The 71,478-nt window shown below is 42.8% G+C and overlaps 5 protein-coding genes across 5 annotated transcripts; 1 reads left to right on the forward strand and 4 right to left on the reverse strand.

Annotated features, from left to right (window-relative positions):
- Positions 1-26,786: 26,786 nt before the first annotated feature.
- LOC123420678 lies at positions 26,787-28,129 on the reverse strand. Its single transcript, XM_045107412.1, has one exon. It carries the CDS (start codon positions 27,938-27,940, stop codon positions 27,041-27,043), a length of 900 nt encoding a protein of 299 aa, XP_044963347.1. The 5' UTR covers positions 27,941-28,129; the 3' UTR covers positions 26,787-27,040.
- A 7,898-nt stretch (positions 28,130-36,027) lies between these two features.
- On the reverse strand, positions 36,028-38,339 carry LOC123420694 (probable LRR receptor-like serine/threonine-protein kinase At1g56140). The gene is made up of 6 exons (XM_045107413.1): positions 37,231-38,339; positions 37,037-37,108; positions 36,878-36,943; positions 36,727-36,786; positions 36,306-36,356; positions 36,028-36,206 (listed from the first exon to the last, which is right to left on the reverse strand). Exons 1-6 carry the CDS (start codon positions 37,356-37,358, stop codon positions 36,095-36,097), a joined length of 489 nt encoding a protein of 162 aa, XP_044963348.1. The 5' UTR covers positions 37,359-38,339; the 3' UTR covers positions 36,028-36,094.
- A 12-nt stretch (positions 38,340-38,351) lies between these two features.
- On the reverse strand, positions 38,352-39,416 carry LOC123420711 (phosphatidylinositol/phosphatidylcholine transfer protein SFH6-like). Its single transcript, XM_045107414.1, has 3 exons — positions 39,097-39,416; positions 38,880-38,979; positions 38,352-38,764 (listed from the first exon to the last, which is right to left on the reverse strand). The coding sequence occupies exons 1-3, from the start codon at positions 39,105-39,107 to the stop codon at positions 38,495-38,497; spliced, it is 381 nt and encodes a 126-aa protein (XP_044963349.1). The 5' UTR covers positions 39,108-39,416; the 3' UTR covers positions 38,352-38,494.
- Positions 39,417-41,331: 1,915 nt separating this feature from the next.
- On the reverse strand, positions 41,332-47,471 carry LOC123451924 (protein REDUCED WALL ACETYLATION 3-like). Its single transcript, XM_045128486.1, has 16 exons — positions 47,042-47,471; positions 45,997-46,088; positions 45,687-45,815; positions 45,533-45,589; positions 45,368-45,440; positions 44,749-44,907; positions 43,942-44,091; positions 43,577-43,832; positions 43,370-43,491; positions 43,075-43,161; positions 42,877-42,965; positions 42,726-42,788; positions 42,566-42,622; positions 41,858-41,954; positions 41,623-41,781; positions 41,332-41,523 (listed from the first exon to the last, which is right to left on the reverse strand). The coding sequence occupies exons 1-15, from the start codon at positions 47,072-47,074 to the stop codon at positions 41,623-41,625; spliced, it is 1,623 nt and encodes a 540-aa protein (XP_044984421.1). The 5' UTR covers positions 47,075-47,471; the 3' UTR covers positions 41,332-41,523.
- A 19,859-nt stretch (positions 47,472-67,330) lies between these two features.
- LOC123451941 (solanesyl-diphosphate synthase 2, chloroplastic) lies at positions 67,331-70,792 on the forward strand. The gene is made up of 6 exons (XM_045128509.1): positions 67,331-67,904; positions 68,040-68,161; positions 69,259-69,386; positions 69,479-69,582; positions 69,697-69,824; positions 69,897-70,792. Exons 1-6 carry the CDS (start codon positions 67,751-67,753, stop codon positions 70,443-70,445), a joined length of 1,185 nt encoding a protein of 394 aa, XP_044984444.1. The 5' UTR covers positions 67,331-67,750; the 3' UTR covers positions 70,446-70,792.
- The last annotated feature ends 686 nt before the right edge of the window (positions 70,793-71,478 follow it).

Raw genomic sequence — 71,478 nt, forward strand, 5'->3', positions numbered from 1 at the left:
TGGCCGCGATCCTTTTTACAGGGGCGGCCATGGTGGGGAGCCGGCGCTGCCCACAGGCGCGTCCACAAATAGGCGGGAAGCCGGCGCTGCCCATGGGTGCGGCGACAGCAATCGACCGCGTCAGGCCATGGCGGGGAGCCGGCGCTGCCCACGGATGCGGCGACAGCAATCGACCGCGCCAATTCATCACAGCATCAGAAATAGCAGACCATCCGAGGAGGGGGGGGGGGAAGCAGAGGATGAGTAGTCAAATCGCGTCACCTCGCGCTTGTTGTGTTTCGTCGACGGAGAAGCGGGCGAGGCTGTTGGCCGCACCGGGGTTGGGTGAGGTTTGGGTTCTCCACTGGGGAAGGGAGAAGGGAGAAGGAACAAAAGTAAACAACGCAAGGGACGTGTGGATGCTATGCGCGGGATCCAGGATGGACGGTGATAGCGCGTTGCCTAGGATGTAAGGGATGAAGGAACTAAAATCGCTTTTGCTGGTAGGCCGAGTGGCTCGGGCTATTTTTTATTTACTTTATCATCATTGTCTACCCATGATGCTTTTCTAACTCTTCAACTTTTACACCATCTATCCATGTAAATGGAGTTATCCATAATGCAGGTATTGCATTCAAACAATGACATAAGAAAACAACATAATAGGCATGATGATAATACTTATCTTTCTTTTTTTCGTTACAACGTACGGGCAATTTTTCTAGTAAATTATTTAACTGTTTGAATCTTCTATTTATGCTTCTATTTATTATAAATAGAAGCTTAAAATAAACACGTCAGACTATACCCATGGTCCTCGCCCTGTTTGCCTCCGGCTATGGACCATGGTTGTTTGTCTGCTTACTCGAAACTCGGGACGCCCCGAACCACCAGTTCTCGTGGCGCAGCGATGAAGCGCCCCCACGGCAGTCGGTCAGTCAGTCACGGTGGGTGGTTTGCGGGAGATTCCATGTCGCTCGACTTGAACACGGCCGGCCATCTAGCTCGGGAGTAGGACACCGCGAACACCGTTTCTTCTCACCATGCAGCTGCCGGACCCTCGTCCATCTAATTCTAACACATAAAATATAACCAGGTCGTGTGAGGAGTACTGTATCACTGGATCAGCGACAGAGAGCCGATCGATCGACGACGATGGATGATCATGAAAGCGAGCGATGGACGGGTTACCGGCTCGGCGGGCCATCGTGTTTGTTTGGTCGCAGATTACTGGCCACTCCAAAGACTCGATGGTATCCCTCGAAGCAGTATAGACCACCACATTCTTCGAATCAACGACCACAAGCGTTTCCCTCTATTATTAGTGGCATGTAAATTGGCGTGGAGAGCGACCGCTTGCTCGCCTCACACCAGGAATAGGGTGTGGTTTATGTCACCACACAAGCACTCCATTACTTACTTAATCGTCCCTAATGACTATATAATCCGGAAACGGAAAGCGACGCTCATGCATGGACAACCGGGCATGTATATGTGCCCTGGAGATATGCTCCCCGCTCACGTCAGAATCCTACCAAACAATTCTTTTCTTAAAAAAAAATGAACAATGGCAGGGGTCCAGAAAGTTCACTGTTTTATTGCAATCGTTCGATGTGAAACTCCCAAGCAACAAATCTCAATCCTAATTTATCTCCAATAAATTTCATGGTTTTAATTTATTGATATTGTTGGATGTGAAACTCACAAGCCACAAATCCCAATCTCTAATTTATCTCCAATAAAATTAACGGTTCTATTGAAATTGTTGGATGTAAAACTCCCAAGCCACAAATCCCAATACTAATTTATCTCCAAGACCTCAGCAAGCAATCAATGGATATGAAAATGACAATTATAATATGTCATGTCACTAAGAGAGTAGAGCCCTTCTTGATTTATTGATACGGTACGAGCCACTAGAAGCATCCTAGTTCCATGAACCTTTATCGACCATCATATCCTTCCGTGGAAACAAAAACTATTAATAACACCAACATCATCCTTTCGGATTCAAATAGTACCCAAGCAAGTGCTTAACTATCAATAATGACATTTTAAATGTAGTAGAGTGCGACCTTTAAATCGCCTACCACCATAGTTAGATGTTTGATTATTCCACACGCATTACATATCGCACTCATAAGAATAATAAATAGCAATGCACTACCAGTGCCACATGCATGGACACATAGATATTACCCAAAGTACCCTTGATGTGTCCACTTCATCACATTGCCAACGTGGACACGCCAATGTCTGTTGTGGAGTCAATACATAGTCATGGCAGATTGGTGGCCGATGTTCCATGTTATTGTTGTTGTGTTCCAGGCCACTTGTACCTGGGAGCAAAGTGTGTCACTGTTAGACTATGAGCACGCGATGAGTAGGAGCAAGAGAGGGTGGAGACATAGGATGGATGGGCCCAACATGCATGTCATGATGGTTTGTTCTTGGATGAAAGCAGGGCATATTTGGCTTGTCTCTCGGGCTGAGTCATTCTAAACTCCAGCTAGATGGAAGCCGGATTATGTGGTTACCTCGCTCGTTTGCAGGTTCAACTATGCATGGGATAAATGGCCCATAAACGAAAGAAAGGGAAAGGAGCCAATCAAGATTTCGTCTTAGGCTACACAGAAGGGTGCGCAGCCAAATTCCACACAAGCTCAACGGCTACTCACGGTGTACGCCATCGAGGGTGGCCTATCGGTGAGAAAACCGGCTGGCAGTATGGCCTCAGGGCCCAACAGAATAATCTCCACAACCATTGTAACCACCTTATATGGGGTGTTATATAAATCAATCAAATCACACCAGGAGTAGGGTATTACTTCCACGATGAGGGCCCGAATCTGGGTAAAAGCTTCATGTATGACCTCCTCTAGTACTTCCACTCTCGCACCCCACCCTGTCGGGACTACTAACGGTTTTTAGTACCGTTATGTCCCTCCCCGAGTCCATGGAGAGCAGCTCATGCATTTAGGATTAGTTTTGTAAAAAATTGATGGTCTTTGTTGTGTTTGGAATAGCAATTTATATGTAACCTTCCCTTGGCAAAATACCCGGAACCATTAAACGCATGTACAATGATGTAAGATAACTTGTGAGGTAGAAGATGGATAAATGGAAAAAAGTATTACCTTCTCTTACCTAAGAGATGGTCACTTATGAAGAAAGATAAGACATTTGTGTCCATTGCATGAGATGTCTTCTCCTATTCACAATATTTCTAGTTTTAATTTTCATCACCCCGAAGTTTTAAGAACTCGTAACATAACATGGTAGAGGTAACACTAAAAGATAATTAATTATTTAACATTTTCATTACCTTCTCTAAACCGTCTAGAATACATAAGAAAGTCCACCTTATCACATGGGTTGCTCAATCACCATATAACTAGATTTCGTTTTGTTATGAGAAATATTTTACTTCAAAATATTTTTGACACAAGTTTAAGAATTGTAAATGTGCAATTTTTTTCAAAAATATCAAAACCTTTTTATTGATGTGTTTGGAAATTTTTCTTCCGTATGTTCAAAACTATTCGTCGTGTATCAGACAAATGTTAACCATGTGTTTAAATAACTCAAGTTTCTTTCAGTAAAATGTTTGACATGTGTTGCAGACAAATCATCATGCTTTTAAAAAATGATCATATGTTAAAATGTATTTTATATTTAAAAATTAAATAACAGGAGATATAAAAAAATCGAGAAAAACTCGAAAGAAGAACAAAAAATGCTGCAAAAAATCCGTCGGCCCATGGGTGTATATCCCGTGCGTCAAGCCGCCGAGAAAGCCCGTGCGCAGCCCGTCACGGTGCTCATTTTCTGGAGACTCCACGTCGCCCGACGTGGACGTGATCGCGGCTCCTGCCGGCCGGCCGGTCACACTCCGGCGGGTCCGTCGACACATACTCGCCGTCGCCGGACTGCCGGCAGATACTGATTCCTTCTGGTTTTCTCGAGGCTTCGCTGGAATAGTGGAATCACATTAATCATCTCATGTATGCAACACTCTCAGCGGACGGCGATGGATAGAACCGGTCACAGCAGGGTGGGCCGCTCGTTTGTTTGTTCGTGTGTTACGAGCCACACTTCCAGATCCATGGTGTCACCACAATCGTTACAGACCACCACATTCTTACACGTACGCCCAGAAAATCTACTCATGGAACCCACGTATAGTGACATGTAATTAAAATGACCTGGAGAGCGACCCGTTGATCGCCTCACACCACGATTAAGGCACGGCAATGCTACCCACACGCACGCACCATCACCCGCTTAATCTTCACGAATCTGCTATATCTAAAAAGCTACTCCATCACTACTGAATTTCTCTCAACATGCCTGCTTTCATATCACTTCATTATTTATAACCATTCGATTAAAATCGTGTGACATTAAAGGTCATAAATGTACTCATGAGCTACACTTCTTGCACTAAACTATCCATGCAAACTACTCCCTCCGATCCTAAATATAAGTTTTTTTAGAGGTTTCACTAGAAAGCTACATACGGATGTATATTGACATATTTTAAAGTATATGTTAACTCATTTTGTTTTGTATGTAGTCATTTAGTGAAATCTTTTAAAAGACGTATATTTAGGAACGGAGGAAGTATGTCATTTTATTCAGTTATGCATGTCTTTCCCGGGAAGTCAATGATCGATCCTTCAGATCGGGCAGGCAAGAGATTAATGGTAGTTCCTACTATGCATGGTGTTTGTCTAAGCATATGTGTGAGAGAGGGAGAACAGAAAGGGAGATGGTAGGAGGAGGGATACCTTCTCCTTGGCTTGCAGAGCCTGACGAGGTGGCCATGGAGGAGAGCGACGTTGGCGACGGCGTCATGGGCAGTGGCGGCGGCGGTGCTTCCCGTCATTGTTGCGCTAGCCTAGATCGATAGGGTTTGTCGGTGGGGAGTGCGGCAATGCGACCAACCTCGTGATACGTGTCGCCGACCCCCACCTCTTTATATAGCGAAGGTGACACGGGCCCGTCAACCATTAGTGGGTTGAGCACCCCCGATCAGGGAGCAGATCAAAGGCCCCGGTGAGCCGTTGGACCCACTCGAGAAGAGATCATCCTAACATTCTTTCCTTTGATCTCAACTTTACTTTCAACCATATACCTTTTACTTTACTCGTTTCATTACAGATCAATACATAGAACATGTTTCATTGTCACAGCTCAATTGCCGATAGAATAAGACAGCTACAACATATCTCTCAGTTTTGAAACAAATTATGTTCCTTTTGGGCCTCTCATGATACAGGAATCATAGGCTTTTCCTTAAATCCATGCCGGCTAAGTGTTCCTTGAACACATTGGGTGGTAAGCCTTCCGTAAGCGGACCCGCAAGCATATCATTTGTCCTTATATGCTCGAGACTTATAGTGTGACCTTGGATTTTATCTTTCACAACATAATGATTTATGTCTATTGTTTTGGTAGCATTACTCGACTTGTTGTTGCGAGCATAGAATACTGCGGCCTGGTTGTCACAGTACAGCTTTAGTGGTTTGTCAATACAATCTACCACTTTCAAGTCGGGTATAAATTTCTGTAATCATATCACCTGTCCCGTGGCCTCAAAACATGCTATAAATTCTGCATGCATCGTGGACGATGCAACTATTGACTGTTTGGATCTTCTCCATGAAATAGCCCCTCCAGCGAGAGTGAACACGTATCCTGACGTGGATTTTCTATCATCTTTGTCTCCCGGAAAATCTGCGTCTGAGTACCCTCTTATCTCTATGAAATCAGATCTTCTGTATGTTAGCATGAGGTCCTTTGCGCCTTGCGCATAATGCAATGCTTTCTTTAGCATCTTACAGTTCTCTATGCCTGGATTCTCTGGATATCTACCGTGTACCCCGGTGATAAAAGCTAAGTCTCGGAAGTGCACACTTGTGCATACTGCAAACTTCCAACAGCCGAAGTATATGACACTGCTTTCATTTGATCGATCTCGTACTGGTTCTTGGGACACTGGAATTTCCCAAAACTGTCGCCCTTGACCATAGGAGCAGGTGTGGCCTTACTCGCATGCATATTATACTTTTTGAGAACCTTTTCCAAATATGCCTTCTACGATAGTCCTAACACTCCATTTTTTTCTATCTCGGTGAATTTCAATGCCCAAAACATATGATGCTTCACCAAGATCTTTTATATCAAAATTTAAGGACAAAAACTTCTTTGTTTCTTGTAGCAGACTAACATCACTGCTAGCAAGCAAGATATCATCCACATACAAGATTAGGAAAATATATTTCTCATTTTTGAACTTTGCATAAACGCAGATATCCTCAACATTCTCTTTACATCCAAATCTTTTAGTTGTCTCATTAAACTTCAGATACCACTGTCTAGAGGCTTGCCTTAATCCATAAATGGATTTCTTCAGGCGGCATCCCATGTGTTTCTTGCCTTCCATGATAAAACCTTTGGGTTGTTTGATGTAAAAGAAATCTTCTAAATCCCCGTTTATAAATGTCGTCTTTACATCCATTTGATGCAACTCTAAATAAAAATGTGTAACTGATTCCATTATGATTCTAAAGGAATCCTTACATGAGACTGGGGAAAATGTCTCATTGTAATTTATCCCTTCTTTTTGTGTAAATCTTTTTGCCACAAGTCGTGCTTTATACTTTTTTACATTCCCATTAGAGTCATACTAAGTTTTGTAGACCCATTTACAGTCTACTGTTTTGGCTTCTTTAGGAATATTTTCTAAGTCCCAAACATCATTGGAACTCTCATTTTCTAAGTCTTCCATTGCCTCCAGCCACTTCAATGAGTGAGGGCTTCTCATGGCTTCTTCATATGAAGTGGGATCACCTTTCATATGAACCAATTTTGTGTTATAAACTTTATAATCAGTAGAAATTGATGATCTTCTAGTTCTATTGTACCTTCTAAGGGCCTCATTCTCTGGCACATTCTGTGTCTCAACTTCGACACATCTTCTAAAAAGGCTATTGCACCTCCCTTTATGCTCAATAACGGGTTCAGTCGGCTCCTGACGGACAGGTTGCGGGTCTTCTCCTATAGTTTTCATGGGTGGAGTTACAACATGTAGTGAGAAAAATGGCTCATGAATCATCGGATTAGGTGCATGCACCCTCTTCTTCTCAAGATCAATTTTTCAAGCTACCATGCTCCCCCTCATCATTTTGTCCTCTAAGAAGATTGCATATCTTGTTTCTACAAACTTTGTGTATCTGTCTGGACAGTAGAAACGAAAACCCATTGATCTATCAGGATAGCCAATGAAGTGGAAACTTACTATTTTGGGATCTAACTTTGCAATATTTCGATTAAATATTTTGGCCTCAGTTGGGCTCCCCCACACCCTGAAGCGTTGTAGGGAGGGCACTCTTCCTATCCACAACTCGTACGGTGTTTTGGACACCGACTTGCTTGTTACTCTATTGAGAATGTCAATGGAGGTTTTAAGCGCCTCCATCCATAATCCCAATGGTAAAGTGGATTAACTCATCATGTTGCACGCCATATCCATAAGTATATGGTTATGCCTTTCAGCTACTCAATTTTGTTGAGGATCGCCCGACATTGAATACTTGGCGAGTATGCTAGTCTTGTGTAAGAACTTTGCAAAAGGTCTAGGGACCTGTCCATATGGAGTGTGTCGATCGTAGTACTCCCCCATCTTTGAATACTGGACCACTATGTTATTCTTTTATCATGCTGATTTTCATCTTCATCTTTGAATATATTACATTTATCCAACGCTTAATTTCTTTCTTTGATTGGATAAATATAACCATATCAGGAGTAATATCTATGAATGTTAGGAAGGAGTCATAGCCATTCACACTTTTCACAGGAAATGGTCCACAAATGGCAGTGTGAATCATTTCTGGTGTTCTTTTGCTTCAGTTTGCATCCTTTTTTATTTGTTTTACGTACTTTCCTTTAATGCAATCAATGCATTGTTCTAAGTCTGAGAACTCTAATGGAGGAAGAATTTCACTTTTAACTAATCTTTCTATTCTCTCCTTCGAAATATGGCCCAAGCGACAGTGACATTATTTCGACGAGTCATGAGTTCTCTCGCTTTTCTTTTGTTCTTTATCAGACGCGGAAACATGCTCATTCACATTACACACAGAATGCACTTTTTCACGCAGTGATAACAAATAAAGATCATTGTGAAATAAAGCATCACCCACATAAGCATTATTAAACCATATGGCACACTTGCCATGTCTAAAATAACATTCATAATGATCTTTGTCCAAACATGAAACACTAATCAAGTTTCTGTGACTTGAAGGAACATATAAAACATCTCTAAGCAGAAGCGTAAATCCATCAGCTAACTCCAGGGAGATGTCGCCGTCAACTTCAAGTTCTGCTTGAACTCCATTTGCAATTTCAATGCTTCGTTCGCTTCTTTGTGTAGTCCGCGTCGAATGGAATCCCTGTAATGAAGTTGCAACATGGACAGTTACACGTGAGTCAATCCACCAAGTAGATTTCGAAAACTGTGAATACAAGGATTCATTTACAAAGAAAACATTATTGATACCTTTCTTTGCCATTATTGACTTTAGCCAATCAGGGCAATCTTTCTAGTAATGCCAGTCTTCTTACAGTACAAACATGTATCTTTGTCCATTGGAAAAGGCTTCTGCTGATGCTAATATTGCGTGGGATCTTTTCCATGTGTCTTTGAAGGGGAACCATTGCTATTTTGATTGTAGTTCCTTTTCTTGTTGTACTTCACATAGTTCAGAGAACCACCATGTGAGGTTTTAAGTCTTTCCTCTTCTTGAACACACATGGCTATAGTCCTTTCAATGTTCCATTTTTCAAGTGACATGTTATAGTTGACAACAAAAGTGTCAAACTCTTTTGGCAGTGAAGCCATAACCAGGTGAACAAGGAGCGCAGGTTTGAGCTCCAAGTCTGAATCTATGGGTTTAAGCTTAGCTGCCATATTGCTCATCCTCATGATGTGCTCTCTTATGCCATGTCCATCGCATCTGTATTTTTCTGTCACCAACTATTTTAGCAACTGAGTAGCATATATCTTTGAAGAACCTGTGAACTGGCTCTTTATACTTTCAAGAAACTCCACCACGAAAGTACACTATGTAATTGAGCCCATAATAGCGTTCTCAATTATGTTCTATTTTATGAAAGCCATGCACTTTTTATTGGCGGTGAGCCACTTTTGGTTATCGAGGGTATATGACATCCACTGGAGCATAATCCCTCCTCTTTTTGTCCCAAGCAGCATCATCATTATTTTCTTCTCTGAGTGGCTCTGTTGGACTCACCGGATGTGGAGTGTCCATGATCCAGTCCACCTCAGCACAAACGAAAGCCAAGTCGACCTTCTTTCCGCATTCACTGTAGTTGTCACCTCTGAGGATTGGAATATCCTTGATGCACCTCATCAAGTAATACCCCCCGAAAACCACAAAACAATGAGATCATAACAACAATTGCATGCATTAATCCAACGTTGGTCAAATTTAAAACATACAACTGTTTGTGCAATTAAAACTATATCACCGTTGGCAGAAAATAAAAATAAATGCACATATAACAACAATAAATCATGATTATGTTATTAACAACGTTGGTCATAAAAATAATAAAATCACAATTACTTTAACATGCTCTTTAAAATTTAATTCTCACTTTAGTTTTATTTACCTTTAAAAGAGCACTTTTATTTATTTGCAGCGGAAAACATGAATAGAAAATTCATGAACTTTATACTTTTCAGAAGCAGTTCTTTTACTTTTTTTCAAAACAAAATTTTCGTTGGATAATTTTGAATAGAAAAATATATATTAAATTTGCCCAACAAATGGACAAGAAACAAAGATAAACCGCAGCCTATGCGATGCTCTGCCCGGCCCACGGCCATTGCATGTCGTGCGCGCCTCTTCGGGCCGAAACCGTCCCAGCAAACAGCCTGCACTGCAGCCTCGGCCTTCTTTGCGTGCGCACAGCGCTGGCGTGGCCCACGGCCCGCTGGGCGCAGCTCCCGCAGGTCTCTGCGCCGTCCAATGTGATCCGGCAGTCGTGCACGTAGTTTGCGCGAACAAAACCAGTGCTCGACGCGACCGAGAGGGAACCATAGTTCACCCCCCCCCCCCCCCCCCCGCGCGCCCCACTCTTTTTCTCGCTCCGCAGCGTCAGATCTTAGTAGCGATCACGTCCCGCCATCACGTCGCACGAGCCTCCTCTTCTCCCCCCTCCCGTTTCTCCATCCACCGCCCCCTGTGCCCGAGAGAACGAGGCACGGCTTCGCCCGCTCCCCCTCTGTTTATCTTGTAGTGGACGACGTTGGATCACTCAGCGATGGCATCGTTGACATCCCCTTCGCCGGTTGCGCGTTCCCCGCGTGGTGAACGCGCCGCCGTTGAGTAGTTTGGCAACCGATGCCCTCTGCCCCTGTTGGGGTTTGTTCTTCTTCCCGATGCCTCGCTAGTCGATGTGCATCGGGATCGAGAGGAACAGCGCGACACAGCGGCGTCGCTCTTTGCCGGTGAGCCCAAGGCCCTTCCCTGGTGAGAAAAAAATGTTCTTTGCCCCTACTAGTTAGGGTTCTTAAACCGAGAATCCTAAACCGAAAGTTGGCTGATACCATTGATAGTTATTTCTCTACTATCGAGAATCCTAAACCGAAAGCTGGCTGATACCATTGATAGATCCTTCGGATCGGGTAGGCTAGAGATTAATGGTAGTTCCTACTATTCATGGTGTTTGTCTAAGCATATGTGTGTGAGAGAGAACAGAGAGAGAGAGATGGGAGAAGGAGGGATACCTTCTCCTTGGCTTGCAGAGACCGACGAGGTAGCCATGGAGGAGAGCGATGTTGGCGACGGTGTTGCGGGCAGTGGCGACGACGGTGCTTCCCGTCAGTGTTGCGCTAGCCTAGATCGATAGGGTTAGTTGGTGGGGGGTGCGACAACGCGATGAATCTCGTGATGCGTGATGCCGGCCCCCACCTCTTTATATAGAGCAGGTGACAGGGGCCCGTCAACCATTAGTGGATTGAGCGCCTCCCATCAGGGCGCGGATCTAAGGGCCCGGTGGGCCGTTGGGCCCACTCAAGAGGAGATCATCCTAACAATCAAGTCATGCATGTTGGTCACAATTTAACTTCGTAATTAATTTTTGTGTGGTCATGAACGATATATGTGTTAGACCCTTCCAAAAAAATGACATTTTGTGCTTTAAATTAGTGTTAAAAGATCGATTCCAAAATGTTTTTCTTTCTATACATCATTTCGTCACATACTTTGTATGTTTTATTATTTTTAAAACACAAACCAAGAACACCCTTACATTTATATTTTTCACTGGTTTTAGTTGTTTCTAAGCATTTATTGATGCATTTGTTTTACCATGTTCGTAACAACGCGCGACGTATCATCTAGTTGTATATGAACTATTTGTTTAAATTGTTCTTGTTATATTTCCTCCGTTTGAAAATACTTGCCACAGGAATTGATGCATCTAAATGTATTTTAGTTGTAAGTACATTTATTTTTTTATAAATTTGTAAGATAAGTAATTCTGGACCCAGGAATTATACTCATAGTACGGACCAGGATTGTCACGTGGTTGCCACCCTGGACCCATGCATCGATGCGTCAGACGTGGAGTCAACAAGCACTAGCTAGGTTGCCACTTGCCACGGATGTTTCGTTGATGATTATGGAAATGAAGCCAAAACCATCCACGGAGCTTGATCTGAAGGATTCTCGGCCACCATATGATATACTACATGCTTCCATACTCTAAAAGAAGTAGTAACGTCAACAACTCAACATGATCCATTTTGGTTATAGAGTACAAGCAATCGTTTAGCTACCAATAATGGCATAAAAAAGGTGGTGAGAACGGCAGCCCCGCTACGGCTAGAGGTTTGATTAATGATTATACCACCCGCTCCATGAATGATAATACACTGGCATATGCCACCCACTCCATGAATAATACACTGCCCATGCACCACTAATGGACGTGTTGATGATTTGGTATTACCCGAAGTGCCCTTGTTGTGTTCTCTACCTCACATTGCCACGTTGGACCTCACAACATCTAACATCGAGTCAATAAGAAGTCGTGACTTGTGGCAGGGTATTGGTTCAACATCTATCGCTTGACTTTGCAAATCCGGTCCCTCGAAGGTCCGTGAAGGCGTCCGGGTACGTCCACACATACTGACCAATCACGTCTTAAATTTGTCTTCTCATAATCGGACAACTCAAATATCATAGCTCAAACTCATATAAACTCATGTAACTACTACGTCGATGCATTACACATATCGTTCGACTACTTCATCACTACTAACATGTCGTCATATTATTAAATTTGACATATTTAGCTATGGTGGAGATCATCCACGGCTGTCCTTGCCCTTTCCGGAGCCCATGTCGTCCTTCTCGTAGAAGTACAAGTAGAAGACGTAGTAGGGATTAAGTCAAATATCCTCGTCATCAAAGTTGTCATCGTTGTCGCTGACCTCCTTCTCCTCCTTCGGTGGCAGTCCGGATATTTCACGAACCGCCTGATTCTTCTCTCGGGCGGGGGCGCGTGTGTTCTTCCGTTGCCGTTTTTTTTTAAATGTGGGTGCGGATGGCTTCCACCTCTACGGCCGTGCGTGTCGCCTCATCAGCCGCCTCCACCGCAGCCATTTCCTCCGTCATACGGGCCTCGATGGCCTTTATCCTCTCCGTCCCACAGCGGGCAGCCCGTTCCCGGTGGAACTCACAGTTTGTCGAACCGGTGATGGGGAAGGAGAGATTTTCCAGCCGCCGGGACCGTGATAATCCAGCCCGAGAGGATCTGACCGTCCGTTGAGCCGATGCTTGATAATCCACAAGTGTAGGGGATCGCAACAGTTTTCGAGGGTAGAGTATTCGACCCAAATTTGTTGATTCGCCTCAAGGGAAAACGAAAGAATATTCTCAAGTATTAGCAGCTGAGTTTGTCAGATTCAACCACACCTGAAAGATTAGTGTCTGCAAGCAAAGTATCAGTTGCAAAGTAGTATGATAGCAACGGTGCCAGAAATGATCGGTTGACGGCAGACTATTCCTAACTATTGTATCAATGGCGCCAGTAAGTTGCACGTGGGCGGAGAATTATTCCTCCCTGACAACAGTGTCGGAAAAGAATCTTGCAACAAGTAACAGCGAAGTAGCAAGGAACAGCAGTAGTAGAAGCAGCAGAGTAACAACAGTAGCAACAGTAGTAGCAAAGTGGCTCAATCCCTTTTGTAGCAAGGGACAAGCCTGGACAAAGTAACGTAGTAAGGACCAGTAGTAAAAGACTCATAGGCAGTGGATCGGTGATGGATGAGTATGACGGATATGATTCATCATGTAACAGCTATAACACGGAGAGATAAGTAACTAGCTTCCGTTCGTCAATCTAATGTAGGCATGTATTCTGTATGTAGTCATACGTGTTTAGGGAAAAGAACTTGCATGACATCTATTGTCCATCCCTCCCGTGGCAGCGGGGTCCTAATGGAAACTACGGGATATTAAGGTTCTCCTTTTAATAAAGAACCAGACCAACGCATTAACACGCGGTGAATACATGAACTCCTCATACTATGGTCATCTCCGGGAGTGGTTCCGGCTATTGTCACTCCGGGGTTGCCGGGTCATAACACATAGTAGGTGACTACAACTTGCAAGATAGGATCTAAAACACACATATATTGGCGACAACATAATAGGTTCAGATCTGAAATCATGGCACTCGGGCCCTAGTGACAAGCATTAAGCATAGCAAAGTAGTAGCAACATCAATCTCAGAACATAGTGGATACTAGGGATCAATCCCCGTCAAAACTAACTCGATTACATGATAGATCTCATCCAACTCATCACCGTCCAACAAGCCTATGATGAGATTACTCACGAACGATGAAGAGCATCATGGAATTGGCGATGGAGGAAGGTTGATGATGATGATGGCGACGATTTCCCCTCTCAGGAGCCCAAAACGGACTCCAGATCTGCCCTCCAGATGAAGAACAGGGGGTGGCGGCGCCTCCGTATCGTAAAACACGATGAATCCTTCTCTCTGTTTTTTTCCTGGCGAGACGGAAGATATAGAGCTGAGTTTGGGGGCGGTGGTGCCACGTGGGCCCCACAAGCCCTCACGGCGCGACCAAGGGGGGTGGCCGCGGCCTGTGGGCTTGTGGCCCACTCGCACGCCCCCTCCGGTGGATCTTTGCGCATGTATTTTTCTTTTATTCTAGAAAAATTCTCTGTAAATTTTCAGGACATTCCGAGAACTTTTATTTCTGCACAAAAACAACACCATGGCAATTCTGTTGAAAACAACGTCAGTCCCGGTTAGTTCTATTCAAATCATGCAAATTAGAGTCCAAAACAAGGGCAAAAGAGTTTGGAAAAGTAGATACGACGGAGATGTATCAACTCCCCCAAGCTTAAAGCCTTACTTGTCCTCAAGCAATTCAGTTGACAAACTGAAAGAGACAAAAGAAAAACTTTGACGAACTCTGTTTGATCTTGTTGTTGCAACTATGTCTAACTCATATCCAGAGTTTCAGCAAGATCACAAGCAAACCACATAAGCAAATGACATCTAGGTCTCACGGTAAATTCATATCAATGGCATAATCAACTAGCAAGCAAATAATAATAAGTCTTAAACGTCAACACTTCAATCAAAACAACACAAAGCAGTACAAACAGATGGTATCTCGCTAGCTCTTTCTGAGACCGCAAAACATAAATGCAGAGCACCTTCAAAGACCAAGGGCTGACTAAACATTGTAATTCAAGGCAATGAAGATCAAGTCGCAGTCATACTCAACACAGTTAAAAGCAAAGCATAAAAATGACAGAGGTGTTGTCTAATTGGTGCTTTTGTAAGAGGAGGATGACTCAACAGGAATATAAATAGACAGGCCCTTCGCAGAGGGAAGCATTGATTTGTAGAGGTGCCAGAACTCAAGCTTTGAAAACAGAGATAATAATTTTGGGTGCCATGCTTTCATTGTCAATGCAATGACTAAGAGTTCTTAAGATCTTCCACGCTACACATGCTATAGGCGGTTCCCAAACATAAAAGTAAAGTTTTGACTCCCCCACCACCAATCAATCACACTTCACGGCTAGCCGAATCCTCGGGTACCGTCCATACCAACATCAATCCGGGGGGAGTTTTGCTTGCAATTATCTTTTCGATTTGAGCATGGAACTGGGAATTCCAATTACCGGCCCATTTCTCGTGAATGATAGTGAATAAACACATATCGAGGATAACACGCCTAGCATGGAAGATACTAATAGCGCCCTGTCACCACATGAGCGGTTCGGACATGCAAAAAAGATTATTTCTTGAAGATTTGGAGAGTGGCACATGCAAATTTACTTTGAACGGTAGGTAGATACCGCACATAAGTAGGTATGGTGGACTCATATGGCACAACTTTGGGTTTATGAAAGTGGATGCACAAGCAGTATTCCCGCTTAGTACAAGTGAAGGCTAGCAAAAGACTGGGAAGCGACCAACTAGAGAGCGACAACAGTCATCAAAATGCATTGAGATTAACTAACATTGAGTGCAAGCATGAGTAGGACATAAATCACCATGAACATGAACATCATAGAGGCTATGTTGGTTTTGTTTCAACTACATGCGTGCACATGCGCCAAGTCAAGCCACTTGAAACATTCAAAGGAGGATACCATCCTATCATACTACATCATAGTCATCTCAACATTCATGTGGGCAACCAAGACAAACCATTATAAGCTCCTAGCTAAGTAAGCATGGCATAAGCAACTATGATCTGTAAGTTGTCATTGCAAACATGTTTCTCTCACAACAAAGCTGAATCAGGCATGATGAGCTAGTCATATTTACAAAAACAAAATAGATCGAGTCCATACCAGCTTTTCCAGGCTCAATCACTTCACCATATATCGTCATTATTGCCTTTCACTTGCACGACCGAATGATGTGAACAATAATAAGCGTGCTCGTGCATTGGACTAAAGCTGGAATCTGCAGGCAAACACAAAGGAGAAGACAAAGTAATATGGCTCTTTGAAAGCTAAACATGTATGCATGCAAGAGCCACTAAACATTGTAACCAATATCTTCTACCTTGACCCAAAGAAAAAGAAAACTATCTACACGGGAAAGCTCCCAACAAGCAAAAGAAGAAAAAGAAAATCTTTTTCGTTTTTCTCAAACTAGACAGACACACGAAAAGAAAACGAGAAAAAGAAAATAAACTAGCATGGATGATACAGTGGCAAAGTGTGAACACCGGCTAACAAAGTGAAAGCATAAGCAAGAATGTAAAGTCGGTGAGAAACACGTACTCCCCCAAGGTTAGGCTTTTGGCCTAAGTTGGTCTACTCCCATGGATGGTCCTCGCGAAACCCAAAATCATAATGGGGGTTATACGGGAGCGTTGCAGCCACTGCCTGAATAGCTGCCTCACGGAGACGAGCAGCCTTTGCCTCCCTCTCATACTCCTCTGCCTCTCCCCTGGTTATCTAATATCTCCGTTTTACCTGAAAGTCAAAGAAGGCAGGAGCAGGAAGGGTAATATGGAAAACACGCTGCCGGTTAAATATCAGACGGTATAGGAGGGATTCATCATCCCTCTCAAGGAACCGGTAGCGTGTCAAAGTGACGCGGTCAAGGAAAGCTGTATGGAGCGGGGGATCTCCTTCGCGGATGGGTACTCCAAGAAAATTTGCTATGCGGGTGGCATAGATCCCACCAAAGAAATCCCCTTCATTAGCATTCTTATTCAACCTCCTTGCTATTATAGCTCCCATGTTGAAGCTTTTGTCACCCGTCAGTGCGCTCTTAAGGATACTAAGGTCGGGTGCGCAGAGGTGACAATGCTCAATCTTGCCATTAATGCATCTACCTATGAAGAGGGCAAAATAATGCAAGGTAGAAAAATGAATACTCCCCATGGTAGCTTGCGTAATGTCTCTAGTTTCTCCAACTGTAATACCAGAGCAAAAATCTCTAACCGAAGATTTAGGAGGATCACTGAGGCTACCCCAAATAGGTATCTTGCAAATTCTATTGAAATCCTCTAAATCCATGGTATAAGATTTATCATAGAGATCAAACAGCACCGATGGCTCACGGCCAGCTGAAAATTTGAATCTATGAACAAAAGAAGCAGTGAGAGCAACATACTGTTCACATTTATCGGAGATGAATTCTTCGAGTCCGACATTGTGAACAAGTGCATCAAACTCATCTTTGAAACCTTCCTCAATCATAAATTCATGAGAAGGCCATTCACATGGTTGTACCTGCGCGTCCCTAGGTTGGTAAGGATCAGGCTCCCGAATCGCAAGACGGGGACCTCTCTTGGTTGAGGAACCACCATGAAAGTTTCTCCTGAACATCTTCCTTTAATGATATTTTCAGTGACCCAAAGGAAAAGTGAACAAGGTTCAACTAAACTAGTAGCAACTACTCCCACAAGTGCCTAGAGACCATATTACACATCAAAACTACCTGGGACCAGCTAAAATCAGCATGCAAAGCTCAAGAACATGGTCACCAAGGCAGCAAAAATACGTGGAGTATAAGGCACTAGAGCAAAAGCTAATTGGACCAATGGAGGAGTCACTTACCAAGGAGTAATTTCCCCAAAACAGTTCGGAGAATGGTGATTTGAGCAAAGAGATCGAAAATCCCAGCAAGAGGAGCAAGAACACGGGTTTGAGCTGCGAAACGATTTTTTCTGGAGGTAGGAGAACCAGATGAGAGCAAGAATGAGTGGAGGGGGTGCCTGTGTGGCGCGGCCAGTGGGGGTGCCCGCGCCGTCAGGGCTTGTGGCCCACTGGTGCAGCCCCCAGACAAGCTCTTTATCTCAGAATTTTTCAAAAATTCCAGAAAAAATCATACTTGATTTTCAGGACGTTCGGAGAACTTTTATTTTTGGGGTATTTTTCTACCAGACGCTAAAACAGAAAACAGGGAAAACTAAACTAAATCTATCATTTTTCTTCTAAGCAACCTAAAGTGAAATCTTGGAATAGAGATTTGTGACTCCTCGATTCATCCATCTCATGGTCATCGAAAGAAATCCGTCAATGGGGTTGATCAAATCCCCTTGACAAAACTTTCTCGAATCGCAAAAGAAGACGGAGAATTTTCGAATATTCACCAAGTCACCTCAATGGGGATGTGTATCTCCCCAACAAGCAAATCATACTTCATCTTGCCCCGAGGAATAGGGCATTCAAAGCTCCCAATAAGAATCGATGAAGTTTTTTCGATAGCAATGATGCAATGTACTTGATATTGTTTCTTCGGAAAGTGCACCGTATGCTCATTACCGTTGACATGGAAAGTGACATTGCCTTTGTTGCAATCTATAACAGCCCCTGCAGTGTTTAAAAAGGGTCTTCCGAGGATGACCGCCATGGCATCGTCCTCGGGAATATCCAAGATAACAAAGTCTGTTAAGATAGTGACGTTAGCAACCACAACAGGCACATCCTCGCAAATGCCGATAGGGAAAGCAGTTGATTTGTCGGCCATTTGCAGAGAGATTTCAGTGGGTGTCAACTTATCAAGTTCAAGTCTACGATAAAGAGAGAGAGGCATAACACTAACACCGGCTACAAGGTCACATAACACAGTTGCCTTTAATGGAGCAAGGTATAGTGGGCACACCGGGATCACCTAGTTTCTTGGGAGTTTCACCCTTGAAAGTGTAATTGGCAAGCATGGAGGAGATCTCAAGATCAGGTATCCTCCTCATATTAGTCACAATATCCTTCATGTACTTAGCATACGGAGACATTTTGAGCATATCCATCAAACGCATTTGCAGAAAGACAGGTCTGATCATTTCAACGAAGCGCTCAAAATCTTCATCATCCTTTTTCTTGGATGGTTTTGGAGGAAATGGCATAGGTTTCTGAACCCACGGCTCCCTTTCTTTACCATGCTTCCTAGCAGCGAAGTCATTCTTATCGTATCTCTTAGTATTAGGCTGTGGGTTATCAATATCAACACTAGGTTCAATCTCCAGATCCTTTTCATTGCTAGGTTGAGCATCTTCATAAACATCACTATTGATATTATCATTAGGCTCATGTTCATCACCAGATTGTGTTTCAGCATCAGAGATAGAGGCATCGTTTGGACTCTCAAGTGTAGCGGCAACAGGGTTGCTAGCGTGCAGGTTCCTATCATCTTTCTTCTTCTTTCTAGGATGACTAGGTGCATCAGTGCTAACTCCTTGAGAATCTTGTTCAACTCTTTTCGGATGACCCTCAGGATACAAAGGTTCCTGGGTCGTTCTACCGCCTCTAGTAACGACTCTGACAGAATTGTCATTCAACTCATTGAGCAAGTCATTCTGAGCTTGAAGTACTTGTTCTACGTGAGTAGTAACCATAGAGGCATGTTTACTCAGAAGCTTAAGATCATTGACATTTCTGTCCACACAAGCACTTAAATGACTAAGCATACGAGCATTCTGTTCCAATTGTGTGCTAACATAATCATTGAAACTCTGTTGTTTGGCAACAAAGTTGTCAAATTCATCCATGCATAGGCTAGCAGGTTTATCAAAAGGAATATCACTCTCATCAAACCTACGCAGAGAATTTACTTCTACTACTTGTATCGGGTTATCTGGACCATGGATCTCTTCGATAGGTGGTAGATTTTTGACATCTTCAGATTTAATGCCTTTCTCTCGCATAGATTTCTTGGCTTCTTGCATATCTTCAGGACTGAGGAATAGAATACCTCTTTTCTTTGGAGTTGGCTTAGGAGGTGGTTCGGGAATAGTCCAAGCATTCTCATTGCACAAGATGTTATTCAGTAGAATCTCAGCTTGTTCTACGGTTCGTTCCCTAAAAACACTACCGGCACAACTATCTAAGTGGTCTTTAGAAGCATCGGTAAGTCCATTATAGAAGATATCAAGTATTTCGTTCTTCTCAGGAGGGTGATCAGGCAAAGCATTCAGTAGCTGGACGAGCCTCCCCCAAGCTTGTGGGAGGCTCTCTCTTCAGCTTGAGCAAACTTGTATATTTCCTGCAAGGCAGCTTGCTTCTTATGGGCAGGGAAATATTTTTCAGAGAAGTAGTAGACCATATCCTGGGGGTTACGTACACAACCAGGAGCAAGAGAAGTGAACCAGGTTTTAGAATCATCCTTTAGCAAGAAAGGAAACAGCTTGAGCATGTAGTAGTGGCGGATCTTTTCCTCACTAGTGAATAGGGTGGCTATATCGTGCAGTTTGGTAAGATGGGCTACAACCGTTTCAGACTCATAACCGTGAAAAGGATCAGATTCGACCAGAGTGATTAACTCAGGGTCGACAGAGAATTCATAATCGTTATCGGTCACAAAGATAGGCGAAGTGGCAAACTTCGGGTCGTATTTCATCCTAGCGTTCAGAGATTTTTCTTTCCACTTGCGCAGTAATTTCTCAACGTCATAGCTATCCTTACACGCAAGAAAATCCTCAGCTATCTCTCCCTCCATAACATAGCGCGTATCAGGCATAACAGGCAATTCAGGCATATTAGCAGGTTCTACTTCAATAGTATCACAGTTTCAGAAGTATCATCACATCTAGCAGCAACTCTAGCAATATGTGCATCAAGGAAATCACCAAGTGGCAAAGCAGTATCAGGCATAGCATCATCAAGCATAGTATCATCAGGCATAGTATCAAGCATAGCATCATCAGGCATAGTATCAAGCATAGCATCATGGGCAACAGAAGTAGCATCATCAAGCACAGGCGACATATCAAGATTTCTAGCAGGAGGTGAAGTCGCAAACTTACTTATAACTGAAGGTGAATCAAGTGCAGAGCTAGATGTCAGTTCCTTACCTCTCCTCGTAGTGGAAGGCAAGATTTTAGTTCTTGGATCTTTCGGATTCCTCATAGTGATCAACAGAAGAAAATCCCAAATGACTCCGAGAATATAGTTGTGCTTCCCCGGCAACGGCGCCAGAAAAAGGTCTTGATAACCCACAAGTGTAAGGGATCGCAACAGTTTTCGAGGGTAGAGTATTCGACCCAAATTTGTTGATTTGCCTCAAGGGGAAACGAAAGAATATTCTCAAGTATTAGCAGCTGAGTTTGTCAGATTCAACCATACCTGGAAGATTAGTGTCTACAAGCAAAGTATCAGTAGCAAAGTAGTATGATAGCAATGGTGCGAGAAACGATCTGTTGACGGCAGACTATTCCTAACTGTTGTATCAATGGCGCCAGTAAGTTGCACGTGGGCGGAGAACTATTCCTCCCCGACAACGGTGTCGGAAAAGAATCTTGCAACAAGTAACAGCGGAGTAGCAAGGAACAGCAGTAGTAGCAGAAGCAGAGTAACAGCAGTAGCAACAGTACTAGCAAAGTGGCCCAATCCCTTTTGTAGCAAGGGACAAGTCTCGACAAAATAACGTAGCAAGGACCAGTAGTAAAAGACTCATAGGCAGTGGATCGGTGATGGATGAGTATGACGGATGTGATTCATCATGTAACAGCTATAACACGGAGAGATAACTAACTAGCTCCCGTTCGTCAATCTAATGTAGGCATGTATTCCGTATGTAGTCATACGTGCTTAGGGAAAAGAACTTGCATGACATCTATTGTCCATCCCTCCCGTGGCAGCGGGTTCCTAATGTAAACTACGGGATATTAAGGTTCTCCTTTTAATAAAGAACTGGACCAACACATTAACACGTGGTGAATACATGAACTCCTCATACTATGGTCATCTCCGGGAGTGGTTCCGGCTATTGTCACTCCGGGGTTGCCGGGTCATAACACATAGTAGGTGACTACAACTTGCAAGATAGGATCTAAAACACACATATATTGGTGACAACATAATAGGTTCAGATCTGAAATCATGGCACTCGGGCCCTAGTGACAAGCATTAAGCATAGCAATGTAGTAGCAACATCAATCTCAGAACATAGTGGATACTAGGGATCAATCCCCGTCAAAACTAACTCGATTACATGATAGATCTCATCCAACTCATCACCGTCCAGCAAGCCTACGATGAGATTACTCACGAACGATGAAGAGCATCATGGAATTGGCGATGGAGGAAGGTTGATGATGACGATGGCGACGATTTCCCCTCTCCGGAGCCCAAAACGGACTCCAGATCTGCCCTCCAGATGAAGAACACGGGGTGGCGGCGCCTCCGTATCGTAAAACGTGATGAATCCTTCTCTTTGATTTTTTTTTCCGGGCGAGACGGAAGATATAGAGCTGAGTTTGGGGGCGGTGGTTCCACGTGGGCCCCACAAGCCCTCACGGCGCGGCCTAGGGGGGGTGGATGCGGCCTGTGGGCTTGTGGCCCACTCGCACGCCCCCTCCGGTGGATCTTTGCGCAGGTATTTTTCTTTTATTCCAGAAAAATTCTCCGTAAGTTTTCAGGACATTCCGAGAACTTCTATTTCTCCACAAAAACAACACCATGGCAATTCTGCTGAAAGCAGCGTCAGTCCGGGTTAGTTCCATTCAAATCATGCAAATTAGAGTCCAAAACAAGGGCAAAAGAGTTCGGAAAAGTAGATACGACGGAGACGTATCAATGCTATGGAGTCGCGTTGGACAGATCCTGCCATCGGTGGGGCTTTGTCCTCGCAGGAGAGGTGCAGTGCAATGCGGACCGCCTACCTCCTCCAACCCGAAGGGGACGACACCCCACTCGATGGATCCGGACTGGTCAGAGTCATATCCACTTACTCACTTGCCGGAGAAGGCCGACGACCGCTGGAGGTGAGCTTGGGTGGCGGATGAGAGTGGAGGGGAGGGGAGTGAAGTGGCTAGGGTTTGATGCGGCGAATGGATGGGGATGAATATATGTAGGGTCGATGTGGGCCACTGCGGGCCAGGATATGAGGGGTGTCGGTCAGCCCGGGCTTTTGTGGCCATTGAGGCCCCGACTGGGTCGAAATTTCATGACTGGGCGGCCTGCCCGGGCGTTCAACGGGGATTTGGGGCGCCGGATGTAGATGCTCTTATTGCTACGTGATTCATGGGACTATGGGAGCGAAGTGTGATACTCCCTCCATCACGGTTTAGAAGGCGCGCATGAGCAATCTCTCGGACCATGGTGAATCTGGATTGGTTCTAATTTTTTTGCAAGTGCTCATACAATAACCGCATGACGCCTAACTATTTGAGAAGATAATGCACAATAACTCACACAACCACTAAACAAAGAGTGCTTGCAGCCTACTAGTACTTTTAATTAATCAATCATTAAATGTCACGCGCCTTAATCCTCTTCTATTCTCGAAATGCATGTAAACGGAACTGCGTCTTCTAAACCGTGACGGAGGAAGTACTAACTGGCGGGGGTGTCTACGACGGTTAGGAGCAGGAAATGGAAGGATACGTGTCCACAAGGACATGAGCTCATGGAATTAGGGTTAGTTTTAGGGAGCACTCATAACCTCTTTATTAAACTGTTCATATGTTGACACGATTAATTTATTGGATTTAAAACTAATTTAAATCCATCTCGACATAGAAGGGAACTGTTGACTAGATTATTGTTCATAGTAGATACATGTTGCACGTTTCTTAGCTGCACAATCTTCCCCGAAGTGAACTTCGGGTCCACTATGACAAATCCACGAACAGAAGCATACAACCCATTCCTCACTAGGACATAAGAATCACGTGTTACCTGATAAGAAGTGAACAAAAACAAGTCAGCACCCATGTGATCGTTAACACCCGAATCAATCTACCAGTATGTTGATTGAAATACTGGAAAACAATAGGTAAATTACCATACCCGTTAGTATTGCTACTGGTCACCATGTTGGCATTTTTTGAATCTGTTTTCCGTCTGTGGTTCGCACGTTCTAGGCATACTTTGGAAAAGTGTCCGGCCTTCCCACAAGTGTAGCACTCTAACTTAGCCATATTCAACTTCCTCTTCTTAAAGGTTGTAGTCTTCACAGGCTTGTTCTATTCTTTGTTCTTGTTCTCAGGGTATCTCTGCACCATATTGGCGGTAGGTTGAACCTTGCCTCCTTTCTTAGTAGTGTCTTTAACCCAAGTTTTCTCCTCAACGTCAAGAGATGTAATCAAATTTTCAACCGATACCTCTTGTCTCTTATGTTTCAGAGTAGTGGCAAAATTCCTCCATGATGGAGGCAACTTCGCAACTTTGGAATCATGCACTCAGCCATAATTTATCGGGTAAGGCACACTTAAGGAGTTCAGTTCCTTCATAATGCATTGTATCTCATGAGGTTATTCCACCACAGAACGGTTATTCACCATCTTGCAGTTGTGTAAACTCTTCGTGATGTACAGTTCATTGTCTGCATCTGTTGCACCAAATTTAGTATTTAGTGCATACCATGGTGTCTTTTCATCTTGTATGTGTATATACACATCATAGAGCTAGCACTAACAAGAATTCAGGACTGTAAGCCATAGCGTTGACTTCACCTACCACTTCTTAAAATGCACATCGATAAACTTATCTGACTTTATTGTGTCAGGGAATCCAGCCATAGTTAACTCAAAAAATTGCATATAATTAGGATTTTAAAATATTAGAAAAATTCATGATTAATTTTAAGAAATAATTCATGACTAGAACAGAAATATCATGCAACAATATAGCATACTAGACAAACTGAAAAACATGCACAACAACATCGCACATGTAACGAACTACAAGTAGCATGAACAGATCATGATGAAAATATTGTACGTTAGTTGTTGCACTTGCAAGAGCAACGTTGTTGATGACCATGTACTCCCTCCGTCCGAGTGTATAAATCATTTTACGAAGATCAAATAATTCCAATACACTTAAACGCATTGCATTAACTTTTACCTTGTTTCTTATTTTTTGACATGAAAAAAGGAATCAACCAATAATAGACTTGGGACATGTATGTTTTTAACGACTTAAGACTAACTAACACGACATGCAGTGGTTAGTTTATTGCATGCAATGGTATTAATTAGAAAATTAACATTAATTTCTCTTGTTCTCCTCTTCGTCTTGATCGCAGTGCACGACCTAAGATGACTTATACACGGACGGAGGAAGTACGGGATGAAGCAGACTACGATGGTGACGCAAGTTGCAAAATGAGGCAAGACCATATGTTTTTTGGTGTGTCTTTGGTCGGAGCTAGCAGTAGTATATCCACATTCTTAAACCGACTTGATTTTTAAGCCGTATACATCGATAAAAAATAATATATATTTTTGATAAGAGGCGTTTTATTACTTAAAATATTTAAGTCTTACCCTAGGCCTCTGCATACTGAGATGCACACACCCAAAGAAGAAATAATAACTTGTCTGCCAAGATATCAAAAATTGAAACGGCAAAAAGAGGTCACGTCCCTCCAAGGCCAGGGATCGGATTTTGGCAAATCACTCACGCGCAAGTCGCACGCCCGCGCGCCCCGGCCCTTGCCCGACTAAACGAGGCGAGCACACGTGTGTGGTGTACTTTTTCTCTCCTTGACACATCACTTAGTGTGGTGTAGAGAACCTACCGTATAAAGTGATTAAACACTTCCTCGAGTAGCAGCATGGGATAAACCACTTGCCATATATTTATTTTGACATTTAATTAATTGTATCGGGGCTAGGCCCCATTATTTATGCAGGGAAAAGAGAGTATATCAACTAGATGAAAGAGTATTTCTCAAAAAGAAATCTAGATAAAAGAGTACAATTACTGTCCATGGCATGAGTAATTTTGGAGGAAATTAAAACACTACAGTAGATTAGGGTTAGTTCTTTTGGCGGCTTAAAAAATAAGTCATCTCCTTTCCGGCTTTCCCATGAGCCGCATACCTCGTTCATTGAGGCTTCCGAACTAGTTATGTGGTAATTAATTTAAAAGCCTCAAAAAAATCAAGAAACGACATATTTTTTAAGCATGGAAAAGGCAGCTTATTTTTTAAGCCGCCCAAAAGAACTAGCCCAGGTGTCATGCAATTGTCCACTCCAATTTTACAATGCTAAATTTGTACAAAATTTTAGGAAAAAATTCGTTGCAAGAGATTTGTGTGCATGGAAAGTTTTTTTTCTTTTCCGGAATAGGAATTTATGTGGAATATAAAACACAAAATCCATTAGAACAATCCTCTACAATTAAACACTACAAATCAACTTGAATATGAAAAAAAAATTCGTAAACATTCAAATCTCTACTTTTTCCACATAAAACGTTTGAAAAGATGCCCTATTTTTTTTGTCTACTGTTTTGAGATAGCTCACCATTAATGCCGAATGGTTGAAGATGTGTTCTACTTTGATCGTGAAAGGAAGGACAACCCACAAATCAAGGACCCTGATAAGTGTCACACGTATGGTATGAAGCAATTCAGTCCTCGCGTTTTTTATGACAAGTTTAGTTAATTGATGATGACAATTTTTCGTTTGAATGGCAAATTTTTAGTTTTCTAATGATAATTTTAGTTATAAAACGCCATGTCAGTGTTACTCCGTGCCACACATATGACACTTGCATTTGGGTAAAGTGATAGATAAAACGGTCGTCTTGTTTTCTCTTGAGCTTCCTAGAATTATTTGAGAACGTCATGTATTCCACCACACAAACATAAAAAGCTACTGGGGATTCACAAAGAAGGCGTGTGTTTAACTACTCCCTCCGTTCCTAATTATAAGATATTTTAAAAAAATTATTATAAACTACTATACGAAGCAAAATAAGTGAATCTATATTTAAAATATATCTATATGCATCCGTATGTAAACTATAGTAAAATCTCTAAAAGGTTTATATTTTGAAACAGAGAGAGTACATTTGTAGCATATATACTAAAAAAGAAAAAACTATACAGAGTAGCGAGCGCTGACTCGTCTCATCCCATTACTTAATTAAGCTCTCACCGATAATGGCGGATCAATTACATTTACAAGGGACTGACCGACTGAGTCACGTGACAATCACGGTGTGCATGTGCAAACCGCCCTTTGTGCGCTGTTCCGACGCCTTGCTGGCTCTCAACCCGCCACCGCAGAGCCAACCACCGGTCGTTGGCCGCCGGTTTCCGTCGCCGCCGCGAGGTAGGCGGCGCAGACAGGCCGGGCCGGCGCCCCGAGGGCGGCGTCCACCGCTGCGTCGCTCCACCGGTCCCTCATTGCCCTGTTCAGCCGTGCCACGAACCCCGCGCGCCGCCGCTCCAGGTGCTTCAGGAACCGCGGCGAGATGCAGTGCGTGTTCGACGCCGACGCGCGCTCCTCCGCCGGAGACGACGGCTCGTCCGGGACGGCGGTGGCGAGGTACTCCACCATGGACTCCGTGACGCGCGCCGGCGCGGCGCCGCGGCCGTCCCACAGCCACATGCGCGCCACGGCGCGCCGCACCGCGGCGGCGACGGCGTCGGCGGCCCCGGCGCTCCCGCCGCCGGAGGACGGCGACAGGAGGCGTGGGCTCAGCGAGATGACGTACCCCCCGTCGGTGACAGCGTCGACGGTGGCGTCGGCGGCGGTGAGGTTGCCGCCGGCCATCAGCCGCACGGTGACGCGGGCGACCCGGCGCCGCGGGAACGAGGGGTCCGGGAAGAGGGCCTCCTCGACGCGGCGGCTGGCGCGGTGGAGCACGCGCTCGGCGCGGCCATTGGCGACGAAGAGGAGGTCGAAGCGCTTGCCGGCGGCCCCGGCCGTGCCGCCGCCCGGGACGACGTCGATGCGGAAGCCCTTGGATGCCTCGTGCTGCGCGAAGAGCGAGACGGCGGCGACGAGGGCCACGGCGAGGTAGCGCGCGGCGATGCTCCGGCCGGAAGGGGAGGCGCGGGACGGGGAGACGTTGTGGGCCGCGCCGTGGCTGTCGTCGTCGTCGACGGTGATGGACGTGGAGGAGCAGGCGGCGGCGGAGACGGGCAGGAGCAGCGGGGCTTCCATCGGCGACCGACCGACCGGAGACAGAGCAGAGCAGTAGTTAAGCTAAGCTCTAAGCTTAGCTGCCAGCCAGCGAGGGAGTGGGGGTTGGGATTGATAATTGGGCCGTGGCAATAATGCGAGCTTTGGCGCGCTACTTAAAGGCGAATTTTCAGCCAACGTCCCAACGGAGCGGCCTAAATGATTTATTTACTGTATATATAAATTTATTTATTTTATGGAGAGGCCTAAATGATTGATGTGACTGGGTTATGTGTCAGGTTCTTCTTCCCTCGAATCGAACCTGCTGTGCTCGGCAGATTTTTCTTCTGGTGCGCATCCAGCAGCAGATCGATGTCCGTGTCGATTTCCCGCTGCGTGGTAAAAAAATGTAGTAGTAGTAGTATTTGTCTAGGGTAAACTAAAGGTGGGCCTTTGATTTATTTTACCAATGGGGATTGGCACCACAGAAACTACCGGCCATTGCATCACGCCCAAGCTCGACCACTAACTTGTCTGTCCGGTGACTAGTCGTCAGCGGGCGTCTCAACAAGATTCGTTAATTAAGTTTGCTCAAGCAAAGCTTGTTTTGTTTATGAGAAGATTGCAGGGGCCTCCCCCGAAGCCGTTCAATACTACTTACGGTGTTTAACACGAACTACAGTACCATCTTATACTGACTCAAGGTCAACGACGTGCTAAGACAGGTTCAAGCATTCGACATGCACATACTCAAAGCATATAAACCAAACTTCACATCTTCAAAGGAGCCGGAGGAGATCTTCAGACAAAGCTTGTGATATAGGAGTAGCAGTATGCATGTAGTATATCCAGTTGATTAGCATGATTGCATGGGCTCCATTTCCTCATTTTGGCGCCCAGCTACTCTACTAGTCCCATGTGTCTCGGTCGGTACCCGAACCGCGGATGAATGCCAGCACGCACCATGACCCTCCCCCTCCACTTGCCACATGCATTGAGTCATCGACTATATTGTACTCCCTCCGTTCCTAAATATAAGACTTTTTAGAAATTGCACTATAAACTATATATGGATGTATATAGACATATTTTAGATTATAGATTCACTCATTTTGCTCCGTATGTGGTCTCCTAGTGGAATCCCTAAAAGGTCTTATATTTTGGAACGGAGGGAGTAGTCTAAATATTTTTGGTAATATTTTGACAACTGGTTGAGGGGTGTTGATAAAAGTAATTCTTCACAAATCCTCATGCGGCGGTAGTATTTCAGGAATTATTTTTTTATATTTTTAAATAAATTTTAATCTAATCTCCAATGCATGTTATTCATGGATGTAGCCATGTACCCATTGGCTCCATACTTAGGCATATGGACCGGGAGTTTTATTGCATAATCTGGGGTCGGACGAGAGGAAAATTTTTATGAAGGCGCTTACCCGGTTCGAGCATACGGACCTGGAGTTTTCTTCCATCATGAATGACGATTTAGGTTTTTGTATAGGACATTGTATGCCATATGGCACTCTTTACTTTTTATTGATGTAAAATGATGTTTTATTTTATGCTTTTTTTGAACTTGTTGGTTGTGTGCAACTTGTTCTGCATATATCGGGTATTTACCCATTGTAGTTGTATCAACTTCATATGACATTTGATCTTCGGTGCTCAGATAAGGAGTTGATAGCGTCGAATAGGGATCCACGATTAGCAAAGTCATCAAGTGAGTGGATCCTTGGCAAGGGAAATCATTTTTCCCGGGCTAACTCTCATCAATGCTTGCTTATCCGCGATCTCTATATTTGTGATGGGCCTCTTCATTCTCGGGGATGGGTTCCATCACAATTTGACAAAGTTAGAGCTCAATGCTTTTGGGAGTCTATCACGGCTAAGCGTAAATATCACATGGTCGGATGAACTTGCATTTATAACCAAAAAGGAGGGGTTCCGCGCTTGACAAAGTTAGAGCTTGGTTCTTTTGGGAGAGATACGTGACTAGGTACAGATATAACATGGTCAGATGGACTCATATTTTTAAACCCCAAAACTAGGTAGGTCTGGGCATCACCAACTCCAAGAAAATGAATTTAGCACTAGTGACCAAGTCGATTTTGGAAAATTGCTTAGAGGGATGAAACATGAAAGCCTTTGGGCTTGTTTTTTTAAAGCCGGCTATTTTTAGAATGGGTCATTCTTCGACCTAAGGACAAGGGCTCCCAAGTTTGGAATGTACCTGAATTTTCAACTTGGATGCTTTTCCTCTATAGGGAATGGGACATTACTAAATTCTAGTTTTCTAGGTGGATCAATAACAAACCCATATGCACTTGATTTCCTTGAGCTCTTTGTCATTGTTTACTTGCTTGATATCCTTCTAAATTAAGTTTTCGTAAACGGTTAAATCAACTTACATTTCTATACAACCTATCTACTCCTGGGCTTATTGCTTGAGAAGCTTTGCAGATGTTGGTTGCAGGAGCTTCACTTTTTGGCGGAAAGGGGTTGTGCTATGAGGGACCTATAGGCATCGGGTGTGTTCTCGGTCAAATCTCTACACGTCGGGTATAGAGTCCTAGGGTGAGATATGATGTGAATTCCGGTTAAAGTTCGTATTTTCATATGCCAAGCTTCGCTTGACCGCCTCCCATCTATGATTAATCTTCAGAAATCATCGTGGCCCGAGGCCGGCTTGATGGGCCGACTTCCCGTGAGGTTGGAGTACCATCACTATTTATGCAGAACTTTTTAACTTTGCCATAACTAATATTGTCACTAAATATATGTCATTTGTTGATGCATCTTTCAATGCATTACCTTAGTAACACTGCCAAATATAACTTCCCTTCAATCCATATTAATTATTGATAATTTAGTAAAAATTTGTACTAAATGAGCGACAATTAATATGGACCAGAGGGACTAGCATAATTAATAATAATCATGTCCAAATATAATAGTAAAATATTTATTTATTATGCATTTTTGTGCTAGACTAAAATGGCATTTTCTTGCATTTTTATTTCATTGATTTAATTTGGATATAAGATTGTTTTTCTTTAAATGGCTCCATTGTAGGTCCAAGAAACTATTGCATTACTTAAGACTCTAAAAGTATTTTCGTTCATTTACATGTGAACTTGTTCATAGCATCCAGAAATATCAATAATATTAGATATGGTCTTTTAAATTTTATAATCTACAAAATAATTTAGTAGACATTTCTAGAGTAGAAGACTATAAAACTGTTGGCGTGAGTAAATATAAATTGAAGAACGTTATGACTAATGCCTATTCCCAAGTAGTCTCTTCTCAGTAGGGTCCAAGAGAGGGTGGACGAGGAGGGACGTACCCAAAAAGTAGAATACTTAAAAAACAGACCGAAGGTACCAAAAACTGGAAATAAAAAAGTACTCTCTCTGTTTTTAAATATAAGTCTTTGTAAAGATTCCACTACGGACTACATACGGAGCAAAATGAATGAATCTAAACTCTAAAATATGTCTACATACATCCGTATGAAATTCGTAGTGAAATTTCTAAAAATACATATATTTAGGAATGGAAGAAGTAGCTAAAAACATAAGAAATCCGAAAAGAAAACAGGAAACCAAATAAAAGGAAATAAAAAACCACCAAAATTTGTGCTTCACTTATTTTTGGAAAGCACAGAAGTACATATTGTAATTTATGCGGAAGCATAACTATGCTTCACGCAGAAGCACTTTTCTGTGAAGCAGGGAAGCACAATTTTTATGCTTCACACAGAAATACAAATGTTCTTCACTTTATGTTGAAGAAAGAAGAAACATCAGAAAATAAAAAAAAGACGGGGAAATGTTACCTGGCGACGAGGGGTTCGAACCCACGACCTCCTGTGTGCGCGCGTGCACCCAACATCACTAGGTTGAGAGGGTTTTTTTTGAATATTTTGTGTTTAAGTGGCACATACATTTTTCAATTTTAGGCTCACACTTCTATTATTGACAGATGATATTTTTTATTTTTAATGGCATGACAATTATATTACTAAGCGCATGCCATTTCTATTAACGATATGATGACATTTTCAACAATAATAGAATGAAAATTTTATTATTGAGAGATGAAATTTTGAGTTTTACTAGCATGACTATTTTATTATTAAGCTCGTGACATTTTAATTAACAATAGGATGTCATTTTTATCTATAATAGATGGTATTTTTACTAGAAACGGGAGGGCATCTTTTATAGTTTGAGAGGATGCCTTTTTTATTCTTTAATGACATGACAGTTTTTAGTTTTAGGGTGTCTCCATATAATTTTTTTATCTAGAGGATGGTAGTTTTATAAAGTAGCACAAAAAAAAATTAAAGCATGGCATTTTCCCAATTTATAATTTTGTGTTTTTTTTGTTCGCGGTACTTTTAACCCCAGGATGGTAGTTCTAAAGTTTTAGCATGTCGTTTTTTAATTTTATAATTTTGTGCTCTGTTTTTGTTCATGGCATTTTCTCGAGGATGGCATTTTGTTATCTAAAGTATAGGGTGTCAATTTTTAAGTTTAACATGGAAAAAAAATATCTAAATCACTCAACTCTTTTTACTGTGGCAATTCAAGAAAAAAACTCTAATTGGCCCTTTTGGGTTTGTGGGGTCATGCTGGGCTTAAAGAGCCAAAAGAGAAAATTAAAAAAATATCTAAATCACTCAACACTAGATACTATTGCAAACTAAAAAAACTATGCATTATAGGGTTTAAAGAGCCAAAAGAGAAAAGCAAAGCAAAGGCTAAAAGAATATGAAAAACAAAGAGTATAATCCAAAGAAACCTTTTAAATGGAAAAAAGCGCACAACGACAACGCTGGAGCGCTCCGCGCCAGTAAAACATTTATTATTGCGGAAGGCCTCCAAAGGCATCTGCGCCCTTCGTTTAGTTGCTCCCATCTTTGCCGTCAACCAGCACCACTCCAGCCCATGTGCCTAAGTAAAACCCACACGAGGTAGTCCAAAATAAACCGCCCAATTCCCAAGTCAAAAAAAAACAGAGTGCAAACTGCATATGTTTTGACTTGCTACTTTCTGTTAGAAGATGAAAACATGTTCCTTGTATAGAATCTTCTCCGAGAGCATGTTACAAACACTTGCTTCTTAGAATATAGAAGAACAAAATTTACTAGTATTAGTCATCATTAAAAACATTATTTAAACTAAAAAACTGAGAATCGGTGCATTTTTTTCACACCGTTAACATTGAGCCCCCCTTCAATTTCATTAGAAGTTAGGGCCTCTTTGATTTGAAGGATTTTGAAAACGCAGGAACAGGAAAAATAGAGGGTTGGAGTGGCATGTCCATTTGAACCCTATAGGATTAGGAAGGAGTGTTTGATGCCACAGAAAAAAAACAAAGGAATTGTAGAAAGAGGTTGGAGTGGATGTTTGATTTCCTATGAAATGTAGTACAAAAGATTCCATAGGAAAAATTCCTATTGGATCCAATCCTATGAATCAAAGGACCAATGTAGGAAAAAATCCTAAGAATTTCAATCCTCCAAAAATCCTATAGAATTCATTTGAATCAAAGGAGCCCTTATTGTAATATACAAGCTACACCTAGAAATATCCAAGCCCCATTTCTATGTACATATTTAGTTTTTTTTGTACGTCACATATGAAAGTATATTACTCTGTACTAGCAAAAGGACCCGTGCGTTCCAACGGGAAAAAAACAATTATAATCTCCAATGGTGCTGATCATATTATGTCTTTAAAATTTTAGGACATTTTTGAAATGCATGAACATTTTTTTAATTAGCAACATTTTTTTCAATTGCACTCAAAAAATAACACACAATTTTTTTTAAAATCATGGACTTTTATTGTTTTCACCAACATTGTTCTCAAAATTATGAACATTTTTCTCAATATGCGAATATTTTTACAAAAATCCTGACAATTTTTTGAATTCAAAAACATTTTATTTTTTCTTCAAACTTTTATTTTAAAATTCCCAGTTTTATAAATTGCAAAAGTTTTTCAAAGTTCTAAATTATTAAACTCAAAAATAGAACAGAAAAATGAAAATAAAAAATAAGACTAAAAACAGAGGCACAAACTGTTTTTAAGATTTTTACACGGGCTTTTGTTTAAAATCGTTGACTTTTTAATTTTATGGATATTTTCTCAAAGTTATTTTTTTATATGCAAACATTTTTCAGAACTCCTGAGTAGTTTTTGAATACTCAAAAAAATATCTTTTTTTGAATATTTTATTTCGAAATTCTCAGTTTCTTAAAATTGAGAAAAGTTGTTTGAAGTTCTAAATTACTTAAAGTAGAAAAACAAAATAAAACTGAAAAGAAAAATAAAAAAAACTAAACTAAACTAAAAAAACAGGCGCCCACGTATGGCCCGGCCCAAACAGGTGTGTTGCATCTTTTTCCAACACCTAGAGCGTAATATAGGAGGTGCCTACATGGGTCGGCCCAGTCCGGAGATTTTTTTCTGTTTGAAACGTTTTTTATGACTTATAGGTGGCATTGGTGGGTAATTTTAGTCAACTTTAAGGACAATTTGGATGATGTATGAAAGAAGCACTATTTGCTTTATTAGTACTAGCAAAAGAGACCGTGCATTGCAACGGAAGCAAACTATACAACACTTCTTAACCTAATAATCATGACTTAAGATCTTTATTTAAACTTACTGCATAAATAGAATTTAAAAAATGTTAAATAAGTAAAATAACATCATATTTAGATTATACACATCACTATAGATTCAAATTACATTATAAATAGAAATTTCAAATTTAAATAGGTAAGATACATTAGATTTCGATTCAACACATTTTTTGAATGAAAGTTCATATGTAATAATTTAAAATTAGAGTTACAGTTTTAAAAGATATAATTGTTTACAGTATTTGTTAATTATAATTGAATCGCGGATTAATTAACAACATGGATCGGCCTCGTTATGAAAAATGGATTGTACGCTATTGATTAAAATTACAGCATAAATATTATTTAAAAATTATTAAATAAATAAATAATATTATATTTAGATTGTGCGCATCACTATTGATTTAAATTACATTATAAATGGAATTTTAAAAAATTAAATAGATAAACTAACATTATATTCAGATTTTACATATTTTTCTAATAAAATTTCATATATAATAATGTAAAATTGGAGTTACTGTTTAAAAGATATAATTTTTTAAAGTATTTTGCACTTATAATTGAACTACAGATTAATTAATTAAAAACTGTAGGAGTGTTTTCGAAAACATACGAAAAATGATTGTTTTTTTTACTCAAGTATGTACTGCGGGTTTATTTTATGAAACTAAAGGAGGTTTGTACAAAAAATCCAGAAAACCGTTCGTTCTCTCACTGTGTTATATACTGCGGGTTGATTTCGAGAAAGCACGGGGGGTTTCTTGTAAAAACGAAAAAACGATTCGTCCGTCACTTAAATCTGGAATGCGGGTTGATTTTGGGAAACTTCAGGGGGGGTTTTACAAAACGACCACGACGGACGGAAGAAGCACTGCGTGCTTTACTATTAGGGAAAGACTAGTAAAAGGGCCCGTGCGTTGCACCGGGTGTAAATAAAATATGCTTAGACAGTTGGAAAAAACTACCACTAAAACAAAATTGCAATCAGTCAAACAACCATATAAAAATATATTTTTCAAATAATTTTGGTTTAAAATAATTTTTCAGTTTCTAAATCCCATATCATTATCAGAAAACAAACTAATAAGTAAACATGGATATGCTCTTCCTTGATTTTCCACATGGCAAGTTGAAACACTTTTTGTTGTCAAAATCGAAGTACAGTATCGAAAGTATTGGGATAAGATTTCCAATCAAAGTTGATGAATGATTTTGGTTTAAATAGTCAACAAAACAATGCTATTAGATCTGATTGCTACATGTCTAAGGCTCAATGTTTCCACATTCCATGGTAATTAAAGTAGAATAATTAGAATTTCTATTACAGTTATGAGTACATCAAGGACTAAATGAAACATGTACTGGCCGACCATCATTTTCTTAAGTATTTCCCTTTGCTATTATTTCAAGTTGCATAGGATTACATTCAGCATAACTTAGTATGTATTTCTACCAAGTTAATCTCGAGAATATATGATGGTGGTATTAAAACCATTATTTCAAGTCAAGAGAAGTACTTCGTGTTGCACTCAAAGCTAAGATCGCAGGCCCGTAGTAGCCTTGAGTAGGAATGCAGCAAGTCCCCTTCCGAGCCCAGAAGAGATGAATCTCAAGAAAGTTCTTCGTGACAGGAACAATGTAAAGAGACTGAAAACATAACAGTGACATTTTGAACCCAAAATGAAAGCCGAGAGAACCTACTAAATATACTTAAGATGTTGAGGAGATATTGAAATATGGACGAACCTGTTGCTGGAACTATCAACAACGAAATTATTTGTCACCGGATTCAGATTCCTAAGTAGAATGAACAACAGGCAAAAAATCAGAAGGCATTGATCGTACTTCATACCATATTCGGGACTTCTTTGTGATAGCTTAAATAAGAAAAGTTAATTTATGCATAAATTTTGAGCTAGTCTGTAAGATTAATGTCTCACTTCACTCATAATAGGAGCCATAGGCATCTTAAACAATTTTATAAATACTTGTAAGATAAATGCACCAAAACAGTGTTTCAGGTATATCAAATATGGTTCTCGCTTATTTCATATGTACATTATAAGCCTAGCAAGTAAGCTCAGGGGCCTAACTTAGACCAAACGTGCCCTTAGTTGGGCTATATTTGATTGAGCAAAAAAGGAAAGTTTCAGGACCTGGAACTTACAATTGTGAATCTTTAGCCCAAGAAGGAACAGTTCCTGAGAGCTGGTTGTAAGAAAAATCTCTACGAAGTAAAAAACATGAAAGAACCATCAGAGATTAAATAAACACCTTCCTTCATTTACTGTGTAAATAAAATTAACCACATTACATACAAATTTCTAAGCGAAGATCCTATTGATCTTGGGAGGTTCCCTGAAAGGCTATTATTCCCAAGAAATCTAGTCACAAGAAAATTTATAAACATTAGCTACAATAATGATGAAAGCCTTCATTTCATAGAAATATGCTTTGCAAGTCAAGGTAGTCCATACAAGAAGCTTAATGAGTTCAGATTCAACAAGGTTTGTGGTACTTGGCATGTGATGTTGTTGAAACTCAAATCCCTGTAACAAAAAAAAAGAACGAGAAGGAAGGATGTCATCAGCCAATGTGTAATCCAGAATGATGCAAGTATCTTGCACGAAAGGAATTTGGTTGTAGTTTACTTTGGAAATAAAATGCTTACACCCGAGAGAAACGGGACGACTCGGAGCGGGATATCGCGGGGGCGTTTGGCTCATAATGCTGCAGCAAAGAAGTGCAGTGTTGCAAGCTCCAAATATGCCATGTGTGATCTCTGGGAAAGATAAACATACTTGTTGCGTCCTAACAGGAAAAAAATACTACATACTCCTAACGGAAGGAGGACGCGTTTATGTTCTATACTTCAACACAGTTCGCACACATGTCGCCGTTTATCCTCTTTCTTAGGCAACAAATACTTTCATTATCTAGTTAATGAGCAACTTACACATAGAAAATATTTGATGGTAGGTAATTTAGTAATGTAGAAAAATAGTAGGATCCGTTATGTACGGTCTTATATTCAACTATAGCAGACTAAAATTTGAAGGGTCCAAGTACTTTGGTCAGCTCATTATTTAACAACATAGAGGCTCATACTTTAACTCTATCACAGAATACCCAGAACAATTATTGGGAAGTCCTTAAAATCGAATAGAAGCAAAGAGTTTCAATTCACCTAACCTAATGTACATGGTCTATGTAATGGAAAAAATGTGCTTCTTGTTATGTGGTGGGCATAGGAGGTTGGCTAGAAAAGGAAGATAAACGATAAACATTATTTCTAGCAGAAAATAATTGAACTGAAGTAAACACTTCTTTACATGTAAACAGAAGTAAACTCTGAACACTAAGAACAGAAAATAGGCTGAAGTTCTGGCCATGCATTATTTATGAAAATAAACTTCAAATTCTTGAGTGTGTGAGACAAAGGACATAGTGTAAAGTGAAATCTCTAATAGTAGATGAACATCCAGCCAAATCAGATAGCCATGATATCTATTGTAAAATTTGAACAGTTCAAACAAACAATGTCAAGCTACTTCTACCAGGAACGGAAGAAGTATATTTCTTAATAAGAATACTAACATGTATGTGATGATATCCTGATTAAAAAACTAAATGAAGGCAAAGTCCCTCAAAAGAACAAATTAAGAAAAGAACTATATCCAGAAAGAGCAGATCAAGCGTATACCCAAGCACACCATCAGCTAACGCCAAAAAAATGCACTTGCATCACATAAGCGCATATTCACTAAATGAATCGGTATCTAGCTACATGCTCATGCCAAGGACTCACATTCAATGGGAAATTATACCCCCAGAGTTGTTGAAACCGAACAGTTCAAGAACCAAAGAAAATCTCAAACAGACCAAGTGATTCGAGCAAGAACCACTGGATTGTTGCATGGGATTATGAAATTAGACTAATAATCAAGGAAAATAGCCAAAGAAAGGGGCCTCAGAGGCAACGTCGTTCGATGTAGAAGCATGCCCTGATACTTGTCCAAGAAGGCTCTCTCAAACTCTTGCGCATGATACTTGATGTAGCGGTCAACTGTAGTGATATTCATCAGTTTATTCGGGTCAACTTTCCCTAATCTCTCGATGTATACTTGCCTTCCTTGCCTGTCAACTCCATGGTAACCCTGAGGATAGTAGGAAAGCACCTCGTCTAGCTCTTCAAAATCAAAATCCTAGAGGATTCAGTTGTCAGAGGCAAGTGGAGGTTATATTGTCGAGAAGAAGTAAAAGTCTAGTTTAAGAATAAGGATACTTTTCCTCCAGGCCAGCATCATTAGTCTCACGCACCTCGAGTATTGTATCCGCACCGAATTCTTTTCTCCATTGAAGCATCTCAGCCCACATATGAATGGCTTTCTCAGTATCAAATTTCCTTGCCTTCAAAAACCTACAGTGCATAAAAAGGCAGGGTAGTTTTAGGCTTCTAGAGTAATTAAAACAAGAAATTCTCTGTCCATGCTTCGGCAACTCTTTGTCTGCTGCTGAGTTATGTTTGAGCACCAACCTCAGCAACATGTGATAGTCATTTTGCTTGTCACACAGCAAGTTCCTGCTCAAAAGCTCTTGCTGAAATGTGAACACGGCGCGTTCCTCCTCCTCGTCTCTGACATCTTCAATTGTGAAGGAAGAAGCCCGATGCTCCACCTTCCTCTTCCCCCGCTTCTTGAGCGAATGCGTAAGCTTGCTTGACGCATTTAGCGCTTTCTTCTTGAGTGACCCGCCGATGGACAGCCTTCTCCTCTCATCCTCCTAGTTCTCCACGTCTGACCTCCGATCTTTTCGCTCGTCGAATAAGAACAGACCCTCCGTGCTCTCTGACCGTCGCCGCACTTCATGCAAAACATGTCATTACAAATTAGTAAACACATCAGCAATGAAAGAGATTTTTCTAAGAAAGACTGTCGATCTCGCAGCCTCTACATCAAGCCGAAAGATGAAGAACCCGGATTGGTTATAACTGACATTTTTCTGGAAGCAGCAGACTGAATTTACAGGTTGGGTGACTTCTGTTAGGTGATTATATTGTTATCTTCATCCACACAAATGCACCTGGAATGGAGTAGACATCGAGCAGAGTATCATGAGAATATATGCCTGTCAAGCTTTAGAGTACAGAACAACACTATCTAAATTTCTTTGCATAAAGGTACCATGAGAGTATATGCTTGTCAGACTTTAGAGTACACAACAACACTACTAAATTTCTTTGCAAATATAAAGGTACCATGAGAATATATGCCTGTCAGACTTTAGAGTACACAACAACACCATCTAAATTTCCTTTTCATGAAGGCCTTCTTCGGCATGAAATTAATGTTCTAGGTAGACATGACATGCCTTTGTTCTGACGTTACCAAAGCAAGTCATTAACAGGAAAATGAAACTGTCACCATTAATGTGAAAGGAATCGGTAGGTACATACTCTCCCTTCTGTTTTCACCATCCACATTGTCCTTTATTCCGAGGAGGCCGAGCAGCCATGGCCATGGAGCGCCGCCGTCGGTGGCCTCCACTACGCGTCGCCACGACAGATCCTGACCTGATCCGCCTCGTGCTGACGTCCGCCACTTCCCGCCGTCCCCCGCCTCCCAGAGCCCTTCCATCGTCATCCTGTGTCGTATGGCGCGCGGATCCGGGAGGGAGGCATCGGATCTAGCCGGTGGATATCACGTGGCGCGCTGAGCTCCTGGAGAGAAGGAGAGAAAAGGAGATTAGAGAGAGAGAGGGGGGGAAGAGAGAAGGCAGGGGAGCGGCGGCGTGACCTCGGAATCGGCGGTGGCGCCGGACGCCGGACTACGCGAGGGAGGCACCGGATCTGCCCGGTGGAGATCCCGTGGTGCGCTGAGCTCCTGGAGAGAAGGAGAGAAAAGGAGATTAGAGAAAGAGAGAGAGAGAGAGAGAGAGAGAGAGAGAGAGAGAGAGGGGAAAGAGAGAAGGCAGGGGAGCGACGGCGTGACCTAGGAATCGACGGCGGCGGCGGCGGATGCCGGACGACGCGCGAGGGAGGCCCAGGAGGAGGCGCAGGAGAGGAGGAGCTCGGGGTCGGGGATAAGGGAGGAGGCGCAGGAGAGGAGGAGCTCAGGGTCGGGGATAAGGGAGGAGGCGCAGGGGAGGAGGAGCTCGGGGTCGGGGATAAGGGTTGCGGGCATAATTTCTAACAATTGCAATGGTTTTTACGCAAAAAGCGAAACGTTTTTCCTAGAGTGCCACTTAAATAGGGACTGCAGGTTGAACATCTAAAACCTTGGGGGCTTTTTTGCAAAACTACCATGACGACGTACGACAGAAGCGTTAGCTGCTTTATTAGTTGGTAAAGAATAATAATAATAATATAGGTAAGATAAGATAAGATTATAAAAATCCACATGTACGTAGTACACACATATGTGTGTACGCATGTGTTCAAAAGAAATATATATGTGTATGCACACACTTTTAGTTTTTTTTTTTTGCAAGGCAAAAAGATGGCATTTGAGTATCAGGCTCCATGGAGCCCTTCCCCCATTTGCCCTTCTCGAAATAACTAGGAAATAATTCGGAGCACGACAAGGGTATGCTTCACAGTTCATGAGTTGACTCGCTATTTCTTTTTTACAAGAGGGAAACGCATTCCTTGTATGTATAGAAGAATATATCTAAGACATGTTACAAAACAACAATGTGCACACCAAGGTTGACAGTTACACGGCTGACAGCTGTTACAACTCCCAGAAGAATGGGTTGGCTTTTACAAAGAAGAAAAAAAATGATCAAAAATTTGCGTCTCCCTCCGCAGTGATCCAAGTTCCCAAGGGCAGCTTCTTAGGGGAGCCCCTAGATGCAAATGGATCCGGGCATCCCCGCCAAGCGAACTTCTTTTGTGCGCGTGGAAGAAGCAGCCTTCCACCGGTATCATTTACTTGGCAATTCTACATCCGTAAGAACTATTCATCTGCAATTACATGAACAAGTAAGTAAAAAGTGAACAAAGATAAACAAGCGGTGGTTTCTGAAAACTGTCGAGTGTATGGAGTAGGGACCTGCGCTTTACCTATACAGCCGGAATTTTTAGAAGGACGAGTGAGCAGCAATACAGACATACGGAGATGGCAACCCCGGCGATGAAATTCTGGTACAGGCGGTTGTTGTCTCTACTGGGAATGAAGGCTGCCCTCAGCACGTTTGTGATCTCAAATACTCGGTATGACAGCTGCAGCATTGAGCAATGGAATTAGTATGTTTGATGATTCGGTTTTGTGAAATGCATCTGAGATTGGTAGACTTACCAAAAGATAGATTGATGTCGTTAGCATGAAGTTAAGCATCGGGTAGCCCGGAATGAAAGACAGAAGCCATTTGGGCTGCCCGTTTGGTACACTAGACCTGAAAAAAGAAAAGAAGCAGACTCTGAAAACGGAACCCACGTCTACGAAACAGAGGCACGAGGCGCGATAGGCAGAAACAGGGAGAATGATAACAGATCCTACATGCACTTTAGTTACAAGATATTCATCTGCTTTCAAGAAACTCTGTTGTCGGCCAAGGACATTAGTGTTGCATACATCGAGTAGGAATAGTTACCATTTTGTCTAGTGCTTAGTGGAACTACCGCATCAAGACCAACAGAATAACTACTAATGGTTTATCTGGATGTCTACTCGAGCTACATAAAAAAGCTTAAGGTCTTACAGGCAGAGTTGAATGACCCTTTGCTTCGAGTCTTGAGCTTAAACATTTACTCCCTCCGTTCCTAAATATAAGTCTTCTAAGCGATTTCATTAAGGGTCTACATACGGAGCAAAATAATTAAATGTATACTCTAAAGTATGTCTATATACATCCGTATGTAGTTCATTAGTGAAATCTGTAGAAAGACTTATATTTAGGAACGGAGGGAGTAATATCTTAAAGCATACTTGTCACTGGACTACTGAACTGAGTCAACATTCAGTAACTAAAAGTAGAATCAAAATATGCTGAAACAGCTTCCATACCTGAGCCAAATGTGGATCTGGGAAATATAAGTCTCCAGGGTGACCTTGCCAAGCCAACTGTCAAATAAGATCTCAGTTTTAGTAATGAAGAAAGCAAAGGAATGGGAAAGCCGAAATGCCTGAACAATCCATATAAGGTGCTACAAACTTAGATGCTTACGCGAAAAGAGCCATAGAAGCGCCCCTCAACTGTTGGGTGCAATTGCGTAGGCAAATATATACACTGTAAGAAATAAGGCACTGTGTCAACTGCATGAAACATATGCCTGCCCCGTGTTATATTGGTTATGATATCATTTTTTTATACGTACGTGATAGGAATCCATGACGTGTAGGGATGGTACTTGTTGTACGTAATTTTGTCCAGCCTGTAGATATATTCATACCACAGATACCCAGCCTAAAAGAACAGAAGTCCTAGTTAGTATAGCAATTGCAGTAAACAAAGCACTGTTGACAAAAAAATATAGAAGAACTAAGCTAGCTGATATAAATAACAAGTGACTTACCACGACCGAAACAGTCACAATGGTACCCTTGATCGACAACCTAACCTTGGTCTCCGACTCTTCCAGCTTCTCCATCCATCTTTCCACCTGTTTAGTATTGAAGGTTCTATACTGGATTAATTTTAGATAAAGAAAAGGAACAAATACATAAGAGAATAAACATTTAAGTCTATGTGTAATAAAGGGAGACTCCAGAGGGAATTGTACAAAAAGAAACTTAAAATATCGACTGCTCATGCATGCATAATGAAAGGAGCGAAATACATATGCTGATCTACATATCTGAAAAACTTACATTAGGGTGGAAGTAAGCATAAATCATTCCAATAATCCATATGTACCGATCAAGCCCAGATCGGAAATGCCATTCATGCAATAAGGGTAAGTGTGACTTAGAAGGCTCTGGATCTTTATAGCCTACATTGGACAGAGAAAACAAAGATTTATACTCGAGATCCATGACTGAGAAGAATATCCACACAAAAATATATAGATAACTCACCAAGCAGAAACGTAAAGGGGGCCCACAAAATTTCGAATACCCCAGGAACTTCCCATATCAAAATGACAGCCAAGAAGCAGCCAGCAATCTTAATAGCCATAACTGATGGTATCTCATTATACTTGTTAAACAGGCCAAGTGATGCGTACACCATAAGTGTAAATAGGGTGTGCATTGGGCAGATATAGTACAGCATAAAATCATTGTCAAGGACAATGCAACAGAAGGCCACAAAGAAATTTAGCCTCCACATCATCTGCATAAAAAATGTATTTGTTGGCATTAGTGTCTGAAAGATGGTCCCAAAAATCAAGGAGGTAATTTATCCTACACAGAAGGGATAAAGGTTGAGGTAGACTCGGCACCTGAGCAAATCTTGCAATGCTAAAATCTTTCTTGATATAATAGTACGAGAAATTCCCAAATCCAGTCATCCAAACATAGCAAGCAATGAAAACACGAATTGCGTTGTATATTTCTGATGCGCCGAAATAGTGGTACATCAAAAATAAGACCTGGAAAGGCAGATTGAATAGTTAGAAATTTAAAATATACTTACAGCCAGAATACAACTACACAAAACTTACAAAGGGAACAATGGTTCCTTAAAAAAAACAGAGGGCAATAACAGAAATAGTACTGCAATAATTGTATAACCTGGTGGTATAAATTCGCTGCAACACAAGTGAGAAAAAGACTATCACGGGAGTAGTTTGGATATGGGGTAGCAAACAGCAATAACACAAACAGTTTTTGAATTTAATGCATGGTAAAGTCAATTCGTTCTGTCTTTAGTCTACTCTTGCAATATAGGAGAAGTAGACTAGAAATTACTGAAGGCACAGAAAAGAAAGCACTATGTACCCATCACATGGCGGAAATCTCACTAAATGGAAGTCAGAGACATGCTTTGTGAAGTGAAAGGATCAATGGCCAAAAATAGCAATGTAATTGCCATCACACGCAGGGTCTCCCCGTATCTCCAACCATAGATGTGACTAAAATCACATTTACCAGAAGAACTACATGCTTTGTAATCTGAAAGGGTCAATGGCCAAAAATTGCAATGTAATTGCCATCACACGCAGAGTCTCTCCGTATCTCCAACCATAGATGTGACTAAAATCACATTTATCAGAAGAACTAAAGCGATGAAGTAAAAGAACACTAACCTGCATCCACCCTTTCCATTCCTCAGTTTGGTGGCGGTTAAGATAGAGTATGGACTTTCCAGAAAATGCTGATTTCTCCTGGTGCTTCTTAAGTGAAGTAAGTGCCGATGCTATGATGAGAAGAATGTACAGAAACAGAAACAGGTCCCGGTTGTAGTTCTGTCAAAAAAAGGAAGAACAAAGATTACGATACAAGCAAAGGAGAATTGTACAGGTGTACACATGACGGTCATATATGGTTTTGTTTGGTGTAACTCAGGCTTGTCCCTACATACAGGTTCCCAGATGGTGGAAAGCTTGAAATTGTTACATATGCCAGCAAAATTGTCACCTGCTTTGCCCTAGCTCACTGTCCCTAGTTTAATTAGTCGTATCTAAACCAAAGCTAGGCCAGACAAACCATTACAGCTTGCAGGTATTAATTAATTGCTGAAAGATAATGAGGAAACAAGTCATGGCAGATCATGAAAACAAGAAGTAACAATGACATTCCTTGGAGATGCGGATAATGTTGGTATACTATTTTAATTTAAATAAGTGACACTTGCTACAGTTTGTATCTATTGGACCACACATCATTCAAAGCGCATACAGTAAGAAACAAGAGTAACATAGTTACCTTCTTGCTTTCTGGGAATATGTTTGTCCGGTCACAGATGTAAAAGTAAACCAGCACAATTCCAAATTCAGCCCTGGAAGATAGTTAGTGGAGACATAAGTTTCAACAGATAGTTTCTAAGCTGGAAAATGTAGACTGGATACAATTAATTCTGTAGAGTCTTACATGGCTCTCAGTACAGCACGGTTTTCAAGCAGAAAAGGCTCATCCATTGTTATAAACCTGCAAATCGCATCATGACATAAGCAATGGTCATCTGCATGTGTTATGAGAACTTATAACCCTATAATATGTATCGTATTGTTTATTCAGATGATACCGTATTAAATTGGCTTTGGTAGACATGTTCCGGAATTTCGCCGATGGTGATTTCAACTGGCCTCCTTCAATTAATATAGCCTTTTCATCTTCCTTGGAAGTTTCATTTTCCAAAGTAGCATCTGAGTGACTGCAGATGACAAAATAATAGATGATTAGGGCAAAGTTAGGACAGTGGGTGTTCAGCTTCTGATTAACAAAGTAACTGTTGAATTATTTGAAGCAGCAGTGGATATGTATATTGAGTGACAGCTACTCAAATCTAAGTTATAAAGTTAAGCAAAAGTCGATATTCTGCCGAGAAATCTTACACTTTCCCATGTAATGAAGATTTCTTGTACTCCAGAATCTCAGAGTAGACCCATGCAATGAGGACCGGGAAAAGACCAAGTAAAAATGACACCTGCAAGGAAGGAAAACACCAGGCGTGTTACATAAGTCCATGGCAGCATTGAAAAATGAGCCTAGCCGCAATTAGCCCATGCAAACAGCAGCATAAGACTCAGCGTAAGCTTGGATTTGAGGACTTAAGAAACACTCACAGCCAAATCCCGGTAAACTTTGATTCATACTTTCTTGGGGGAAAGGTAGATCTATTCATATATCCCAGCGCAATGAATTTGGCGCGGAGGGCTGTTTGCTTTGATGTTTTTGACCAAATAATAAGATCTGGAAAGCTTCACTCGTTCCATTTCTAACATCACAGCTAAAGTGGTGAACTGTAATTTATTTATTTTAATACTTTGCATAATTTTGTTGTGCTTTCTTTGATCGTAACTGCCTAGTCGTGACACAACAAAAGGACATTTGTGCCACCAAAGCCGTCGGGTAAGGACCGAGTCACGTGGCAGGCACGCAAGACAGCTTCGTGGGTACGCAGCCTACTGAATTGAATTCTTGGTCGAGATACTAGCTATGGAGCAACCTTAAAACCATGGCATTAAACTCGCAACAAGTCCCACGCGTGAGATAACTCCGCCAGCTACGTACGGCGATTTTGCTCGGCGGCGGGGATCCAAGAGGATGGATCCTGGTGCTTTGGTTAGGCAGCAAAATCAGGAGGGGTGCGAAGACGAAATTCTGGTGCTGATTAACCGGCTAAAATCTCGAGGGCCAACTACTTGAGTGCTTGCTTAGGCACACATAACTAGAACTAGTAGCTGGTTTCGAACGAGAGCGAAGAAGGATTGGACGGGCGGGGGTGCTAATTGACTCCGGCAGCAAGTTTTTTTCTCGGCAAGTTTGGTGTGCACGGCTGGAATTGCTTAAACAGGCACAAAATGAAACGAGGGGTTGGACGAGCAGAGCAGAGAAGGTAACTGCGGCGATGCGCGGGGCGGGGGGGAATTGAATCACCTGGCCGGGCGTGACGGGGCCGAAGACCTCCATGGCCGTCCCCTCCCGCGCGAGCGAGATCCGGATCCCGGCCGATCCCAGCGGCGGCAGCGCGGGCGGGCGGGTCAGATCCGGGGGAGGATTGGTACCAAATCAGTCAGCAGCGGACCATGGGCAGGAGGTGATGGGGATAGGGCGTTTATATATGTGCGTGGAGGCTGCAATGGCGGGAGAGGGAGAGGGAGTGAGATCCCTTCCCAGGGCGGAGGGTGGAGGGTGGAGGTGGAGGAGGAGATCTGAAGCAACCCAAGCAGCGACGGGGCGGTGGCTGGTCGCGGTCGGGCCCGACGGACGGACGGACCGACGGGCGGGGGAAATGATGGGGAAAAGGGGCAGCAGGGTTGGTCGACTCGACTAGGGATGGTGGTGGGTGGTTGCAAAGTTTGGTGCCATCCTCCCTTTTCCTTCCTTTGCTTTTATAGTTTTATACTATAAGTTTTGTTTAGTTTAGATTTTTGGACCCCGTCCGTCCTCGTGCTCTCTCCTTCGCCTGTCGTAGCGTGTTTTTCCCTCGGAGAGTCGGTCGAGTCGTCGTCGACACTCCTAGTACGTCGTATGGCATTGTTTTCGTGTAAGGAACTGGTAACGTATATGCATTTTCAGGTACTCCCTTCCCTTCGTAAAAAATATAAGTTATGTGCATTCGTACGGTGAGTTTATGTGCATATACACCAAAAGTGCATGTGTGTGCTTTAAAAAAAAGGACCGCATACCTTCAATTTCCTCGTCCACATCCGGATGGCTCATATTAGAAATCTTAAATTCATACGAAAAGCGTCCATCTTTGTGTCGGGCTCCAAGTACATGGGCATCACCCACATCTCATGCCCCTCTGCGTCAGCTTCCACATCCATCTATGTGTCAAGTTTGGTAAAAAAAGCGTCGATCGTCGCCCGCTCCTTTCAGGTGAACTGTCGGCTGGCCTTCACATAAGCCTCGTCCTAGATGGGCTTTGGGATGGTATGTGCTTCGTCACCTTCTTCGCTTGAGCGACGACAAACTCTGCCTTCGTTTGCTCCATGTTGAAGCCCGAAGCTAGCGTCATCTACTGCTTCGGCTGCTCCATCTCCTCATCCGTCTCCTTCTCCTTTTGTCAGAGTGGGTTGTTGCTCCTTTCTCTCCTCCTCCTCCTTCGCCTGCGCCTCTTCCTTCTCCTCTGACTCTAGCGAGCCTCGAGGCCGCTCGGTACTGTTGCGTGTGACATGCCTCGCACGGATCTCATGCTTGATCTGGTACCGGCGCTCCGGCATGAGCATGACATAAGAGCATCTACAGCCGGGCCCCTTATATCCGTCTCAAACGTCCGGACAGCCCGTGTAGTCACTGCTCGATCATTAAAAAATAACCCACACGGATGGCCTAAATGGGCCTCAAACGTCCGGACTGACTGGCACCCCTCATATTCAGCCGAAATATGGGTTGGATATAAAGGCCCGGACACGCCCGCCTGACAGGCCCGACCACCCCACGCCCCCATGATTGTCCCACAAAAAGCCGCATCCGGCTCATCGCTCCAAAACCCTACCTCACTCACTCTTCTCTCTCGTTGTCATCTCTTCTCCCGCACCTATTCCGACGAGATGTCGAGCTCCGGTAGCCGCTACGACGACGACCTGGGTCCGGAGTATGAGCTTGCCCTCTGCATCGCGTTGGAGCAGTCCAAGGTGGAGATCGAGGGCAACTCCGAATCGGCAGCCTCGTCGCTTCCCCTTCGGCGAGCGCCCCCCGCCGCGAGCAACAACGATAAAGAAAGAGGTCTGAGGCGGAGCAATCTGTGCGCCGCTGCCACGGGAATGAAGGCTAAGCCCAACAAAGATGCGCAACTCCTCAAATGAATCTACCGTCGGTTGCTTACAACCGCGGAGACGGACACGCCGGGGCTTCGACGGAAGAACGCGAAGGCGCTGCACAATGCGTGTCCGCCGTCGCGTGCGCTTTGCCGGGCTGGACGCACGTCCGCGGAATCAACGGAGAAAATCAGGGGGAATACTCAGTGGACGCCACCAAAGGGGAATGGATGTTTTTTTCTCCTCGAGTGGGGACGGGTTGTAGGTACGTGGCTGGTCTATTGTTGTGCGCCGCATCGCCCGCATCCATCGTGGCGTCTGGTGCGTGGTGTACGACGAGAATGATGTCAGATCGGCACGAGTCAGCCGAGAATTATTCCCTTGGTGAGCGAGAAAGAAAACATGGTGCAGGTTTGGTCGAGAAGTAGGAACTGCTGCTAACTAACGGCCGGTGTGGGAGGTTGCAGATCTGAAAGCGACACTGCCTGCAGGTTCAGATATCGGGGTTCAGTTTTTTTTTTTTTTTTTAGAGGATAGTCGGGCTTCAGTCAGGTACTCGGAAGCTATCGGCCTTTTTATGGCCCGCTACATCGGCCCGACAGGGGCCTGGCCCGGAATTTCGCGCTGGCTTCACTTGAGAGCAACCGGAAGCCTTTCAGCGATCGATTTTGTATCGTTATTTGGCGCGTTTTCAGCCGTCGTCACGTGTCGCGTTCTGAGCGTTTTCTTCGGAATTTATTTTTTCGCACACATTTTCACCTTTTTTGAGTATTTTTTACTGAAATTTTTTATGTTATGGTTCTTCATCGGTCTTTCGTAACTTTTGAATGAAAAAAATATAAAAAAATCACAAAAAACGCGTTTTCTTTTTTTCGTTAGTTTAGCTCAAAGAAAAGCAACAAAAGTTTTCGTTAGTCTTCTTCGTGAACGCCAGTATACTGGTAGTACAAAACAAAATATACATGAGTAAGACTGGCCATAGGGTATCCGATATGTTACTCCTAGCATGAGTATAATGTACTTAAAACTAGCAAACATGCTGATGTGACAGACAATTAAAGAAGAGAGAGAGGGTTACAGTAACATATGTAGATATCGTAACATGTTAAATGTTATGCTACTATGTGTCATGCATGTCAACAAATAAGGATATCTATGATACTACTTTATGATATTATGCACTATGAAGGTAGTATCATAGAATAGTATCATATGCATGATACTACTATATGATACTCCCCACTATGGCCAGTCTAACATGCTAAGTTACTTAATTTTTTTCTTCTCATTAATTAGTTGCCACATCATATTTCTTACTTAGATGACATCTATGTTACTATCTATATTACTCCCATTGTGAGTAGTCGGAGGTACATTATTTTTGCATACAACGCATTACCTAACATTTCTAAGCATGCAACCATGTAACATCAGCTATGCTTAAACTGTTATTATTTCCATTAATTTAATCATGCGATCATGTCACATTGGGAAACCATGTATGCCACTCACATATATATATATTGATTTATTTTTTATATCAACAGTACGAGATATATGCGTCAGATACTTGGAGCACACATATGTAGTTTATGGTTCACATTTTTTCTAGGAAATGACCTTGTGTTAACTACAATCGGAAATAAAATCACTTTCACACATCATTTCTTATTTTTGCGCATATCATACATCATTTTGTTGCATGTTTCATATGTTTACCATTGTATTAAAACCGTAAACTGAGAACACTCTTACATTTGTTATTGTAAAAATTTATGCCGTGTTTGGATTAACGTTTCTCCTTGTTTCAGACCGTTAAAGAATACATAGCTCGTCCCGTTGTTTTGATTTCAGACAGGAATCAAGTGTTGACTGGTAATTTACACTTGTAAGATAAATATAGGTGTAAATTTTTACACCCATTCCAAGCAGGGCCTTAGTTGTATTTTCAACACGTATTCAGTTACTTTAATAAGTTTCCGACGCCGTTTAGTTTTCAACTTATGCATCGCATTTTGCGGCCTAGCGAGAGCTGAGCTTGCAGCATTGCATTCGGCAGGTGCAGCACGTCAAAAACCTGGTGCCACACGATGCGTGTGTCCGTCGTCTCGTGCGCTTTGGCTGGACGGATGTCGGCGGGATCAGTGGAGAAAATCCGAGATTATTGTACTGTGGATGAAGAATGATGTTGCAGTCGGTCAGAGGGGTACTGTATTTCTATTATTCCCTCCGTGAGAAGAACACACGATGCAAGGTTGGTCCAGAACCATGGCCTCCTGCAACCAACGGCCTGTGGGAGGTTGAAGAGAAAAGAAGGAAGAAGACGACTTTTTTTTTTGAGACACTGCTGTATTTTTTTTTTTTGAGTAATGCGACCGGCCCTTTTCCGGCCCGCTAGATAGACCAGCCTTTTTCTGGCCCGCTAGACAGAGCGGCCCGTGAGTGAGAGTGGCCTGCCCGCGCTTGCTTGCTGTGGTTGGCAGCTCGTGCGTAGACGTGCACGGGGTAGAGCCTCGATTTGATACTGAAAAAAGGAGATGGAACCTCAACTGGGTTGTGGGCGACAGCATCCATCTCCGGTGCCTTCTCCTTCGTTTATGGCACTGCCGGATCTGATGAGGCTCGTCATCAATCAAACAATTAAGATCCCTAGACCTGTTGCGTCATTGACCATGTCGTCCGAGCACGTGCGTGTGCGCCATATCCGGTAAGTATCTTTTTCAGTTTTAACCTGATATAATTCGTGAGTATCAACTGCTCTCTTTGTTTTTAAATATAAGTCTCTTTAAAAATTTACACTAGAAAATTACATACGGATGTATATAGACATGCTTTAGAATGTAGATTCATTTATTTTACTTTGTATGTAGTCCACTAGTGAAAACTCTAAAAAGATTTATAGTATTTAAGAACGAAGAAAGTAGCACACATACGCATGCGTTGCAATGAAAGAAACAATTGATGTTAAAAATGGCGTCTAAAACAAATAGTCAATGTGCTCGAATTTCTATCCTGACAGCACATACAAATGGAAATTTTGTAAGTTCAGAAAAACACTCCTCATCTAAAAAGAATAGTCAATGTGCTCAAATATTTTTCCTTCGCCACACATACAAATGGAAATTTTGTAAGTTCAAAGATCACTGTTTGTCTTTTCGTCCTTGAATCGTCTCCCATCACGTCTTCGGTCAATGCAGATGATGACATTGAGCTGCTTGAGGATGTTGTTCAATGCTACCCAAATTATAGTTGCTTTTCAAGGAGATGTGGCTAGCTCCAGCTTGATAACACTAAACTTCATCGCTTATCGCAACAAACCATCAGTAAATCGAGATTTGACTACTTTATAAAGCCAAATGTTGGTGACATCACTCACGGGTGCCATTTTCCATCACCACTCTGAATGTTCAGCTTTCAGAAAAAGCATATTAATCTTACATAGAATTAGAAACAAATGAACTAATCAGATAACCAGTTAAATTCTCCTTGGGACACTAACAAAATTGTGCAAAGCCCCAACAAATTGCAAAGTAACTAAAGCAACAAGTCACTGCTAATCTTTGTATTAAAAACACATGAAGGCATCAAGCTTAGTAGTTAATACTGTAAACTGCAATATCATGAGGTAAAGGTGTTGCTAAATGTTTCTGATTTTCAAAATAGGTATACAACTAGAAGCAAATGTCCGGTTAAATTTTGGAAAAAATTAACGAAAGTGAAGAAGTTTGATGCTAATTTAAACAAACCGGACAATATTCATTATAACTCGGATAATTTTTTGCGTAAAGCGAGATGATATTTCGTTAGATGAACTAAAACTCGTAAAAAAGAACCGAACTACCCTACACCATCCTATACTTGACAATGACCTCGTAGACCATGCCAGACTGGCCAGCAACACCTTCATCATCGTTACCGTCGCCGTTGTCGGAGTCGGGCTTCGAGCGGCCGTAGGACATGGTATCGCGACAAAGCTTCCTGACCGCCACCTGTCGCTTGCGGATGATCTTCTTTACTCCCTGTGTGTAGTGCGGCCATGACCAGTGCACACGCCCAGCCGGGAGGGGGGAGGGGGGTTGGCGTTGGTTGCGCTAGCGATGGCGGTGGACAAACGGAGAAACTGCTCCTGGTTGTACTTGAGCATCCCTTATCGAGGCGGTGGAGACGACGCTTGCTCGTCTCCATTGTGGTCTTCGTCCAATTAAGGTATCGGGTCGTAGCCAACTCCGAGTCCGCGAGGATGTGTGGCGGCGGAATGTCGAAGGCCCACCATATAGAACCAACATTTTCATCGAGCCGCCTGCATGACGCATCAGGCAGAAACCGATGGGCTAGATCAGGCTGAACCTGACCGGAGTTAATTCAACGCCACGACACCTTCATGGGGGGCCAAGACCAGATGGAGTCGAGCAGAGACGGGGGGCTTCCACCCAGCCCATCATGACAAGCCAAAGCTGAAGCACCAGCCGCCGCCAACAAGGTGCTGCTAGGAAGGGCGACAACCGCGGCCGGAGGAGCACCGAGACGTGCTGCTGAGCCGAGCCACCCCACCAGATCTTCTTCCAACCGTGAGGCCTCGTTTGGTTAAGGGGGGTTGGGGAGGTTTTGAGAGGGAGGGATTTCAGGGGATTGGGTGAATCCCTTTGTTCCACCCAATCCTCTCAAATCCCCGGGGCTTTGCTTCCACTAGTACCCCGAGAAGGGTTTTGAAACACATAGATAGGAAGGGATTGAAGGGGAACGGAGGGGATTGGGCTAAGCAAATCCCTCCTACCAAATGGGCGCCCGAGGATCTGTGAGGTTTCTGACCCTTCCGGGATTTTTTCTCTCAAAACCTCCCCAATCCCCCAAACGAGGCTTGATGGGGGTTAGACACGCGAGGACAGACCGAGGCACCCGCATGAGGCTTCGTCGCGGCCATGCCTTGGAGACACAACGGAGGAAGGTCTCGCCGCTACCATTACCCCCCGCCCGGGCTTTGCCATGGGGCGCTCCGAGGGCCGCGAGATTATAAGTTGTTCTCTCTCGGGAGGATTCTCTTGTGTGGGTCCCTTTCGGGAGGTTTTCTCTCGTTCAAAAACTGATCAACGCACATGGGTGTCTTGGAAACATCGCTAGCTGTAACACACGCTTGAGCCACAATGATTTTGAAATATGTTGGTACCCGCCAGAACTATGTTGGTGCGTATACGTGTGTGAGTGTCTTCAAAATATGTTGTTAGAGTTGTGACATGGTCACATGGCGTTTCACTATATGCTTGTAGCATGCCGTGGCGTTGATCGTCGGTCTCACCATGCCATGCATGCGCTCTGCCTCGTGGCTCTGCACTATATTGCTCCACGTGGCGTGGATGCAGTTTCTTCTCGTTCTATACGTATACGATTGGTAGAGTTGTACACGTGACGTTAGTCATCGCCTTCAGTTTCACAACGAGCAGCTAAAAGTCATCGTCTAGAAACCTGGCAAAGTTCTCCCAACCAACACGCAACACTGAGGGCTTGTTTTGTGCGCACGTACAGTGCCCATTAAACTTGTTACTGTTAAATGGCATTCCCTCGGACGAAAGAGCGATCTCGATCCACTGCATCGAGTACAGTACGAGGACGCATCGTCATGAATGTACGAGTACGAGTTCTCCATCTGTGGGTGTGATCCACGGCCAGCACGCACTCAAACGGGGCGTCGCGCTCACCATTTATACCGAATGGTATCTTTTTAAAACTATTTATTTAGGCTACATACGGAATGGTATACCATCTGAGCTGGACTTCTGACGCTTCTTTTCAGTGGTGGAGTCAGCATCGTATTAATATAAAAGTAGTAGTAACATGCATATATTATTAATCTAAGTTAATATCTTCACGATGGATACTAAGACACTGTTTGGAACCACAATAGATTATAATAATCTTAATTATGAAGATAGATTATATAATATGGTTTATAAAAATAATTCAGGTGGGCATGTTTGGAGGCCAGATTATACAAACTGTAATTCAGGTTTTACATTGTACAATGACGTGTCTGTCCTGTTTATAAAAATAGGACGGTGGTGGTGACAATAGGTAATTATCTTCAAGTTTACAAGGATAATAGGTCATTAGTAATTCATAATCTGATTTTAGCTGGGGTGAAGTAGATTATGAGTTTTTAATAATCTGGTCATCTAGTTTTTAAAATCTACAATATAAACTGTCATGTTTGGAAACATAATAGATTATAAAAACCAGATTATATAATCTGGATGGTTCCAAACAGGGCCTAACATAGAGATATTAATATTGTGCTTTTTATTTATTAGCTTATAGACTTATCTTGACTTGGTATGCATTATGTTATTCATAATACGAGTTACTAGCTAAGTTATCCAATTTCTATTTCTTCTCATTAATTAGTTGCCACATCGTATTTTTTTGCTTAGATGGCATCTATGTTACTACGTATGTTATTTTTATTCTGGATAGGCTAAGTGATGCACATCGTATTTTGTAAGATGAATTTGCTATTTGCAATGGTTATTGTTACTAGGCCTAGGCTATAGCCTCAAGTGCTCTAAGCCTATCTTCGCCACCGGCTAGGATTGAGCTTCCAAGTGAATAAGGCTACTGATAATGGGGAGTATCATATAGTAATATTATGCATATGATATTATGCTATAATACTATTTTTATAATGCATAGTATCATAAATTAGTATCATAGACGATCTCATTTATTGACATGCATGACACAAAGTAGCATATCATTTAACATAATACGATATCTATCTATGTTACTCTATCCCCCTCTCTTCTTTAATTATTTGTCACATCAACATGTTTGCTAATTCCAAAAATATGATACTAGCTATGATACCTCCACTATGGCCAACGTAAATGGCAGTAACAGTGTTGATCGATGCATCATTGAAGTTAACACCCTGAAGCATTGTCCGAAGGGAGAAAATCATATTGCAATCAGGCCTCATCAAAGTGTTGATGTTGACTATACAAGAGCCTTTTTTGACATTATCATTAGTGCTCTTAGAGGCAATAAATTGGTAATGGAGCCCGAGAATAGAAAATTCCGAAGTTAAATTTGCAGGTTTTGAAAATTCCTGAAAAAAACATGTTTGCCTATGCATGTATATTATTTGCATGCAGAGTTTCATGGTGAAATACATTTTTATGCGAGCTACATAAAAAGTATCAAGATATTGTATTCTAACACATTTACTATTCACTATCAAAACAGACTGTTTTTCTACAACTCACATCTAAACATATCCGAGAATAAAATTTTACACAGTAGTTGTATATTTATTTTCATTTTTTTAATTGAAAAATAAAATTAGAATTTTTGGAGCCCTACAGCCAAAAGCCTCATAGCTTCTGCAGTCGGGCACCCCAAATCCGCCTCAAACGTCCGAGCTGACGGCCCGGTCACTGACTGGTAAGAAACAAATGATCCACACAACCACCTCAAACGGGCCTCAAACGTCCGCGATGACCGATACCCCTCATATCCAACCCAAATATAGGTCGGATATGGAAAGGCCAGGGTGCGACTGGGCGTGTCTGCCATGTCGGACTAACGGTTTGGTCCCATAGAGAATTGTCCGAAAACCCAACAGTCCGACGGACATCTCCTATGTCGCCACTCCGACGAACCGCGTATTGTCCTAGCCCGGCTATTTAAGCTGACCAACGGCACCGAAACGCTATCCATCTGCATGCCCCTCCCCCCACCCCCGGCATCCGTCACAAGTTGCCATGCCCCATGCCTGTGGCAATGTATCTAACGTCAGAGCGCCTACTACAACTCCTTGAGCAGATCCTATCAAGACGCGAAGGCCGGATCGCCGCGGGGCTACCTTGAGATCCACCTCATCCGAAGGAGGACTTGGAGGCGGCGGCGACGAATGAGGAGGAGGACGTGGGGGGCGTTGGGGCTGCGGATCTACAGGTGAAGCAGGAGATGATCCTCGATTCCCTCCGGTCAAAAACAACGACGAAGGCCAAGCAGGAGGTGAAGGCGGAGGACACCCCGAGCGTCGAAGGGATGCTCACGCCAAGTCGCCAATGGATGAGTAGGAGGAGCCGGAGCCCTCCGACGAGCCCAACTACCAGGCCTCCGACACAGACGTCGTGGAAATGTAGTTTAGACTAGTTGGTAGGTTTTCTATTTACATGATTTATTTATATGAATTTAGGAATGAAATATGAGGTATTTAAATACAAAACAACAAATATAAAACATGATGGATTAGTATCCGCGAACGTATCCGGTCACTCCCGCAGGCCTTGAAGGGACCGGATTTGATGTCCGCCGTTCTAGATGCTCTCACCAAGACATGAAACTTTTCTAGGCGGGCATGGTCAAACGGCAAACTCCTAGCAGGCACCGTGGCATAACGTGTCTTGAGCTTCCTCGCACACTAGCATCCACCGATATTGTCTGCCTCGCTCTACCGCGCCCCGACTACAGTCGCAACGCGCGACTTCTCCGCTTCCTTCCACGCTGCCACGCCAAGAGACGCCGACGCGACGGCTAGCCGATGCCGACCGGACGACAGCAATGCACGTAAGATGGCTGTGGCGGGGATGAATCCGGGCGCCTGCCCTGTGCCCCGCCGCACAGCGCGCCGGTCACCTCGCTTCGCCCACGTCGGCCCTCCTGCTAGCACACGTTATCTAGCTGCTCCATGGATGCATTTTTCTTTGCCTTTTTTGCTGGAAGGTCGACCGATGCATTGCGAGCTTGTGACTAGAGACGGGGAGCTGTATTTTGTATCTGGACTTCCACGCCCCCTGCTGATCAAGCTAAATAATTGCCCCTTTAGAAATTGCTTATTGTCAAAACTTTGTTCGCCTCAATGTCTCATTTTATATATGCTCATAAAATATTTTCTCGTAACCTTTTGCAACCATTTTTCTGATTTGTTTTTCAATTTATTCATCTTTTGTCATGGCAGTACAATAAGCAAGTAAGAATAACAGAAATTGCATTCATATTTGTAGACCAGGTAGCGACGAATAGAAGCACTAGAGGGGGCCGAAGGTGCGCCGTCATCATCGCCCCTCCCTCATCGGAGTCGACCAAAACTTGTTGTAATAACAGTTAAAAAGTCCTCGTGCCAAGACCTAGTGGACAAGCGCACAAGAACAACAACTGTCATCAATGAAAACAAGTAGATCAGAATGATTCAACCTGTAGACGAACGACCGGAGACTGGATCCACGAAGATCTCCACCAAAGACCAACACATGTCGAATCTCGCGAGATCCACTAGAGACACACCTACACGCGCCCTCCAGCTACGCTAGACACACCGCCATGATGACGGCTAGGCAAGGAGGACCTTATTCCATCTTCTGCGGGGTCAATGTCGCCGCCTCATCTTTCTAAGCAAAACACAAACCCTAATTGACCTAAAACAACTAAAAATGGAACACGAAGCCTCCTGCTGGAAAGGGTCAGGAACCACCGCCACTCCATGGCCCTAAGGCCACAGGAGACGAGATAGACTAACATCATCGCCGTCGGGAGGCTGTGAAACCCTAATCGCCTGTGGAGTTGAAAGAAGAGGATGAGGGGTATGTATGAGGTTGTTGGCACCTCCTCTCATGTCTTTTGTAAACAAAGCCTTCTACTATATAACGCTCAACCAACCTTTCTCTCTCAATCACATAATCCTCAAGACTTAAATGGTGCACGAAGAGAAAGTATTGTGATTTCGTGACCCATGAATCGCCAGCGGCACCTTCTCTCCTTGACTATTCGAGTCAATAGTACAACCTGTTAGAAAACTAGATGATACCCTGCGCGTTGATGTGAAAACTATTAACAAATAATTTGATTTTTAGAAATACGAGAAAGTTCAGGAAACATAGTATAAGGTTATGATAAAAAAAATGTTTGAAGGAAATACTGTTTAGAGTAAGTATCTTTTTTTTTAATGAAAAAGCAAAATTTGCGTGTAATATTTGTTCTATTAATTTATTAACTTAACAATATATTCGTGAGAGGCAAGATGATATGAAAACAAAGGTTGAGCACAGACATCTCAACTCGTGGCTAAACCTAAAACGTCGAGAGCAACAATAGATGTGCATTCATAAAAGGAAATCATAGTTCACATAGAAAAATAAAATGCAAGTTCACTCATAATTATTTTCCATATTAAAAAGGTCCCTTATAATTCAGCAATTACATTGTTTAGTAAATCATCCTTCTCACCGGATCAACCATGTGCAGTGTACTGCAACCATTCACCACAATATTCCCACGAAGCTCTAATTCTTTTTGTTTGTCTTGCCTAATGCACAACCATGCATGTTTTCCCACTTGGTGAAGCTTTGTTCCATCATAAAAAAGCATGGTTAGCTATCTGGCTATATTCAGTGTAACCAAACCGGAATTAAAAGGTTGCATGGGAACGATGGTCTTAAAAAAACTTGATAAGCTACTTCCCTTTATGCAATGTAATAAAATTGGGATTAAAGTTTTCTTGGAGCCCCGGAGGTTCAGAGGTAATGAAGGCATTTAGCACAATTTTGTGCCCTGTGGGGAGGAAAGGAGGCATGGACATGAAGCGCATCAGAAGGGGAATAAGAAAAGCCGGTTGTTTTGGCTTTCAAAATTGAATGATCATATTAACAACATGTGAAGTCTAACCAAATGGTTGGACGGGGACTTGTGCTATACATATAGAGTGAATGAGATAATGTCAAGATATATACACTTAATAATGGAAACTTAGGATGACGCATCTGCTCGAGAGTTCATGAAAATAATAGTTAATGGTTATTTGTGGCAGGCTACATGTGCATGAAGTGTTAGTGGAAGTATGCACATGAAGAGTTAGTGGGAAAGCGTTTTTACATGGTGTGTAAGTGCACCTAGAGCCCCTTAATGATTTTTGTGTATTGAAGATTTATAGGTTAAGAGACTAATGTGTTTGTAAGTGTACACAGGTTCTATAAGTCACTGAGGAGTTTGAGTTATTCGAAGAACATCGACCACTAAAAATGTATGTCTTTGGCTGAAGACTTTGTTATTTCCTTGAAGACTTCGAAAGTGAGGAAATTGGTGTGTCCGTGAAGAAATTGATGCGAAGACTTTAAAGCGTGAAGACTTTCGTTTTCATAGATTCATTTTCTGTATTCTGTGTCACAGGACTATCGTACTGTTAGAAGGGGTCGAGGTAAAACTAAGGAAAAAATTTCAGCTGATGTTCATCCCAAAGCCTACACATACAAACCCTTCAAGTGAAGCCTTTGGAAATCTTCAACAACTTAGTCAAATTCTTGAGTGCAAAGATCTTCCGGTCCCTCAGGAATTTGCTCTAACTCGGGAGTTAGGTTTTTGCGAGTGCGAATTACCTACCAGTGAGGAAAATGAATGACATCAGGACTTTCACAGTTGAAACTTCCGAAAGTTGTTGCGCCGCGCGCCAGCTGTCCCTAACCTTATCCACATAACACTCATATCAGTGGGGCATTTATGTCAATTCATGTCGGGATTGCTCCCTGGCTATAAATAGTCGCCCCATAACCGCTAGTTGGTTGGCTGCTCCGCGAGAGAAACTGACACTTGTCATTTGAGAGCAATCCATTCCTCGAAGACTTTGAGAGAAAATCATCAGCGAGGAAAAACCCTGAACACCCAAACCAAAACCGAAAACCCCAAAGTGATTGAGCATCACTGAAGAGATTGTTCCTGTGTGGAACCGACGCTTGTTATCTTTAAGGACTGTGCATCTTCTAGACGGTTAGGCGTCATGGTCTAGAGCATCGAGCAGTGAATTGTGGATTGTCGGGTGACCAAGTTTGTGAGGGTTCGGAAGTCTGCCCTGAAGGCTTACCACGAGTGTTGGTCGAGGTCTGTGTGTCCTTAGATCAAGGGGAATACGGTAAGGACTATGTGTCCTAGGACAGTGTGTCCTTTGTTTTAAATAACAAGCCGCCCCAAACGAGACGTACGACTGTCAAATGAGTTCGAACTAGGTCATCAAATCATTGCCTTCATTGAGCACCTGGTTCTAATTCTTCAACCCTTTCATTCCTCGGCTGTATGTTGATGACTTTGATCGGTACTATTTGAAATTTTTGACAGAAGCACTTAGCCTCGGGTTTGGGTTCAACCTTGGGCCTCTTCACTAGAGCAACAACTGGTTTGCCATTCAATGAAGTATCCCTTCATGCCCTTTCCCTTCTTGAAACTAGCGGTTTTACAAACCATCAACAATTGATGCTCGTTTTTGATTTCTACTTTCGCGGTGTCAAACATCGCGAATAGCTCAAGGATCATCATGTCCATCCTTGATATGTTATAGTTCATCACGAAGCTCTAGTACTTTGGTGTCAGTGATTTTGGAGAACTATCACTGTCTCATCTAGAAGATCAACTCCCACTTGATTCAAGCGATTGTAGTACTCAGACAATCTGAGTACATGCTCAACGATTGAGCTTTTCTCCTTTACTTTGTAGACAAAGAATCTTGTCGGAGGTCTCACACCTCTCAGTAAAGACACAAGTATGAAATCCCAATTCCATCTCTTGGAACATCTAGTATGTCCCTTGACGTTCGAAACGTCTTTAGCACCTTAATTCTAAGCCGTTTAAGCAATATGCATTGAACTATCATGTAGTTATCAAAGACGTGTATGTCAGATGTCCGCAACATCTACAGACCATGCTTGGGGTTCAGCACACCGAGCGGTGCATTAAGGACATAAGCCTTCTGCTTAGCAATGAGGACAATCCTCAGTTAACGGACCCAGTCCACACAATTGCTACTTCTATCTTTCAACTAAGTTTTCTCTAGGAACATATCAAAAACCCGTGGAGCTATAGCGCAAGCATAATTTGCAAAGACCTTTTGACTATGTTCATGATAATTAAGTTCATCTAATCAAATTATTTAATGAACTCTCACTCAGATCGACATCCCTCTAGTCATCCAAGTGAAACATGATCCACATCAACTAGCATGTGTCCGATCATCACGTGAGACGGACTAATCATCAATGGTGAGTATCTCCATGCTGATCGTATCAACCATACGACTCATGTTCGACCTTTCGGACTCCCGTATTTGAGGCCATGTCTGTACATGCTAGGCTCGTCGAGTCAACCTAAGTGTTTTGCGTGTGTAAAATGGCTTACACCTGTTGTATGCGAACGTTAGAATCTATCACACCCGATCATCACGTGGTGCTTTGAGACAACGATCCTTCGCAACGGTGCACACTCAGGGGAATACATACCTCAAAATTTTAATGAGGGGTCATCTTATCTTTGCTACCGTCGTTCTAAGCAATAAGATGTAAAACATGATAAACATCACATGCAATCATATAGTGACATGATATGGCCATTATCATCTTGCTCCTTGGATCTCCATCTTCGGGGCACCATGATCATCATCGTCACCGGCATGACACCATGATCTCCATCATCATGATCTCCATCATTGTATCTCCGTGGATTCGTCACGCAAACTATTACTTCTACTACTATAGCTAGCCGTTAGCGATAAAGTAAAGTAATCAACATGGCGTTGCATCTCATACAATAAATTAAGACAACTCCTATGGCTCCAGCCGGTTGTCATAGTCATCGACATGCAAGTCATGAATCCTATTACAAGATCATGATCAATCTCATACATCACACATGTAACATCACATTCTTTTGGCCATATCACATCACATAGCATACCCTACAAAAACAAGTTAGACATCCTCTAATTGTTGTTGCAAGTTTTACGGGGCTGATTTCGGTTTCTAGCAAGAACGTTTCTTACCTACATGACAGCCACAACGTTGATATGCCAATGCTATTTACCCTTCATAAGGATACTCTTCATCGAATCCGATCCGACTAAAGTGGGAGAGACAGACACCCGCTAGCCACCTTATGCAACAAGTGCATGTATGTCGGTGGAACCATTCTCACGTAAGAGTACGTGTAAAGTCGGTCCAGACCGCTTCATCCCACGATGCCGCCGAATCAAGATAAGACTAGTAACGGCAAGCAATTGACAAAATCAGCGTCCACAACTTTTGTGTTCTACTCGTGCATAGAATCTACGCATAGAACCTTGGCTCTGATACCACTGATGGGGAACGTGGTAAATTCAAAATTTTCCTACGCCATATAAGGATCTATCTATGGAGAGACCAACAACGAGAGAGGTTGTAGAGCATATTCATACCTTTGAAGATCGCTAAGAAGAAGCGTTACTATGAACGCGGTCGATGGAGTCGTACTCGCAGCGATCAGATCACGGTCGGTTCCGATCTATGTGCCGAATCACGGCACCTCCGCGTTCAACACACATACAGCCCGGTGACGTCTCCGACGCCTTGATCCAGCAAGGAGGAGGGAGAGGTTGAGGGAGAGCTCCGGCAGCGCGACGTCGTGGTGGCAGTGGAGCTATGAGGTATTCCGGCAAAGCTTCGCCAAGCACCACGAAAGAGGAGAAACAGGGTTGCGCCGAGAGACAGATTTCGTGTGTCTCAAATCAGCTAAAAGCTCCACTATATATAGGGGGAGAGGGAGGGGGCACACCCCCTAGGGTTCCCACCCCAAGGGGTGTGGCAGCCCCATCTGGCGTGGGAGGTTGCGGCCAGGGCAAGGGAGAGGGGGGTGGCGCACCCTAGATGGGCCTTAGGCCCATCTGCACTAGGGTTTCCCCCTTCCCTCTCTTATGACGCCTTGGGCCTAGGTGGGAGCCCACTCTGGGCTGGTTCCCTTCCACCTTTTGGCCCATGCTAGCCTTTGGGGCTGGTGGCCCCTCCCGGTGGACCCCCCCCCCGAAACCCTTCTGGTGGTCCCGGTACATTACCGGTGTTCCACGAAACAATTCCGGCGACCAAATCCTCACTTCCTATATATAATTCTTTGCCTCCGGACCATTCCGGAGCTCCTTGTGACATCCGGGATCTCATCTGGGACTCCGAACAACCTTTGGTAACCTTGTACACTATTTCCCTATAACCCTAGCGTCATCGAACCTTAAGTGTGTAGACCCTACGGGTTCGGGAGACGTGCAGACATGACCGAGACATATCTCCGGCCAATAACCAACATCGGGGTCTGGATATCCATGTTGGTTCCCACATGTTCCACGAAGATCTCATCGGATGAACCACGATGTCAAGGATTCAATCAATCCCGTATGCAATTCCCTTTGTCTATCGGTATGATACTTGCCCGAGATTCGATCGTCGGTATCCCTACACCTTGTTCAATCTCATTACCGACAAGTCTCTTTACTCGTTCCGTAGCACATCATCTCGTGGCTAACTCCTTAGTCACACTGAGCTCATTGTGATGATGTTCTACCGAGTGGGCCCAGAGATACCTCTCCGTCATAAGGAGTGACAAATCCCGGTCTCGATTCGTACCAACTCAACAGACGCTTTCGGAGATACTGTTAGTGCACCTTTATAATCACCCAGTTACGTTGTGACGTTTGGTACACCCAAAGCACTCCTACGGTATCCGGGAGTTGCACAATCTCACAGTCTAAGGAAATGATACTTGACATTAGAAAAGCTTTAGCAGACGAACAACACGATCTAGTGCTATGCTAAGGATTGGGTCTTGTCCATCACATCATTCCCCAATGATGTGATCCCGTTATCAATGACATCCAATATGCATGATCAAGAAACCATGATCATCTCTTGATCAACGAGCTAGCCAACTAGAGGCTTACTAGGGACACATTGTGATCTATATATTCACACATGTATTACGGTTTCTGGTTAATACAATTATAGCATGAATAATAAACAATTATCATGAACTAGGAAATATAATAATAACCAATTTATTATTGCCTCTAGGGCATATTTCCAACACCTAGCATCGACGATCTCGGAAGAATGAGACAATGGGGGCCGCGACTAGGATAACCATTGTCGTCTGGCATATGGCAAGAAGAGTAATCATGGGTTTATGGTGCCTAGATGTCAAGGGCGTGGTTTACATGGGGTTTTTGGCTAGATTTTAGGGGATGTGTAGTTATTAATAGATGAGCATCATGTACGTTGGTTGAAAAATGAATCTAAGGTTGTGGAGGGTTCTGATGGATAGAAACAATTAGACTACACACATATAGAGTTTACCTATGATGAATATTACGTACTCACTCGTAGGCTTGCTCTAGTACAATCTTCCCTGAGTATTATCCCTATGCTTATGATGTCTTTCTAGCCCATTTCTATGGAGGGGCCATAACTCGCAAAGAGACAAAGATAAAAAGAAGTATCATTTGGTGAGATGGGCTGAGGTTTGTCAACCCAAAAACAAGGGGCTTGGTATTCTTAATTTGAATTTTAAGAACAAAGCCCTTGTAGCCACATGGCTCTAGAAACTATATATGTGAGTTCCCCGTGTGTTGCGGAAGGAATCTAAAGATTAATTTCAAATGAATTATACATGAAGAAAATGATATACATCGAAAAACTACTATTTTTAGTGTAGAAATGTTTCATACTTGCATTGTGTGTGAACAAAGAGTATGCATGAGGTTTGTATGGGGATGCAAGATAACATTAGTGGGTGCTGACATGGTACGCTTGGTGAGGTGGAAGGTCACATGTTGAGAGAATTAGAGTTAGTGGGGATCAACTAATTAATAATAGTAGATTAGAAACTAGATAGGGTCTTTGTCATACTATTTTATTAAATAAATATGTTAACAATGATTGTGCTTGTCTATCTAGAGTGAAACAAAAGAAAGAGACTCCTAGTTTTGGGATGAACTTTTATCAGTGTGGTTTTTTTTCCAAGCATGTCAAGAAAAATGTAGGAGACAATGAGAATATTAGATTACGGGAAAATTGATGGATGCATGGTAAACTACTTAACCAATCCTGCCCTTGATTGTATAGCATTTGGTTAACTGAAAACATCAAACCAAGAGATGTGATGGGGAGATGTCTGGACCATGTGGGTAGGTTAATGCAATAGAATGAAACAAAGAAGACATTTCTTTGGAATGAACTAAAAGAGGAGAAAAAATCTCTACTTTCGTCTCTTACAACCGATAACAAATATATTGTTAAATATTTTTACAAGCAATTGATTCTCAACAATATGCATTTTATATTATCATATATAGCTCAATAGTTGATCCCTACCAACTCAAATCCTCTGAGCATTCAAGTATGTCACCTCACCATGCCATCATGTATGAACTAATTAAATACATTATCTCCACTAACTCCAACTCTCTCAGCATGCAACTATGCCATCTCATCATGCTAGCACGCACCATGCATGCTACTCATATTTAATAAATATTATATAAGTATAGAATAATCAAATAAATTATATGTTAGTTTGAATTGAAATGTCGTTAGTCTAAATACTAATATTTCATACAAACAAATCTCGATGAAATAATTTCAAACAGTTCCGGCAACAACATGCGGGAATATCATCTCTTGTTTTGATGGAAGATCAACGCCTTCCTTTGGTTAACTGTGTGCAATAGTGTGCTCACCAGAAACAACATGTCAAAAAGAGGTGGACTGGCAGCACAAAATCTATATTTTGTGGTGTTGATGAAACCGTTGATAATTTGTTTCATCATTGCTATGTAGCCAAATTTCTATGGAGCATCTTACATTGCACTTTTAGTTTACCTTATATTGATACTAATGTTATTTTTTCAAGTGACTTCCTCAATTTGGGAAGGAGAAAAAAATAATATAAAGCTCTATGTGGGCATTTCTGCACTACTATGGTCTATGTGGAGACAAATGATATATGCTTTGCGCACAAGAGGGTGCTTGTCCCTTTTGCATTCTTTCATAAATCTTGCTCTGTTACAACTTCTCGGTCAATATTGCAGGAAAAATAGGAAGTTCAAAGGACAGTGATGTGGGGGCAAAACTTCTAGAATGGGTGGCGAGTGAGGTGTTCAATACTCCGTGCAGGTGACGCCCTAGATACATGCGTTTTACTGATGGTGGATGGATGAGAAATGTGGCCCTACTCTTTGATAGGTTGATCAAGTTTGTTATATCATCTTGTTAGTGATGTTATTATTTTAGTTTCAAGTCCTCTCTCGTATGATTGTTCTCGATGTGGGTCTTAAACTCCGTGTTAGTTTCCTTGCTGCTATGCTATCCTCGATTTGGTGTGTAAGCATGTTCTAACATTCATCCTTGAGAAATTTTGATACTTTCTCGGATCCATATTAGTTGTCGTTGCTCTAGTAGTACAATTAGTAATATGGATCCAAGGGGTGGTTATTTCACATCGAGCCACGCAAGGCGGGAATAGTGCAAAATCACATCTTTTCAAGGGCCAAATCGCAAAAGGCAGTCGGGCAAGTCAAAGTGGGAAGTGATGCTAGAGCCCCTCTCTCTCTCTCTCTCTCTCTCTCTCTCTCTCTCTCACACACACACACACACACACACACACACACACACACACACACACAAAAGCTCAGGGGGGCTGCCTGGCTCGCTGGTGATCAGAGGGGTTCTATGGCCCTGGTGGATCCACAAATCCCCCTTTCTCCTCCTCCGCATGCCTGCCTCCATATTTTAAACCTCCCTCCATCCACCTCCACCTCCCACCGGAGCCAGCCGCCATCCTCCATCCAATTCCTCCCCGTCTCTCCTCCCCTTTTCTTCTCCACGCAAGCTCAACACAGGCATCGTCACCAAATCGGGCAAGATTCTCGCTCGCTCGCACGCAACCAATCGCCACCCAGCCAGCGTCACTCCTTCTCCCGCGCGCGGCCGCCGTGCAAGCAAAGATTTTTTCTTTTCTGCCGTCCGTGGTTCTTGGGGGCTCCGAGCGCGCGCGCGAGCTAGCCTGCGTCGTTGGAGCCTAGTTTCTTTGGATTGGCCGGCGAGCCTGCTCGGCGGAGATGCTGTCTGTGAGCTCCCCGAGGATGCACATGAGCCGGAACGTGGTGGATTTGGGCCTGCTGGCCGCCTGCCGCTGCCGCCGCTGGGCCGCGCGCCCGGCGCCCAGGCGGCGCGCGCCATGTGTTTGTTTCGTGGCCGCACCCAGCCAGACAGGTTTGTGCGTGTCTCTTATCTTATCTCTGCTGGTTGGTTCAGAGACGTTCAGTACCACACCACACACTACACGTCCTAGCTGTAGTAGCAGCGTTGCTTGGAATGAGGCTGACTTATTAAAATTCGTCTGCGCAGGTCTCGCGGCGATCGACGTGCCGGCGGCCGGGACGGCGAGGCTCCCCGAGCGCGTGTCCATCGCTTCGCTCTTGGACGTCGTCTCCGACGACCTGCTCAAGCTCAACAACAACCTGAAATCGGTGAGCGCCTTCCCGAGGTCACATTCTCTTTGCTAAGCCCACTCAAAATTAAAATTGCTTTGGAGAAGATGCACCCCCTGTGTTGTGTAGGCTGTAGATGTATGAGCTAGTAGTTTCCTTCTTCAGTGTGTGTGTGATAGAAGCTCTCATTGATCATGTTATGAGACTGCTTAGGAAGTTCCTTCGAAATACGATGCACCAGTTTTATTTGCACACTGTTTTACTAGCCAGGATTTCCTTGGTCCTGAAATCGATTACAATTCCTTATACCATGTCGAAAACAAATGTGAGTACAGAACACCGGCAAGTTCAGTCCAAATAGTGTGCACCTGCAAAAGATAAGGTGGAGGGCCTCAGCTTGAAGGAGATTCTGCTAGGTTTCTAGGTGTATGGTTTCAACTTTCAAGTTGAAGTGTGTGCTGCTTGTTTTTCAACTTCAATCTCGAATCGGGAAGGAGCTCTGTTTGAACCCAGCTTTGGATAGCGTTAAGCAAACTAACAGTACCGCAGTCTTAATTTCTATGTACTCCCCCCCTAACCCAAATAGACCATAGATATTGACGGACAGTACATCAATGGATTGCAAAATCATGCAGTAGCTACTATGCTTTCACGAAGTATTCCAAGTTCATAAAATTATAAGGACATATACCGTTGGGCCTAAAAGAAAAATAAGCTGTCATCATTTGCTGTGCACCGGTTTCCCTGTTCTTTAGAAGTGGATTGCATTGCACATAATCCGCATCACTACAGTCTTCAGACATGGCTAAAGACAGAGACAGCTTCCTACTTGTGCACGCCTTTCAAACCGTCCAGATTCTAATCATGTAATGGCCCATATTTGATGGCTTGGAGCTGTGAGTAGCTGGCCTTTTCTGAATAGACAATCTCTGTTTGCGTAATCAAGACAAGAAACTTCAGAACACGTACATCACTCGATGCAGAGGCCGGGGCGATGCCTCCTTTTCGAAAAAACCAAGTAGATATAATATACACATATTTAACTAGCTTTCAACATAAGATTTTTCTAGACTAGTTCCTTTTGAGTTCCCTGTTTTCCACAGTAACTACTTAAGTAGCTGACACGACCTCAATAGCTTATTGGTGCAGAAAATCCAGTTTTAGTTTCTGCCGCAGAACAAATTTTTGGTGCTGGTGGAAAGAGATTAAGACCGGCATTGGTTTTTCTGGTGTCCAGAGCGACAGCGGAAGTAGCTGGCTTATCGTAAGTTCCTCTTCTTGTTGCAGCCTTAGCATTTCAGATATATTTTTTTGTTTTCAAAATCATGCACTCAGACCTACACCTTTGCATTGCAGGGAGCTAACTACAGAACATAAACGCTTGGCAGAGATCATAGAAATGATTCACACTGCGAGTTTAATACATGATGATGTCATAGATGATAGTGGGATGCGCAGAGGTATAACATAAACCGTTCTTTTTTTCCTTGTTTATTCATCATATTGGAACACAGTTTAATGAGGGGATCGATGAGTTGAAAATCTTGTTCTGAACTAGGTGTGATTATTTGCAGGGAAAGAAACCATCCATCAGCTATATGGAACACGGATAGCGGTGCTTGCTGGTGATTTCATGTTTGCACAATCTTCTTGGTTTCTGGCAAACTTAGAGAACATCGAAGTTATAAAGCTCATCAGCCAGGTACCGAAGGACTCCTCTTCTGCAAAAACTATATAGGATTGATTTTGTTCTAAACAAATGGTGTGCTCACAGGTGATTAAGGACTTTGCTAGTGGGGAGATAAAACAGCAATCAACCCTTTTCGACTGCGACGTCACCCTGGACGACTACCTGCTCAAGAGCTACTACAAGACTGCATCCCTGCTGGCGTCGAGCACGAGGTCCGCGGCCATATTCAGCGGGGTGAGCACCACGGTGTGTGAGCAGATGTACGAGTACGGCAGGAACCTGGGGCTGTCGTTCCAGGTGGTGGACGACATCCTCGACTTCACCCAGTCGGCAGAGCAGCTGGGCAAGCCGGCGGGGAGCGACCTGGCCAAGGGGAACCTGACGGCGCCGGTCATCTTCGCGCTGCAGGAGTCGCCGGAGCTGAGGGAGATCATCGACTCGGAGTTCTGCGACACTGGCTCGCTGTCGGCGGCCATGGAGCTGGTACACAAAAGCGGCGGGATACGGAGGGCGCAGGAGCTGGCCAAGGAGAAGGGCGACCTGGCCCTCCAGAACCTGCAGTGCCTCCCCAGGAGCCATTTCAGGACCGCCCTTGAGAACATGGTGACGTATAATCTTGAGAGGATCGACTAGATGGATGGATCATCTGCATGATCTCTCTGAAGACCAGCCAGGTACATTGCCTGCAGGTGGGCCCAGATTAGCTTGTACTGAAATCCATCTTCTTGCCAGTGTCATGTCGATTTCTCGGAGGTGATGGGTGAAAACAAGATCTATTTTTTGCATATATCATGTAAGTGCAAGGTAAATATAATCACTGTATATGCGAAAGAGGGAGCTGTTCTTTTTATTATATTAGTATAACATAAGGTAGCAGTAGTTAATTTTTTTTTCTTTCTATGGTGAAAGAAAAAGAGAAAAACATGTAATTCCGTTTACAGTCGGAGTATGAACATGAGTTAACATACATTCCTGTAAAAGCTACGTATGCGTTATTCTGGACCGCGCAGGTTCATATTTTCCTGCTGAGTATTTACATAATGCATTTCTGACAACTCGATGTATAAACGCTTTGCTTTGGCCCTGAGTGGTAGATTAAGCCTTTAAAAAAATCGCTAGAATTTGGTTGTGTTTGAACTACTTCTGGCTTGTTGCTTGCGTTATAACAACAATATGCCATTTATCTTATTACTACAAGGGCTGGGCGTTGTTTGTTGCGTCATCGGTGTTATTGTATTTTCAAGGAAAAAAAGTGCTTCCCGTGTTTCAAAATTTACGGTAACTAGTTTTCTAAAAAGTCAAACCTCATTAAGTTGAACCAAAATTTAGAGAAATATATCAATATCCATAAAACCATCGATACTACTAGATTTATCATGAAATGAATTTTCATATTTTATTTAACCAGTCTTGTGGATGTTGATATTTCTGGTTCTGGACTTGATCAAAGTTTTTTTTTTTTTTGACTTTTTAGAAAAATAATCAACTCATATTTATATGGGGATTTTTTTATCAGTGACTGCATGTATTATATTAATGTCATAATATCACATGTTGGCGCTTCTTTTTCTAGGTGATGAGAGGGTGCACGGGATTCATATATTTTCATAAGCAGGTTGATGCCAATTGATTTGAAGAATTATTGACCCGACCAAAACGCGAATCA

This window comes from Hordeum vulgare, chromosome 1H (genome assembly GCF_904849725.1).
Source record: "Hordeum vulgare subsp. vulgare chromosome 1H, MorexV3_pseudomolecules_assembly, whole genome shotgun sequence".
Classification (NCBI taxonomy): Eukaryota; Viridiplantae; Streptophyta; class Magnoliopsida; order Poales; family Poaceae; genus Hordeum; species Hordeum vulgare.

What these genes read in the sequence shown, in the direction of transcription:
- LOC123420678 (XM_045107412.1), bottom strand. Translation starts at nt 27,940, where the DNA reads ATGGAAGCCCCGCTGCTCCTGCCCGTCTCCGCCGCCGCCTGCTCCTCC.
- LOC123420694 (XM_045107413.1), bottom strand. Translation starts at nt 37,358, where the DNA reads ATGTTTATCTTTCCCAGAGATCACACATGGCATATTTGGAGCTTGCAA. An exon ending in TCGTCCCGTTTCTCTCGGGT is followed by an intron (nt 37,109 to 37,230) that starts GTAAGCATTTTA and finishes TTTTTGTTACAG; the next exon opens with GGATTTGAGTTTCAACAACA. An exon ending in GGATCTTCGCTTAGAAATTT is followed by an intron (nt 36,787 to 36,877) that starts GTATGTAATGTG and finishes TTTACTTCGTAG; the next exon opens with AGATTTTTCTTACAACCAGC.
- LOC123420711 (XM_045107414.1), bottom strand. An exon ending in GTGCGGATACAATACTCGAG is followed by an intron (nt 38,765 to 38,879) that starts GTGCGTGAGACT and finishes TGAATCCTCTAG; the next exon opens with GATTTTGATTTTGAAGAGCT.
- LOC123451924 (XM_045128486.1), bottom strand. Translation starts at nt 47,074, where the DNA reads ATGGAGGTCTTCGGCCCCGTCACGCCCGGCCAG. An exon ending in ATGCTTACTTCCACCCTAAT is followed by an intron (nt 43,162 to 43,369) that starts GTAAGTTTTTCA and finishes AATACTAAACAG; the next exon opens with GTGGAAAGATGGATGGAGAA. An exon ending in CGACATCAATCTATCTTTTG is followed by an intron (nt 41,782 to 41,857) that starts GTAAGTCTACCA and finishes TCAATGCTGCAG; the next exon opens with CTGTCATACCGAGTATTTGA.
- LOC123451941 (XM_045128509.1), top strand. Translation starts at nt 67,751, where the DNA reads ATGCTGTCTGTGAGCTCCCCGAGGATGCACATGAGCCGGAACGTGGTG. An exon ending in GCGGAAGTAGCTGGCTTATC is followed by an intron (nt 69,387 to 69,478) that starts GTAAGTTCCTCT and finishes TTTGCATTGCAG; the next exon opens with GGAGCTAACTACAGAACATA. An exon ending in TTATAAAGCTCATCAGCCAG is followed by an intron (nt 69,825 to 69,896) that starts GTACCGAAGGAC and finishes GTGTGCTCACAG; the next exon opens with GTGATTAAGGACTTTGCTAG.